Source organism: Gymnodraco acuticeps, unplaced genomic scaffold (assembly GCF_902827175.1).
Source record: "Gymnodraco acuticeps unplaced genomic scaffold, fGymAcu1.1, whole genome shotgun sequence".
Lineage (NCBI taxonomy): Eukaryota > Metazoa > Chordata > Actinopteri > Perciformes > Bathydraconidae > Gymnodraco > Gymnodraco acuticeps.
Genome location: NW_022990021.1, coordinates 411,804 through 483,071, shown reverse-complemented (window position 1 = coordinate 483,071; position 71,268 = coordinate 411,804). Strand labels below are relative to the sequence as shown.

At 40.2% G+C, this 71,268-nt stretch overlaps 4 protein-coding genes across 8 annotated transcripts; 2 read left to right on the top strand and 2 right to left on the bottom strand.

The window, feature by feature from the left end:
* Positions 1–24,107: 24,107 nt before the first annotated feature.
* adcyap1a (adenylate cyclase activating polypeptide 1a) lies at positions 24,108–29,095 on the bottom strand. Of its 4 annotated transcripts, XM_034214191.1 has the most exons (7): positions 28,830–29,095; positions 28,530–28,634; positions 27,883–28,017; positions 27,261–27,365; positions 26,440–26,574; positions 25,795–25,915; positions 24,108–24,588 (listed from the first exon to the last, which is right to left on the bottom strand). In XM_034214191.1, the coding sequence occupies exons 2-7, from the start codon at positions 28,625–28,627 to the stop codon at positions 24,580–24,582; spliced, it is 603 nt and encodes a 200-aa protein (XP_034070082.1). In that variant the 5' UTR covers positions 28,628–28,634; positions 28,830–29,095; the 3' UTR covers positions 24,108–24,579. The 4 variants fall into 4 exon arrangements, with proteins under 4 accessions (XP_034070082.1, XP_034070084.1, XP_034070083.1 ...); XM_034214193.1 differs by lacking the exon at positions 27,261–27,365; XM_034214192.1 differs by lacking the exon at positions 27,261–27,365 and having other exon boundaries at positions 24,108–25,915.
* Positions 29,096–33,441: 4,346 nt separating this feature from the next.
* Positions 33,442–52,930, top strand: LOC117544800 (tyrosine-protein kinase yes-like). Of its 2 annotated transcripts, none has more exons than XM_034214229.1 (12): positions 33,442–33,967; positions 41,236–41,531; positions 43,267–43,366; positions 44,092–44,190; positions 44,384–44,487; positions 45,636–45,785; positions 46,108–46,263; positions 47,526–47,705; positions 48,444–48,520; positions 48,777–48,930; positions 50,431–50,562; positions 51,554–52,930. In XM_034214229.1, exons 2-12 carry the CDS (start codon positions 41,249–41,251, stop codon positions 51,760–51,762), a joined length of 1,644 nt encoding a protein of 547 aa, XP_034070120.1. In that variant the 5' UTR covers positions 33,442–33,967; positions 41,236–41,248; the 3' UTR covers positions 51,763–52,930. The 2 variants fall into 2 exon arrangements, with proteins under 2 accessions (XP_034070120.1, XP_034070121.1); XM_034214230.1 differs by lacking the exon at positions 33,442–33,967 and adding an exon at positions 34,843–34,939.
* A 106-nt stretch (positions 52,931–53,036) lies between these two features.
* Positions 53,037–66,117, top strand: enosf1 (enolase superfamily member 1). Its single transcript, XM_034214227.1, has 15 exons — positions 53,037–53,186; positions 53,270–53,372; positions 61,225–61,340; positions 63,094–63,180; positions 63,265–63,291; positions 63,369–63,441; positions 63,522–63,560; positions 63,747–63,829; positions 63,911–64,033; positions 64,110–64,244; positions 64,620–64,661; positions 64,735–64,864; positions 65,143–65,242; positions 65,342–65,423; positions 65,799–66,117. The coding sequence occupies exons 1-15, from the start codon at positions 53,106–53,108 to the stop codon at positions 65,889–65,891; spliced, it is 1,314 nt and encodes a 437-aa protein (XP_034070118.1). The 5' UTR covers positions 53,037–53,105; the 3' UTR covers positions 65,892–66,117.
* tyms (thymidylate synthetase) lies at positions 66,034–70,905 on the bottom strand. The gene is made up of 7 exons (XM_034214228.1): positions 70,603–70,905; positions 67,530–67,603; positions 67,288–67,462; positions 66,951–67,052; positions 66,673–66,848; positions 66,513–66,584; positions 66,034–66,351 (listed from the first exon to the last, which is right to left on the bottom strand). The coding sequence occupies exons 1-7, from the start codon at positions 70,826–70,828 to the stop codon at positions 66,214–66,216; spliced, it is 963 nt and encodes a 320-aa protein (XP_034070119.1). The 5' UTR covers positions 70,829–70,905; the 3' UTR covers positions 66,034–66,213.
* Between the last annotated feature and the right edge of the window lie 363 nt (positions 70,906–71,268).

The following is a 71,268-nucleotide window of genomic DNA, read 5'->3' as shown; positions in this document are numbered from 1 at the left end:
GCACTTGTTGCCGCTTGAGAAAAGTGCCTAATCTGTACCCTGAACTCACCTCAGCTGACGAAGGGTGGAGCAGGTAATTTGTTGTGACAGCTGATGCCGAGGGAGGGGTGACAGTGACTTTGACGTGGGAAAATATCGCGCCACCACTGAGATTAAACAGCAGCTGAATCAATGGGGAGTTTGCCCCATGAATAATGCACAATGGGCGTTCTCGAGGAGGAAGCACAAACAAGTATAAAATATTCAGGTGCAGGTCACATTATTGGCTTTAGATCACAAGTTTGAACAGGGAGTAAGAGAAGAGATTGGTACAAGGACATTAAGTTAGTTATACATGATGTGGCTGAACGTGACGTGCATGGTTACTCATCACTATAAGGCCTTTCTTATATTTTTCAAATAAAGGAAAAGTTTGAAGTATTTTTAGCTTTTTTGAGAGAAGATAGTTTTGCTTTGTCAATTGTGACCAACTCACCAACCCTGAGTTTAATTAGCATAGCCTTTTCAGGATGATAGGTGAGAAATAAACAGGGACACAGAACACCGTGAACAGTGTACAATAACCACCTCGATGACAGCCTGTTCAGAGACAACCCTTTTGTTTTCCTGCAATTAAGCTGCCGCGTGAAAGGTGAGGAGAGTAAAACAACATGGTTCATGGTACAATGGGAACACTTCCACAAATGCAGTGGTGGGAGTCATATTTGTTCTAAAAACAAAGAGTGGGTCTCGTTTTACTGCTGAATGTAGGCATACTAACTCCTTCGAAGTATTTCCCGAGGCTAGGGAGTTCAGGATACATGCTTCAAAGATCTGTGAAGATATATAAGACCTTGTGTGTATTTGGCCTTTGTCAAGAGTAATAGCTGTTAAGACCTTCAATTATAATTTTGACCCCCTTCTGACTTCAAATATATCCATACAATTGGGACAAAATTATGTAGAAAATGTGTTTTGGACATCCTTTATATCATCTCCTTGATATGTGGCCTTATCATAAAATACACCAGGGTAACTTCACGGATATACACCAGGGACTTTAGGAGGAATGGTGGGAAAAAAATGTTATAAAATGTAATGACTTTATATTTAGATTTCCTGCCACTTTTTATTTCATGACCTCACTGTTAATGCATGAAGTGTTGTCATCGCCACTTTTAACTTTCAGCCAATCTCAACCCTTCTGAAGTAAACTGCAAGCAGATTTCATTAAACAATGTCAAAGTAATGGAAAGGAAAGTTATGAAAATGAATGAGGCATAACATTTCATAAAGTAATGATTGGCTGAGTTGCAGTGCTTTGTGTTTTTATTTTCTGTTATGTTACTAGATGGTAAACTTTAAATTAGTTCCTAACAGGCACCTCACCTCAAGATGAAAATCCAACTCAAGTGATCCAAAAATAGTGTGGTCATATTCTAACAGCCTGTGATAAAGTGTTAACTTTGACAACCATAGATTAAAAACAAAAACATATGTGAGAGAAATTATGCTGGTGATGAGCGGAGGATGGTGTCAAAGGGGATGATATTGACCAAAGGGTCTCAATAACGTTTTTATCTCTTCAGTCAATTAAAAGAGTAGGAGTCCTTTAACCTTCTTGCTCCTCGTGTTATAAATTCTCTTTGTGTTAGATCTGTGAGGATTTTCTTAATGTCTTTACTCAGAAATGTTTTCATTTCAGTGGGAAGTGGTTTCTATGGAAACACGTCAATACTCCCAGGTGATGCTGAGGGAGGCTTGTGTGTTTCTTGGAGACATTCATCTCAGTAGCATACATAACAGGTTCATTGTGACAGCACTAACATGCAGCCTGTTCATTAGCACCTAATTCCAATTGAACAGCTCTAAAATGAAATTAAAAATCTAATTTTAAAACTAACAAATTATTTTTGAGGGCAGAATTATCAATGAACCATAAACCATACATTTTGTGTGTTTTCAAACCACACATGTTGCATAAAGTGGCGCAATTAATTAATGAAGTTTGTTGACTGTTTTAGAATCTCTAGTTGTTCTAATCAAGATACGTGCTAAGGCATGAACAACATACTTACAATCTCCAAAGATAACATTATCTTCACGTGTAACCTCTTATTTTATCGAATGTGAAAGTGTAGAGCTCACATCATGGATTTTCTTTAGAAGAAATAAAGAGAACACATATTGTCTTTCCAGGAAATCATCTTCTAACTCCCCTGGGAATTCTTCTTTTCAGATTTATTTTTACATTGTGATTTCCTGATATCTCTCACAGACTGCACTGTGTTCATGCTGCATCAAAGCCTTTGACCTCATGCACTGCTTGTCACTAAAATACAGTGATGTCAGCTGTGGCACAGGAAGCATCAAAGGCCCCTCGCTGAAACAGTACTTTACTGTATGGACCATCACCTGTCTACGTCTGAGTTTGTGTCCTCCTGTCCATCACAATGCACCTGGAGGTCTGTTCCTGTGTGATGTCCTTCAGTCAACCATTCAAATCTGTTGGGAGCCTTGTTTCCAAATACCACACTACATACACATCGACTTTTTCATTCACAACTTCCAACAAAAGGCTGACCTTGTGTTTCTATTGATTTGAGATAAATAATGTTTGTCCAGCTTTGTATGATTTCCATTCAGCTGTGCTCAGTACATTATATCTGTTGGTATTCAAACCCCTCTTTTCACAATCAATGTATTATTATGAGCACGAAGAATATTAGTAGCCATAGAAACAGAAGTTTTGAATTTTCGAAACTAATCTGAGGTGTGATATCGACAGCAAATCTTGTATTTATACTTAATATCTTATTATAAATACTGTCCCTTTGGAAATAACAGGGTTTATTAACCTGGTGTTGTTGTTGATCAGATTCCAGCATGATCAAATTAAGTGTGGTAATTCACTGCAGCTCTGCAGGCCTTGATCAGAGAGCTCAGGTGTAGCTTTTTAATCATCATTAAACACACCTGAGCTCCATCTCTGATCTGATCTGAACTTAATTTAAAGACTCTAGATGCCACCAATTTTTCTCTGTAATCACTCCCTCCTGCTCACATCAATTACCTCTTAAATTCTATTTTCTCCTACATGGTGTTGTGTGTAGTCGACTCAAGTTAAGTGGAGTATCAAATGTATTTGTTTTCCACTTTTTCCTTTAGTTTATCCACATTTGTTGTGCTCATTTATTTCTATGTTGTGCTTACATTTTGGACAGAAGAAAAACAAATCATCTGCATTAAGAGAGAAAAGAGTAAAAATATATCTGCATGAAGATAGACTCAAAGGTGGAGCGCTAACTAGCTAACATAGCAGCAGTATGGTTTTTATACTGCATAAATATTCAATATTTAATTGCTTTCTCATTGTGACTATTAGACAGACTCAACATGATGTCAGTTCACCAAAACAGAGATGATTTAAGCACATATAACAGCTAGAGGGGGGTGGCACTGGGAATCAATAACTGGTTAGCATTTGCCGCGGCTATCTCACAAGCTAGCTTCACTAGAACTAGCTCTCTTGATTTCAGTGTGTCTCACATACAGTACATGACACTTTTTTTCCCTTTCAGTTGGTCATATGGTAGAACAAACACACAACAAGTCACATTAAGATTATATATATATATATATATGGTAAGCCAGACAAAACTTGCTTTACACAAGTTACGTGTGAAGTCGTCAAGCCATCCAATTACGGATAAAGACACAAATACTTCAACTCCTACACACACCTTTTCACTTTATTTCACATCAGGGTTTTTCAATAGTTTGTTGCTCCGATACATCCATTCAGCGGAGGTGAATAACAGTGAAAGTGCTGTCCTATAAGGCACAACATTCTTCAATGCTCAAATCAATAGAGAGCGGCCGGCCTTGACTGAATGGATGAACGTGTGTGGGTTTAGCGGGATGATGCAGTGATTACATCGGTAAATGCATGTTAATTGACTGTCTTCGTTTCTTTTTAGACTGGATGGAAATCATTGCAAACTTCGCTAATTGGTTGCTTGTCATGTGTTCTTTGAAAGGTGTTGAAACTAATGGAGGAAGAGGTTAGCCAGTGTGAAAGATGGCAAGGATATCAAAAACGTTATTATAGTATATTGTGAATTTCTTAAAGATTGAAAGCGTGTGTTGTCTTATAGTCTGATGTGTGGTTGATTACCATACATCTTCACATAGCTGGCTTAAAATGGAAGGAATGTAACTAATTGGTGTTCATCCATAAGTAACAACAGCTCCAGAGCCGGACTGGTCTCCTATTCTCCCATGAGGCCATTGTGCTACGCTTAATGCAAGCATAAGCTGGTTGAATTAGCAAGCTGCTAATGAGCTTGAAAATGTGGTTCAATGAAACAAAATGCTTGACCAAGGAAATAATATGTCACAAGTGGAATGTTTTTGATATATTTTAATGTGATTGCAAACGATAAAAAGAAAGATGCGTTTATTGTAATACAAATATTCCAATATGCACATCATGACCTTTTTTTTGTCGTTCATGACTGTTTGACCAAACTGAATTTTATAATTAAATGGTTTCAAATTTTACAGCAGTATGATGCATGGCAAACTTGTGGATGAGCATTTTTTTTCTCAAGGCTTTAGAGAACAAAGAAAATACGTAATACGTTCATAGTGACCACCCCTGGCCAACTTGTGGCCCCACGCAAAGTTATGCGATGAGGCCCTCGGTGTCGCGAGCGTCGACGGGGGGAGCACGCGCCGGGGCCCCCTCCGCGAGTTGAGGCCCCACGCAGTCTGCGTGATCTGCGCGTAGGGAGGGGAGGGGCGGGCCTGGTGACGTTTGAACTTTTGTCTCTGAGAGGAAAGCCTGACATCTATTCCTCTTCACGAAGTGAGACTGAATGCATCCTCCGGCCATTTAAAAAAACGAATGGAATCGGTTGTACCTCAAGAAAAAGTGTTTCGTCATTGGGATGGCAGAACAATGGTGGGGTTTTATCCTGAGATAACTGCCTTTTTTCAATTAAAATGCTACTAAAATTGTAGACTCCAAAAGCTGCTGAAAAATGCAATGTAAATCACACTTTATTCAACCACAACAGAAGAACAATAAACCTCTTTCCACTATTTCTGTCATGATCTTTGTTGTTTCCTGTTTTATTTTGAAAGTTGTTCTCCCCCTGTGTGATGTCTGTTTTTACGTATACTGTCTCTGTATTTTCACTCCTGTTGATTACCTGATTATGTTCACCTGGTGTCTTTGCGCTTTGTCTTCCCTCCCCAGCTGTGTCTTGTCCTTGTGATTAGTCTTGCATGTATTTCATGTCTTCTTCTTTTTTGGTCAAATCATTGTTTATTGCCCTATGGAGAGTTTTTCTTCTGTTTTTAATTGCCCTACCCTGTTCTTGTCTGCTGGGTTGAGTACTACTAAAAGCATTTTTATGCCAAGATATCCTGAACTAAGGTCCACCCTGCTTTTCTCTTAACGTGACAGTTTCAAATCAAATCAAGTTTTATTTATATAGCACATTTTAAAAAGATTTTTGGTCGAGCCAAAGTGCTGTACATGCAATAAAAACACTTTACTACAATAGCAAACAGAAGACAACAAATTACAACAGCAAAAATAAAAATCACACACAGGGAAATGTCAGGAGTCGGGCTCCGCTCTGACTAGAAGGCCAGAGAGAAGAAGTGAATTTTAAGTGTAGATTTAAAAAACCCTAGGGTCTGGGCCGACCTCACATGGAGGGGCAGAGAGTTCCAGAGCATAGGGCCAGCTGCTGCGAAGGCTCGGTGCCCTCGGGTTTTGAGCCTGGCCTTAGGCACTATCAGCAGCAGCTGGTCAGCCGACCTCAAAGCTCTGGCTGGGGTGAAGCGCTGGATGAGTTCGCTAAATAAGCCAGAGCCAGCCCATTTAGGGCTTTGAAAACAAATAAAAGGAGTTTAAAATCAATTTGGAACCGAATTGGAAGCCAGTGTAGTGAGGCGGTCACGCTTGTTATGGCCAATGAGAAGACGTGCAGCTGCGCTCTGCACTAGCAGCAGGCGTCTAATTGAGGCCTGGTCCATACCCACATACAGAGCTTTGCAGTAGTCCAACCTCGAGGTAACAAAGGCATTAATAACCCTTTCTAGGTCTTTAAAAGATAAAAAACGACTTGGTCTTGGCCAATAGTCGTATTTTTAAAAAAAAGCAGGTCTTGACTACGGTGCTGACCTGCTTATCAAATTTAAAAGCGCTATTGAAGGTCACTCCAAGGTTCATGACAGAGGGGAGGATGTTTTTATTGAGGGAGCCCAGCATTTCAACCGGGGAGGCTGGAGGTTGGGGTCCAAAAAAGATTACCTCGGTCTTGCTCTCGTTGAGGTTGAGGAAATGTTTGCTCAGCCAGGATTTTATCTCTGTTAAGCAGTCCATCAACGGCTGTAATGAGTTGACATTTGAATTGAGAGGCAGATCGATCTGTACATCATTGGCGTAACAATGGAAGGGGATGTTGTGTTTTGTGAGAATTGAACCTAGGGGCAGTATGTACAGTAGAAAAAGGATGGGGCCCAGAATCGAGCCTTGGGGAACCCCACAGGTAAGAGGGGCTTTAGCAGAGGAAGTGTCAATCACCAACTCTGGTTAGGGAAGAAATAAACCATATATTCACTTCATGCCTTAGCAACACATCCTCACTCCCAGGTCGGCCTATGTTGACGTTATGTCAAGTCCCCTGTGTCGGCTTTTTCCAACGCAAGGGGGGGGGCCTTAGCGTCCATTTTCAACGCAAGGGGGGGGCCCTTAGCGTCCATTTTCAGCTTTCCGGGATGTCCATATGCTTCTATAGACGCTCATGGAAGCACGGCATTCGTTTGTGTCGGCTGCCCTTAAAGGCAATGTGAGCGTCCATTCTCATTGGATAACGGAGAATTGTACACCCGGAAGTAAGTATTCCCCTTACTGTCGATTGATTTTACAGTGATATCTGCACTACTCATCGACTAAAAAACACCAGATTATCCTTGTTAATTACACAACATTGATTGGTTTAAATTGTGTGCAATGCTTTTGTATTTTTCCCCTTCGATTCGGAGAAACAAATATGTTTTCGGAGTAAAGGATGGCAGAAGACACTACACTACCCAGAATCCCCAGCTATCGTTTGGACTACACCATGTGCTCTGTTTGACGTCACGTGATCTTCAAATTTCTCCCTGAAGAAAAAAAAAACATGGCCGAACTTCGTTTTATTCTCGATGGAAAATGCCTATTTTAAAGTTAGTTTGGCCATTAAAATGCGTTTTGATGTCATTTGATGCGAGAAATATGAGTTGTTATTTCAGATTATGTGTGCAGTGGATGTACATGATCTTTAGTTTGCTAGTTATTACGAAGATTACTTCAGGAAATTGCATCCATTACGTTTTCATTGTTACCAAGGTGGTTGCTAGGGACGCTGCTATCGATATTATTTCTGTTATGTTGTGTAACTGTTTAATGGTGTTATCTTTATTGCTACCCCCTTCCCCGTCAATGTATAGTGTTGGTCCACAGCGCAAACATATTAGTTTAACAAAATCCGCATCTAAAGATAGCCTACGTTATTTTCCCCTGTGCAATTCCAGTCTCACATCTCAGAGCACATCGTCATTAACAAATACCGGAAACAGACCGAAAATATAAAAAAAATAATAATAATACTTTATTCCGAGTGTGCTTGCTTTTCTCTTTGAAAGTCATCACATACCGTCATTGTAATACACGGTTCAGCTGCATTAAATATTACATATCTGCCGTAGTTCTGTATTTATAGAGCCCTGATGAGAAGACTTCTAGACAAACATGAGGAACTGAAAACGTGACGTGGATCATAAATATATCAGCCATTAAACAACATCTTACATTTCTTTTCACACAATACGTCTCCTTGCAGTATCAACACTAATTCGGCTGACTTTTATATTTGATCCAATTGGTAGATAGGCTGTATTTACACCATAAAGGTGCACAGCTGATATAAAGGGACACCTAGTGGTTAAAGCATGTTATTGAATTTCATTATTTTTATTATTAGATATTAATAGGATCCCTATGAAGTATATTCATTACTCGTTATTCTCCACTAATAGTTAATTAAAGACTGTATATAATGACTATTTTGCACATCCCTTTCAAGATTTCAAGATTTTCTAAGGTTTATTGACATATCATATAGGTCTACACAACTATGGTGTAGTTATGCATTGAATGAAAAACTTGGGTCGCAGGTTCCTCAATAGTGCATTACAAGACATCTATCAATATTTGTGCATACCTCCAGCAATGTTAACTATGTTGAAGCACTTATTTTAACTGATATTATACATAATGTATTATACTCTTATAAGATGTATGTAGATATTTCATCTACCTTGTCAGGTATTGAACAATCAATAAATAAAGAACACAGAATTGTTGAATATAAAACACAGAATTTGTGTGATTATACTAAATGATTTACAAATAAACACCACTGCATATTTAACTGTTACACATGCTGATGTAACGCAAATGTTCCAACTTGGGATCAATAAAGTATATATTATCTTAAGCTGATCGATGGCTACTGCCATATTTGCAAAATGTGCCTCTGAACCTTGACAAGTGCAGGTTTCAGGCTTATCAATTAATGTAATGTAATGTAATGTTATCAATTAACAACAGGGGTCACAAACATAAGACCAGCTGTTAAATAAAGCTCTTCTGACCTTAGCTGGCATGTGTGTATATATATTAATGCTGCCCATTATGGGCACAAGCAATTTTCACCCATGTATTAATTATATGCTTTAAATGTGAGTGTTTCCTATCCCCTAAACCTCCAGGGATGTACACAGTTTAATACTGGCAACTTCTTATTATGGGAAATACGAAAATGTCTTTTAAAACTACAACTCTAGAGACGTGCCATAGATAGAGAACATGTTGCGAAACAGAATAGCCAGCATGTGTAGTTCTGGGGACGGGGTGGGGGAGGGGGGGACGCGGTGGACCCGTTCAAATCCAGTTTTGGACAGTCTGCCGTGGTTCCATCCCATTTCAAGTGCTGTTCGAGGCTCGGCGTAACCCTGGGAGCACACTCTCCAATCACAGAGCTTGAGGACTATCACGGGGTTTGTCAAACAGAGCACATGGTGTAGTCCAAACGATAGCTGGGGATTCTGGGTAGTGTAGTGTCTTCTGCCATCCTTTACTCCGAAAAAATATTTGTTTCTCCGAATCGAAGGGGAAAAATACAAAAGCATTGCACACAATTTAAACCAATCAATGTTGTGTAATTAACAAGGATAATCTGGTGTTTTTTAGTCGATGAGTAGTGCAGATATCACTGTAAAATCAATTGACAGTAAGGGGAATACTTACTTCCGGGTGAACAATTCTCCGTTATCCAATGAGAATGGACGCTCACATTGCCTTTAAGGGCAGTCGACACAAACGAATGTGCTTCCATGAGCGTCCATAGAAGCATATGGACATCCCGGAAAGCTGAAAATGGACGCTAAGGGCCCCCCCTTGCGTTGAAAATGGACGCTAAGGGCACCCCCTTGCGTTGGAAAAAGCCGACACAGGGGACTTGACATAACGTCAACATAGGCCGACCTGGGAGTGAGGATGTGTTGGCCTTAGATGTAAAAATGTCTTTGCTCTACTCTTTGTTTCTTTCTGCTGTGTATTTCTCTATCCACTGTACACTTAGCAGCAGCTCCCACTAGTATTCCGGTGGCCAGCAATTAACTTACTAAAATAAAATGATAAAAGTCTGCCGATGCACCAATAGCCAATGTATTCCTTTACTCCTCTATTTAACCCTATGTGTTCAGGTCGTGCTTTCTCTGTGTTTCACAACAAGTTTCTGAGGACATGAAGAGGAGTGGGGCATCACATTCATGGTTACGTGTCTTGAGTGTGAGAAGCAACAAATTTGCAGGAGAGAATATATTGGTCATATTACAATTATAAAGGCAGCTTATTTTAGCATATCATGTATTTATATTCCGAGTGTTTAGCTGCTCAGCAGTCACTAGAGGGTTGAGGTTATTGACCAGGAGAGGCTTTGCATTGTTAAATCTAAGTTGAATGTGGAGAAAATCTGCAATTCTTACACTCTTTGACTTGACATGTACAGCAGCATCATTACACACAGATTGTTTCCTGATCTTTGGCTCTGTATGGCTTTTCGCAGTTTCCAAGCCTTTAATGATCTCAGGCACAGTGAGCTGATTGAGGATGACAGGCTCGGTGGTAGAAGATGGTGACAATGAGGGAAACTACAGTCCACACACACACACACACACACACACACACACACACACACACACACACACACACACACACACACACACGATTCAGTGAGACCCTTGTCGCCCAGCAGGGGACTGTTGATCTGTGATGCTCTGCCTCCAGAAATGCCAGCAGGTCAAACCCAACAGCTCTCAAATGTACATTATGAAAGAATGTTCATGCTGGTTTACAGAGATTATAAAACATCCTACAGTAGCACAAATTGTACATTCGAAAGGTGAATGACTAATACCTGCTGCAAAAAGAATAAGATGGAAAATTAGAATTTCTAAAGTAAAATGAATAAAACACCTCTCATCATTCTTGCAGATAACACAGTTGGATACATTTTGTTAAAGGTCCTTGGTGTAATAAAAAAAAATGATTTTTCACAATATGTATTTATAAGTTAAAGGGACCCTGTTATGCACATTTGCAGGTTCATATTTGTATATATTTTGTTCACATATTTTCAAGAATACAGTGAGGTTAACCTGGGTTTTCACATACGAGAAATCTGTATTTCTGTGTTTGTCCTTGTTTTTTAAATTGGTTTGAGGTGAGTGGGGCTCAGTTGGCTGTAACTGCACTTATTTGAATGTATGGAAATATGTTCTCCCCTCACGCTGCTCACTGCTCTTTTATGCAAACCTGCAAGTCAAAGCACATGGGGAAATGTGTCCATTCACCTCGACCGACAATGTGCTAAATGGCAGAGACCAATTAGCCTCCCGTGGTTGTCACTGCCGGGGCTTCCACCAACAGAGCCTTAATTCCAATCAAGCTCCCCCTCCCCCACCTGACACCTGGTGCAGCCTCCAGGCCAGACCTCAGCAGCACCATTGTACTCTATGTATAATGTGTGAATAATGTTATTCCTAGTATTGTGTTGACTTACATTAAAAGGACATTGAAAGCAACACACATCAAAAACGATTAGATTGATTTCACTTACATTTTGTTCAGATATTCATAGTCTCCAGAGGATGTACCCTCATGACTTTGGTTATCTCCATACTTTACCTCTAGCACAAGCAATGTTGTGGTTTTGAGGTAAATATCATCTATTATTGGATGGAAATAAATGTTCCCCTTCAATGTGAATTGTAACAGATGATGCCCTCACTTGTACTCGCCACTATCAGATTCTAATTGAAAGTTTCAACACTTTGTTTGATGATCAGAAATGTCAAGAGATAATGATATTCTCATACATCTCCGCTGTTATTTGTCTTGAGTCCTAACTAGCTCATGTTAGCATGCTAACACACTAAAAAAGGGGGTGAACATTATACATTGTTTAGTGCGTTAGCATGCTAACATTTGCTAGTTCAGCATTATATTGTCATTTATTTTGCATGCTGACATTCGTGTAAAATCACCGCTCTGCATACAGTGTTACAGACCTGCTAGCATGACTCTAGTCTAGACTCTATTTTATTTCTCTCTAACATCCCAAAACTTTTACGTAGGAAACAATTTTGCTGCAGTCTGATTGAACCAGAAACACATCATCAGCTGTTAATCGTCTAGATATTAACCTGATTATGGTATGAAGTGGGCCGGACATACTTAATAATACTGCCTGACCAAAGTGATGAAAGCTCACTTCTAAAGCACACATACGAGAAGTCAGAAATAGAGATTATGATCATTTCTATTTGGCATGTTAAAGTTGTCTTGTAGGTCATCGATTCAACAGAGGGATGAAATGCAGAATCCTGCCTACATTATCTCCAGAGCAGCAAGAATGGACTGTGGAATCTGATTGGAGGAATGAGTGTAATTGACGGTCCTATCCATGCCTTGATTGACGGAATAAATCAGACATTGAGCATGTGTCTGCCCCTTTTACTTGAATGAAGGTAATGAATGGACATGAGTAAATTACCCAGCCCCTCTCATTGTCATGGCCCCTCTCAAACACTCACCCTCTTCCCTCCTTCATCTTCATCAGGGAAATTCACCATAGCACATCCGGCTCTGCAAGCACCTGATCCATACAGCAGGCATCGCCAGGGGCAACCGTTAATACATCAAGCGTGTGAACAGATATGTTGCTCGCAAAAATGTCACAGAGATTAACAGACATGGGAAGATGTACAGCTCCGCCTCTCTGGATTTGCATTTGTAATGCACAAGCATTGTTTATTTAATCATGCCACTCAACATATAACACGTTATTTATTTAATTATCATTTTCTAATCAAAAGTAGGAAATGTTTAAACTGTTATGTTGTTCAACATTATTAAGGCGATAGTTTTGCCCAATTAGCTGATATTGTAATTAAACTCTTGAAAATCAGAGAGAGACTTCTATTAACATCATTTCAGTTTATTACCCCCGAGAACACACTGGAGCCTAATTCAAAGTTGCAAATACACAATTAGCAAATCTGTTATTTGCAAATAATTTGAGCCCTTCGGATTCACACATTTTAAGCAGGTTTTGGAACATAACAAATTAGAAGAAAAAAATGAGGAAATTATTGTCTCAAGTGTGTGCTTCATGCCCCATGGCTAACATTTAAAAAAAAGCACTGAGAAGCCTGCCAAATCTGTCAATCACAGGTGTCAAACACAAAAATGAGCTGCCATGCAAACAGTGTGTGGTGCTAACATTTAACCTCTGATTTGAAACAGTTTTGGTGTCTCAAAGTTGCAAGGATGCTTGCACTTCATTTGTATTGCATGGGGATTAATATAGCAGGACGTAAACATAACTCACTTATCACGGACTTAAAATTCTAAATATAATTTAGACTTTTCCAAATATCACATCTAGCTGCTGCCCCAAATCAAGTTTTCTGCTTCTGAGATGCAGCAATGTCATACCAGAGGTGAAGCTCGTTGTGACAAACCTGCCAAATGATATCACATAGAGAAGGGCGCGCGTTATAAGGACGGGACACTTTTTATGGCTAACTCAGTTATGACATTTTTATTCAACTTCTACCCCTCAGCTAAAAATTTGTGAGGCATGTAAAACCAGGAAATCTCTAGCAGACAGTGAAGGACTCTGATCAGAGACAAAGACATTTATAAACCATGAGGGCCCGTTCCCTCTGTGGCCCGCAGCCAGGTGAGGTGCAGAATCCTGACACGCTTTAAAACACTTGTGCTGTGATTTATACAGATTTACCTCAATAAGTGATCACTTCTAATGGCACGGACAAACGAGGCTGTCCTACCATCCTTAAGTGTCTCATGTATTGGTCAAATAACACATGTTGGTCCTTTTGGGATCATTTTGTTGGAATAAAAAAGTTATATAAAGTTATGCTAAATAAAATGAGTGATTTCCCTGATGCCAACATTTCTAATATGTTAAATATCTGTCCAAAAAAACATGAATAAGGCTTTAGGAGAAGAAAAAAAGTGTGATTATAACCTTTCTTTCACATATAAACTGGATGGATGGATGGATGGATGGATGGACAGATAGATTCACATTTTCAAATGAATGGAACGTCTCTCATCTGCTCATCAGTATACAGTGAGGTTACTCAAGTGGGCTCTGTGGGAAGAAAAAGCACCACAGTACTGGATTATTAAAAAGTCTGTGCGCTAGTATTATCCACAGTGCTGTAACCTTGTCTTATGAAGAAATTATGAGCAATAAAAAAGATTATAGAATCAATCGGTGTCATTGTTTATCACCAACGTTTCATAAATATAAACTCGCCAGAAGTGAACTTTTAAATCAAGTTTTATTGGGAGATAATATCCAGGCAGAATTAGAGAGAAGCATAAATCCTTTCATAAATTACTCATATCATTTCATATATTTCTGCAAGCAGCAAAATAACAGCATTTCTGTAACAGAAAGAAAAAAGGATATTTAGTTCCAAACAAGACATTGCAGAGCCTGTGGATTGTGGATAATCGTCCTCTCAGCTGCAGGCGCTCCGTTCTCATGTTACCCATAACAGTAGTGAGTCAGACAGGAGCAATTATTCACCATAAAGCCTTGTAGCGCTGGCTGATACTAAATTACAGAGAGAGCCCAATTACTTCTTGTAATGGTGAGACAAATCTCATTTGACACTATAACCCCCTTTGCATTGAATGGACCAATAATGAGCAAGTCCTACAAAACAGAGAGGAGAGAAAAGAGGAAAACACTCATCCTTGTGATGCAACCTCTCAATTAGCATGAAGAAAGGCTCCTGACTGAATAAGCTTACTGAGACTTTCATTGCAGTCTTTTCCATCATTTCTTTTTGAGCCTTTGTAATGCGGTGTCATTTACTCTAAGGGTCATACTGACAGCTGGTGGGGGGGGGGGGGTTCCTCCTGCAGGTAGACGTTTGCTTGACCGTATACCCTTGATGAAACTCAGGGTGAGGTGAGCGCGCCATGCCCTCACTGTCACCAGAAGGGCATCACTGTGAACAAATGAAAATGTCTCCCCAAGAACCATAACGAGCACTCTTAATAAGTCATCCACTTCTCGGATCATGGACAACCGTACGTTTCGAGAGGAGCTTTGAGGAAGTACACCACATGATGACAAATACGCAGAATGTGTAGCAGATGATTGACAGTGCAAGTCTTTTTCCGGCTCCATATGTGAAACACTTTTCAATATGAAAAGAGATAACTTATACAGGGTTCCTTTTATTAGAAAATTGTCATATTTCTTTTTCTAAAAGGCTGCAGCCCCCTTCCCCTCTCTCTACATTCTAGCAATACCCAATGTGAATAATATTTGAATAACTGAATGCAATCATCAGGAGTTTAAGGGCTTTTAGGGGTTTTCCCTTTTCCCTGGAGTGTGTTTTATAGGTTTATGTTCATATAAATGGTCTGGAAAGGCCATGAAAATGAACCTGAATGTGAGCATACTCTGTCCTCTTTAAATGATTAAGGGGCTGAGGGACATCCACACTTTGGCTCCACCCTCTACCAATCAGAAGTAAGTGTGGAGAGAAACACACCTGCCAATGATCTCCACAACAAGGGAGAAAAAACCCAACTTTGAGAGCAGGAAGTTCCCCGTCTGTTTTTGAAGAAGTTTGCTCAAACTGGTACACCAGTTAGCGATCCAGCTAAGGAAGGCTTTGTTTTGTTCCAATCCTTTTGACTGATAACATGAGTCTTTGTTTGCACTACCGTTCCCTGTCCAATCCTGTCACGGCTGACAATCAAAAGTTATGTTGGTGTACATAAACGTACAAGGTGTATTAATCAGTGGATGATCCGTGTCACAAACTGAACATAAAATAAGCAACAGATGCCATTAGCTGGTCTCATGAACTGACACGTTAATAAACTGAGGTAAAGCTGATGCGTTAAATTAGATGTAATGGTCAGGAGCCATTGTGATTTGCCACAGTGTGACCAGCAGATGTTACCAGTGTCGTCATTCAAACTGGGTAGTAGGATACATATTCTTCATTTTGGCAAATTCAGTCAACTTTTAGTTATAAGAGCATTTTATTTAGTGGGAAAAGAAGCTCCTCCAGAGACAAATCAATATTAGAATAGAATTTTAATACATTGTTGTTCACTCTATCCTGTTTCTAGACTACAGGGAAGGCTTCTTAATTAAAGTAACAGCCTTGAACCTGACCTAGTGACAACAAGAGACTGTTAGATTACCACATTTTCTTCCCATGATATTTTATTTCACGTTTTCACATAGATAGTGATCCTATGTCTTGGAAACGGCTCTTTGGTGAGTTTCTCTAAGTCACTGTGGCACTTGATGATGCAATTGAACAAATATATGACATCATTAGAAGGGTTCAAATGGAGCAGGAAGAACAGAAAGTGCATAGGATGACACCCAGGGGTGTTGGCCCTCCACAAGATGTTCTCAAACACTCAAGAAAAAGGATTTACTAAAGGATTCAGGGCTGTCAGCGGATATGGGATGCTCAGTCTTTTTTAATAAGCTCAGAGCTTAGTGCAGCTCCCTGTCAGACAGTAATGGTGCTGATAGTGACATAAAGGCTTGTGTGTTGCTCTGTGGTGATTTTTCAGCGCATGCAGGGGACAAATAAAGGAACATCATGCATTTTTTAACACTGTATAGCTTCAAGGAAAGAATGTATTTTATGAACGGAATACAACTTTTCCCATCCTTACATCTTTAAAGTCTGCAACTGCTGAGTTGCTTGTGCGTCTGTGTTTCTATCCCATTTGTAATGTCTTATTTTGCCATTATTTATCAGTGGGAAATGATGATGTCAATGCTTTCCAGTGTTCAGGTTATTCAGTCTTTCACTCCCTGCTGCTTCATCAACACTTTTACCCGTCAGCACTACCTCAGGAGGAATCTGAGGAGACAAGAGACTTTATTTCAGGAGCAGTCACTGTCTGCTAAGATGAACTGTGAACAGCTAAAGATAGAGGCTCTATTTTTGTAACTGGAGATATTAAAGATACATATGAAACAGGCAGAGGAGGAGATGAATGATGGAAAACTCATTCAGAAGTGTGGCTGACTACAAAGCTGCTTTATGAAGCATTCAAAGGTTATCCACCAGTGTAATTATGCACGCTTTAATGACAAAAGCTAGTTACTCGCTGATTAGCGGTCAAGGTGCAACTTAGCCCAATATCTAATAAACTAACAGGCAGCTATTTTTGATCATTAACCCAATGACTTGTTAAATAAATCCAGGGCATGTTGGTATTTCAGGGGCACATTTGCATACTATATTCAGAATCATCACTGCACAGCGGTGTAAAATCAAAAGAGGTCTGAATGACTCATTTGCTTAACAGGATTAGACTTGCTTAAGCAGTCTAATCATGTATGACAGGAAATTAATTTCTTCCACAAAGCAGAATGTAATGGTCATACAGCTCATTTAGAAATATGTTTGATCTTGAGTCATATGTAATTACCTTTCTTATTTATCAAATGTTTGTCTGTGGGCTATTACTTAGCCACTTATAAGGGTTAAAAGAATCCATGAAATCATGTTATGTCACCACTCACTTTGGTCATTGTGAAGACTGATTGAGGAAGTCTCCAATGAAGAGGAATAACAGGAGCCTTTCTTTAAATGTCAGCCGCAGGCAACCGCTGTACTGCTGTGAAACATGAGGAATGAATGGACCCTTTAGAATCAGTGTACGGTATCGTCTTAAGAGAATGACAGAATTCAAGTTTTGAGAAAAGAAAGAAGCCAAGCAAGCAGATGATTTTAAAGACTAGTTTGTTTAAATTGTGGAGCATTCAGCAATTTAACAGTCAGATATTTTCCTCAGGAGTAGGTGGAGACCAAAAACAGAGCTAAAATTGGACTCGAAACTGTCAAAACTGACATCAGGTTGATAATAAGATATTTACAAGGTGTCAGCGTTGAGTTACAGCTTGATGCGATGCGCCCAAGTGGCCAAAAAACGTATTAATTCAGGTTTAAATTTAAAAAAAAGCTAAATTAATGGTTTTGCTTCGAAGGATGACTAACTTTGATCTAAGATCATTCAAAAACAATTAGTTTTAATTTATCGTTGTCTTACACATTTTTAGGACATTTATGATGCTAGAACAGTTGAGATTGGAAAAATCACTGCTGATAGATTTTGTCTAGAAGCTAAAGCTTTTCCACAAAGTAACACACCTTTCTTTCCCTTGCATCCTTTTCTTAATAAATACTTTGGCATAAATAAATGAAATAAATATTAGTTTTTCAGTATGCTGCAAAAAAAACAAAAGAAAAAGTCTCGAGAAGTGAGATGCTCTTTTTTTAAGAGATGACTGAATGCACTATTCTGGTAGGTAGCATTTGATTTATCTCTGCTTGTGTTGTGCCTTTCGAAACAACAGAAGACTGGTGTATCCACGTCAGCAAAAGTGAGATGAATTAGCTCTATCTTTAGCAGGATTTAGAGAGCAAGCAGCTCAACTGATTTATCACCACCGTCTCATTGGTGTCAGATGAATGATGAACGTCTCCATATGAAAACTCCCAAAACAAGCAAAGCCTTGTTCTCCAGATCTATGACCTCCTAAAAGAGTGGGCACCCTGTAATGTGCAGAGAAGTGTGCGATTTAATTTTGTACATATCTGCCATATCTCCCAAAGTGTCTGTGACCTTCTTCATGCTGTATGCTTGCATAGTTACAGCCAGTGTCCTTTCTCAGTGATGACTTGATGAGGTAATACGGTGTGCTAATGGGGGATCGATAGTGTGATGTCAGTAGATGCATATTAATGGCGCTGTGCCCTGTGTGTCGGTGTGTGTGTGCTCAGTTTAGCCTTGGAGACCTTGTATCTCTAATGATGAGAGAAAGATGACATCAGGGGTCAGCTGACAGCCCAATAATGAGTACAGCGCTCAGTCCAAATCCAGGTACATGCTCCCTTACCTCTGGCCTCTGAACCCAGACTACCATGACGTCTGAGCCGGGAGAATTCTAATTGGGCTCTCAAGTACGTGTCCACAGAGAGAAGGAAGGTGGACACGATACATAAGAAATGGCATTGGTGTGTGCTGCGGGTAGATTTTTTTATTTGTTAAGGCAGCTTCTTATAAATATATTGATAATGAAAAAACGTTGTGCCTTAAGCTAGCAAAGGTGGCGGAAAAGCAGACATTCTTATCACTTAACAATGTGTGAAATGTTGTCAGCTCTCTCTACTCCCTGAAGACTCACCGAGCAGAGATACAAAACGGGCACACACACACACACACACACACAAACATGAGACTACTGCAAACAAATCGCCAGCTGCTTGGCCTTTATCAAATGTCACATATCCACAAGTCATGTGGTCTATTACCGATATAACCCATTTACAATATGTAAAACTGCTAAGAGATGTTATTTAAATATGCACCGTGTCTGTAAATAAATTAAAGTTAAGATGGTATTGGTAAGAGCTGCAATGATTAGTCCCCTAACTGATTAGTCAATAGACAGAAAAATATGGCTAATGTAATCATATATGCATAAATTATAAGTGGAGAAATAGGGGGATATACTGACTTTTATTTTATGTTAAACTGTATATCTTTGTGTTTTTGGGCTCAAACCTTCAAAGTTTGTGTTCGGGCGGCAGACACCCTATCCGTTTTTAAGAGTGCGCTTAAGACCTTCCTTTTTGATAAAGCTTATAGTTAGGGCTGATTAGATTCAGCCCCTAGTTTTGCTGATATAGGCTTAGTTTGTTGGGGGACATCTTACTTCTTCCTTCTCTCTGTCTATACCTGTGTACTCTCATGTTCCGATTAACCCAGCTTCCCCAAATGTCTTTCTTTTTGGTGTCTATATACGCCGGGATCCGGAGTCATGGATGATCCTGCGGTCCTGTGTCCTGCATCGCGAGCCCTGGATCTTGAGTCGTGGCTGTGGTCCTGGATCATAGGTCCTGGATGGATATCCTCGTGGATTCATCTTCCTATTATACACACATGCATTTCCAAACATTTGGACTACCTATGTTGCAAATGTATTATCTTTTCAATTTACACACGGCATCTATTGCACGTCTGTCCGTCCTGGGAGAGGGATCCCTCCTCTGTTGCTCTCCCTGAGGTTTCTCCCATTTTTCACTTTAAACTGTGGGTTTTCTCCGGAAGTTTTTCCTTGTACGATGTGAGGGTCTAAGGACAGAGGGTGTCGTATTGTCATACTGATATTTTGTACAAACTGTGAAGACCACTGAGACAAATGTAACATTTGTGATATTGGGCTATATAAATAAACATTGATTGATTGATTGATTGATTTAATTGAATGTAATGCATGTGTTTTGCTAAATTCCTTAGTTTTTGAATGGCATGAATACCATAGACTGTATATATAAAGATGAATACAGAAAAAAATTAAAGAAAGGCTAATACAATAGGTTTAGTTTAATATTACCACTAATAAGATAACATGTTTCTCAAAAATTCTAAGTAAGTTTCATGATTTCAGTATTGTGTGTTTAAAGTTTCCTGTTTTATTTTGAAATTCCGTTCTCCTTGTGTTTTGCCTCATGTGCTTGCTTGATTGTCTTATTGGTTTCACCTGCTGCCCCTGTGTCTCAGCTCCCTAGTCTTCAGCTTTTTATAAATTAAAGCTTGCCTTTTGTTGTACTCCAATACCTGCCTCCCCTGTTTTGTCTTGCATTTGGGTCCTGCCTTCTTTTCCTCACTGTAAGTTGGTTTATTGCTATTCATTCGGTGGAAGAGGGAGTAATGGTGTACTTTCTAAAGTGTAATAGTCATACTTTATTGAGTTGCTAAGAATCAATTGTTGAGACATGTTTAGCAATCATGCAAATTATGATTAATTTAGCGAATATTGTTTCACAGACTCACCTTAACATGAGTAGGATTGTTCTAATTGTTCTCTTATGAGTATGAATTATACAATCCCAATACAAAAATATATTTCTTGAAACCTCAAACCCAATACCTCAGATTCTGTTTACACACATGAAAACAAAAAGACCATCGACGGGTTGAGGATGAAGGACCGAAAGTCAGATTCTGTCCACTCTCATGAAAAATGATCCTTAGCTAGAGATCTGACATTAAAACAATGACACACTTCACCACAGCAAAAGCTTTTCATAATGGCTGAACTTTTGCACCGTGCTGCAGTCAGTCAAGCTGGGCCCAGGAGGCGGCACTGATGAAAGAGTTTCATGTGGATTCCCCCTCCAGAAAGCTGTCACTCACACGGCCCCCAGAGGAGCAGGGGGATCCTGGGTTGAAGCTCCGGGTTTGTATTGTGGAGTTGAGTACGAGTCGATCGTGTAAGAAAGGCAGTCTGAGTATTTCAGGCTGTTCGGCAACATCAAAGTAAGATTTGACTGAAATAGAAACAGTGTGAAAAATGACACCATACACTTTATATCATCTTCCTAGTATAATTTATTATTTTATCTTTGCTTATCTAGGCTAAACTAAGATAGTTCATGGTAAACTTAAAGCTGCTAAACATCAGAATGTTAGCAATGCTACTGTAAGCACGTTAGCATGCTGATGTTAGCATTTAGCTTAAAGCACATGTGGCTATGTACAGCCACACAGAGCTTCTAGCATGGCTGCAGACTAATATTGTTGTAGCTTTTTCTTGTAAACACTGGATACTTTGACTTCTTTGGCCCTCAAAATCTTGCTATAGGGCGTTTGTTGACAATTGTAACCGGATGGAACCATACAGCGATTTTAGTGGCGCAACTACAACAGCTGTGGCTGGCCATTTTTAAAACGTTTGGTTGTCCCTTGATACTGAACCAGAACCGCAACTATTAAGAGTGAATTTTTAGCATTTCATTTTCAAATGTTTGTCTGTTATGACTACATCTTTGGGTTACTTATAATGCACTGCAGTTTGCCAAACTTCATTTCGTAATCTCATTTGTCAAAGTCTTCCTTTACATTTTTTTTATCCAGTTTCAATGTCTTGCTCATATGTACAATGAATGTTTCTTCCATAATCGTAGAATACTTTTTGCCTTTAGCACTTCTTAGTCAGTCACACATTTCTTGGCTCTCGCTGTGCTGTGTGAGTAATTTTGTGAAAACATTGCCTCAAGTGTTTGTGTCTGTGTTCTTTCGTTATGTCTGTGCACTTTCATGAATCACTACCTATTACTCAACCTCTGTTTTCCTGAGCATAAATATCAGCCTAGCCAGTAAAAGACAACATAGCTCAGACTGAAGCAATTTGAGTGAAATATATCCAGGGTGATCTTTGGGTGCCCGGGAAGGCCACGCCGCCCCGTCCGCTCCTAACGCATCCTCCTGGGACCGGTTGCCAGGCAACACTGGCTGATTGTGTTATCCGGGTTAAGAAAGGGTCTGGCACGGGCCGGAGGAATCAGATCACTCCCATTGATCATGTTCTCCCTACACTCCTCTGAGAGCTGAGACCAGGGCCACAAAATCAAAGCCCTGTCTGTCATCACGTCTGAGAGGGGGCTATTACGCACGCAGGGGAGCGGGGGGGAGACACGGCAGACTTTGTGATGGCTGAGTCTGACATCCCATATATAGACGACCGCACAACGCAGTGTGATGCTGCAACTGCTCACACTCAAAGTGAGGATGTAATTGAAGCCCTTTAAAGATATTTCAGGGCATGTCCTGAGAGCAGGGAGGTGCAGACACGCCTGCAATCCTCTGTGGTGACTTATTATCAGATAATATCAGATAGGAGGGGTATATTTGAGGTAATTGGATGTAATTTGGATTGACACAAGTGCAAATGCCACCTGCTGCACCCACGGTGGGACTCCCCTTGGGTCTCAACAGGAGGGAGACCCACATCATGTTTCATTATTAAATAACAGCGATTATAGCATTTTCCCCTTAATGTGCGTATTTACCATTCTGCTCCTGCCTAAGGTTGAAAATCAATATAAGCTTTAATGTTTGTTCTGAGGCTGATGCTCTCTATGAGCAGATAACCTAAGTTTATGTCAGACCTGGTCTCTCTGAGCTCATGTTTGCCACTTTTTTAAAAATTAATTTGCATCTCATTAGGTGTTCTCCTGCACCTCAGGGATTGTAAAGGGAAATCCTTTGAAGGCTAAAGCCACAATGTGCAAGAAGCCTCTTCTTGCTTTAGGAAGGCACTCAGACTTCATTAGACCTGCCCTCCGGTGTACTGAGGTGCAAACATAGAAGACAAAGGGTGCAGTTCTTATGTCACTGTCTTCTACTGTTGCTGTATTTTATGTATGAACATCATGTAGGACTGCATCTAGCAATTATTTCTTAATATCGCTTAAATGTTGAGATATTTTTCAATGTATTTACCAATTATGTCAATAAAGGGTCAACAAAATGTAAAAATCTTAATCCCGGAAATGTGAACCCAAATTCAAAGATATTAAACTTTACTAAAAACTATATTCATTCAAGAAAAATTGAGGATGTTTTGCTTCTTAATTGATTATTTATGATCTTTTATCATAACACCTTTTTCTCTATCTAGTCATCTATAAATTGACTAATTGGTCCATCCACTGCTCCACAGCCTGCACAGCTCCTCTTAAAACCTTCAAATGAAATCTGATATAACTCTTGTATAACCATGAGTGAATTAAACTTCATTAGATGTATTTTGTGATGGGTTGTGATGTGGAGAGATGTCTTTTCCCATAGTAGCTGCAACCCTAGATCATTTTATGTACTGCACATAAAAAGGTATATATGGCATTACATGGGGATCCATTCCCCTAATGTCTCTGCATGTTTGAGCTCGTGAACATTGTTGTTTTTGGCATCAAAGTGAATGTACCAGTGTTGAGAGCGGCCAACTGTTCCACCAGTACTGCAGGCCTTTGGTGGCGACTGCTGAAGTCCCGGAGAGGTGTAAAGTGCAGCGAGGCAGAGTGTGGAGCGAGCCGGGTGATCCTTCCCACGTCTCCTTACTCATGCTGTCCCGACGCAGCCAACTGGTCGCACCGTTCCTCCGCCAAAAGCCACTGAGTCACCGTGAGATTCGGGCAGAAATGTTGGATCTTTTGGTCTTCTTTTCACCACTTTTTCCATTGTTGCTTATTTATTTGGCAACATCTTGTAGTTATTGATCATCCACATAGCCACAACATTCAACACCCACACTGAAGAGGACCAAAAAGTGATTGACACTTTTTTATTTTGGGTATTTCAGCATGAATTAAGTGTGTGTGAGCATGTATGTGCTTTGTCTAATGGTATGTGGTCTTTTTGATTTTTTTCCCCGTCTGTGACTTCCACAAGCTGGTTTTGTTCATCTTTCCTTTCTTATGAACTTCCTGTCAGACCTGTTGAGGCAGGGTCTATGTTCATAATTGTAATATAATACGTTTGGGTTTTATTACTCATTTTCAACCTCCCAAATGTGTCCAACCTTACAGACTGATGGTGATATTGGCTTCAAAAATTAGACAGATTTTTTGTTGTTTACAAAAATTTATTCATACAAATCTTACAACACTTTATTTTTTTAGACATTTATTGACCCTTGCAGATCGCCATTTGAAGTAGTAATCTAATATTCACTTTCTACACAATAAATATATATATATATCTTTGAAGATTATTTCATTTTTGTAAGGCTATTGGCGCTTTCATTATCATACATATAACGTTTCATGGAGAGCGGGAAACTGATTCTTCCCTTTATGTTCACAAAAATCTACGTCTAGTGCAAAAGAAAGCAGTGCAAGCGAGGACGCTTGTTGTCTAAAGCTGGAGGCTTCTAAAGATTCTATCAAACGTCTGTGCAACACAAAAACAACAACAAAAGAGTGAAATGCAAGCTGATGATGTGCAGCATTGTAGGGCCACTAAATAGCCATCTGTGATTCAATGGCGATTTTAAAGTCGATGCAAGGCACCACAGCCGCAAACTGCTTCCTGCGTCACAAAGCCTAGAGGAGAATGCAAAATTAAAGAAAGATTGATACAGTAAACACAGATCTAATAACTTTACCCTGCCCTTCCTCACAAATATGGTAAGAAGTATAAAGACGGGGGGGATGTGTGAGTCTTATCCTGCAGATTTTACAAACTGTTCTCCCTCAACTTTTCAAAATAAGCATGTTCTTGATCGTTGCTTTCTTTATTTCCTCGATGTCTTTCTCCTTTTCTTTGAATCGAATTGTGTCGATCACGGCAGCCTTTGTGGCGTTCTACAGAAAAAGACCACTTCAAATTGTATATTACAATTTCAAACAAAATCAGTTGGTTTAGTAACAGAATGACATTTGACTGAGTGATTCTTGCCAGCAGTAAGTACATTCAGATAATTCTTCAAGTTCGACATACAGTGTACAAATGTGAGAACAGAACACAAAACGACATCGAGAAATGACAGGTATGTATGTTTGCAGTAGTCAGAAAGCAAGCAAAACCATCTAGTTGGAGTCGGCTGCACAGATGCAGTGGCTAGTGCAATTACTTTAATCATGCAATCTACTGTTTCTTTTTTTTCTTTTTCTTTTTTACATTGGTTCACATGACAGAAAAGGAAGCACAATAGACCCAGAAAGTTCAAACTGCCTTGTATGTCTCTCAAGAGCAAATCGATGAATGAGTGACCATGTAACAAGTATCATTTCTTCTTTTTTGTAATGCTTTTTTTTAAATGTGCCTGATTTAGTGATACTTATTATATGGACAGAGAGAGAATCTTCAGCAGAAACCAGTTGATAGAAACACAGGATTGGCAATGTACATGAGTCAAAGGTGTGATCTCACTCTGTAAATAGTGCGGAAGAAAGAAAAACCTCAAAAGTACTCTGGTCCTCATCTCAGATTTGAAATTATCCCATTTTGAATTGAGAAAAGGGAAATCTTAAAAGTGTAAAGTGCCAGCAGGGCTCACATCTGGTTTAACCCAGGTCTACTAAAAGAATCATCATCTTTGTTCCATACATCTGTAACTTTTGATCAATCAGTCTAAGCAAAGTCCCTCCACATTGTGGGATGGTTAAGGGTTACACAGCTGTGAGACTCTAGAGAGACAGGAGCACAAATGAGGCGGAAGAATGTTTGAGGGGTTAAAGGTGAAAAAGGAAGAGACATGAGAAGCCCCTGCAAGGATTACGGCCTCGGGGAAAGAGCCTGAAACTCACCGGAAATTCGGGAGAGAACTGTTTCAGCCAGTCTCCCAAAAAAGCCTCAAACTCATCCCCGTCCGGGAGGGCATCAAAGTCTATGTCTTGTAGGATTGGGTGAAAACCTATGTCTTCAAGGCTGTTGTGAATAAAGACAACTAAACTCTTAATGTCACTTTACATAAAGCAGCATTCAATACATTGATTGTCTTTTAAACTATTTATTTTCCTCACAATCATATATCTCTTCACTAAACGTTTAAAAGACAGGGGCTGTTCGGAGCACATGGTCACGGGAACAATTGTCTCCCCTCAAAATTAGGTCTAAAAAAACTAAATCAATGAATACATAAATAGAGGCTATTCTTTTTTTTGTTTTAGAATGAACAAAAAATTGGTCCACAAAGTAGTAATGTGTGTCCTTAGTGCTGTAAGTACATAATAGAAAACAATATATTATCAAAATATTCATTTTAATGGCTTACTTCATACATAAATACATGTTTAAGAACACAAAAGCGATCCACTGATTGTTCAGATCTCAAAATGACTTCATGTGGGGCTGCACACTTAAGTTTTTTCTTTGTTTTTTTCAGGAGGGGAGAGTGAGGATGCTACAAATAAACCGACCGACGTCCTTTGTTTCTAACTCTCTGTCTATACCTTTTCCCCAGGACTGCTGCCAGGTATTTCTTGACTGCCATTTGCTTCCGGTAGCGGCTGTAGCTGTCTGTGAAGATCCCGTCTGAGTGTCGCTTGGACAGAGGCTCTGAGCTGTCGTCCAGCGTTTTCCCCCCGCTGTGTGAGAGACAAGAGGTTTCACTATCATCACGTTGATCATACTCCCACGACCCCTACACTGCATGTGGAGCCGAGGTGAAGAGCGTGTGTCACCATTTTAGAGGGCAAATAATGAAATAATCTGATTTTGTCAGCTTGTGGAGATGTGCAAAAAAACAATCTGTGTCCTTCTTTTACAGGAATAATCAGATTTTGGAGGACACAAAGGGATGTATCATGTATGTGCTTGCATTTTGAATATTTGCATCCAACAAAGCATCAGAAATATCCTCACTTTGTTTAACTGTCCCAGCACAATATATATTCGACCTGCAATAAGATGTGATAGGCCTGCTCATAAGGCTTGAGTGATTGCCCCCCCCACCCTCCTCCCTCTTCCATCGGGAACCACTGGGACTATAAATGATTCATATGGAAATAAATGTAAACCTGTGCGGGTTCATTCTTGTGCCTTTACAACACAGCAGAAAACGACACTTTCTAAATCAGCCTGTTTGAGCTCTTATTGCATTACTAAGTCTGATTCAGAGGATTATTTAGCTGCATGCTGGAAAATAATGGGACCACAGACATATACAGTACGTGTAACAGCGTGGATTTAAAGGGGCAATCCAAAGAAAACCAAAAAAACGCACACAAGACAGGAAACAGTATAAAAAAAGAGGTGACAAAAATGTTCTTACCCTACACGTTTTGCCATCAGAGAATGCAGATATTTCCTGGCTGATAACTGACCCAGCGCTTTCCTGTAGGCTTTATTAAACATGCCGTCTGCATGCCTTTCCGTTCTGGATGATAGATAGCCACACAGTAAAATCACCACACACCCAGCGAGAGAGGCAACAATTTCAAGTAGCTGTACTGTAAGAACATCTAATCTTAACACTATTATTATAATAATTGAATAGTGGGCCTTGAGCTCATCAGTATGGTTTATATTATTTTACTTTTTAAGGTTATCTCTTCATCCGGATTAAGTTGCATTGACATTTGGAGGAACCTGCAATTTGGGTAAAATATTTCATTTAAAAAAAATAATTCTGCAAAAAAAAAGAAAATAAATCTGGTCGATTTTAGTCCAATTAGGAATTTTAGTTAAAACCCTAATTTGGCAAAGGGATAAACAAATAATAATCATTGTGTTACTGACAACATTTCGACGATACGTTACATTGAGTCACATAGAACACAACACAAGTGGACAGAAATAGGACTACGGTAATGAGACGTTTAACATGGATGTCTTCAACATTGGGATGAAACAAAGAAAAATACTTTTTGTGTAAAATGGGGATAAATAGTCACCTTTTCTCTGGTGGGAAATACAAAGTGAAGACGTCGTCCGCCGCAGACGGAGGGCTCCTCACCTCCATCTGCTCTCTGTCGTAATCCAGGGACGGTAAAGAGTTCCCATCCTCATCATACACCTCACTGTCAAGTCTGCAAAAACGAGAAATGTTATTAAATTCTACTTCAGTAATAAACATTCATAGTTAAACGTGTTTTTCCCAGACTTTTTTTTACGTCATATGTTCTTTAATTATCCTCCAGACATGTCACACTTTCCATTAACATCTATTTTTATATTCAAAAAGGCATTTCCTCTTAAAATCAGGAGCTTTTTTCTTCTCCAAAAAATCGTTTTCTATTCATTATCTCATCCCATAAATTGGTCGATTAATGCTTCAGGACAAATTGAGACACTGCTTCACTTCCTCAGCAGCCTAAATCACATCAACGAGGCTCCCTGGTGAATGTTTCCACGCATTATGGATCGGCTGTCAGATGATGTTATCCAGTAATCCAAAAGGCTATTATAGCCACATCCATAACTAACAGCTCTTTAGCCAGCGCCCTGCTGCTCAGGGCAACAATTACCTCATTTCAAAGCCAAGAAATTGTAATAAACATCTGGAAAGTGCCACTTGAAAGACAAATAGAGGTGTACGTACCTAACGCTTGGAAAGCTAAGCCCCACAGGTGAGCAGTGGACGCTGTAATGCATTATGATTCCATAGATGAGTAAGGCTAAAGTCGCTTTACTAGACATTGTCCTGCTGCAAAAGAAAAAACATAAAGTGAATAAACAAGTGTAAAATCATCTACTCATGGGAACAATTATTGAATGCATTAAGGTTAGTGCTACTTTAAAACCATAGTTTTAAAAGCAAAAATCCAGCCGCACCTGACTTTTTCCACACACACTCGCTGCTTTTACGCTGCGTAAAAGCCCACAAAATGGCTCCTCTTACCAGTTGCGATCCGCTGAACCTCAAGTTGGAGAGTGAGATAAGATCTCTCTCTCTCTTTCTCCCCCTTCCTCTCCTCTTCCTCTATTCCCCCAGTGAAGCGCCTCTCCGGTCTTGTGCTTGTTCCGAGTGTGCAGCCCGCAGCTCAGTTCTCGGGAATTTCTACGTGTACTCGGTCATGGAGAGCGCCAAACATTTGTCTGCGGAGAACTTTCCTGCGTCCTATGAACTTAACTCCCCCTTGGTTTTTTATTCATGAATCGGAAAGCCATGCCTTTTTCACTTGTCACGTAGGTGGGGTTGGGTGGGGTGGAGATGGAGAGGGGAGGTGTGCGGATGCGTCATCGCCCATCCCCCCCCAACCCCCGTCCCATTGGAGTGCATCCTTCTCCGGCGTCAATGAAAGACCCCGAGCCAAGTCATACAAAATAAATGGATCCTGGATTCAAACATTATCATTAATTAAAAAGGGAATTCATGTCAACATTTTTGACGTCACGCCAGTAGGGGGGGGGGGGGGGGAGCTGTTCAGTGCTGAAATATGACTGACAGCTTCAAAAAGTTTCTATCCAAGGCATCAAAGAGTTGACTTCAATTACAGATACATTTTGGGTAATTTTTCACATGTTTCACCTCTACTTCTGTTAAAGTCAGTTTCACAAACAATGACTAAAGTATTGTTCAGAGGTTATCAGTTAATACATTCATAATACAGTTTTAATATTCAAAATCACAACATTTTGTCATGCTTTTTTTGTATTGGACTTTATAGAAAAAGCTGTTTATATTATATTTGTAACTTTTGCATTGTGGAGCTGTCCAGTGCTGAAATATGACACTTGCTGCTTTGAGATCTCGGTCTGTTTATAATTGTTCTTGGTATTTGTAAAGGTCAGAGGTCAGAATCAGCATGATAACCAGATACTTGAATCTGAGTCATCTTGTTCCAGGAACTTTTATTAATGAGCTTCTGATTCATTCTGGGGATGTCTTATCTCAGGCTCTATTCCTTATTTATCCCCAGGGATCAAATAAATATCACAGTCATGCGAAGACCATGTACTTCCAAAACATGTTTGTATTAGCTTTATGATATAATAATGCAAAGTTGTTCTGACAAATTCAAAAGGACCAAATTTGGAAATGCAGGATTTTTATTGGACGGTGACGAAAAGCTGACGAATTAGCCTATTTATATATTTACTATTATTGTTGACGGATATCCCCTCTGTCAGACTCAGTTATGCAACTTTTCACGCAGGTAAATGATGAATAAAACAAACAATTCAAAAATCCATGCAGTTGAAGAAAATAACTTTTAATTCAAGATAACGTACCAACACAACAATGTAAATGATTGTTAATAATTTGACGTAGGGTTACATCGTTTTTAGTCCAGTGTTTCCCAATAGGTGTCAAGTCTCTCCAAAAGGACAAATCTGAGGGGTCATGAGATGATATGGAAGTTAGGGGGGAAACCAAAAGGCGGCCACATTTCTTTGCAACTGCTTACCTGGAAAACATAAATAATTGTACATATTTTGAGCCGTTATGGTGCCACCATGGGTTCATACATGAGAGACCCTGGTTCGATTCCCAGCTGGCCCCTACTCTATTTCCACAAATGTACTGTCTCTCTCTCACATTCTCAAATATCCATCCATCCATCCATCTTCTCCCGCTTCTCAAATATCGACATACGAAACCCCAAAAAATCATCTGTATCATATTGAGAAATTGAAAGGGGATATGTTGATGAGACCAACAAGTCACATACATCTGAAACATGACAAGGGGCCCCAGCAAACGTGTATGGAAAAATAAAAACTGTAATCTGAAAGTAAAATAAGAATATTACCTTTTGAAATGTAGTGGAGTAGAAGTACTTTAAAAATGTTACAGTTTGGTTGCTTTACATTATATACGATTGCCCTTTTCATACTGCAGGCTCTCGTGACTCTCTGTATTAGTCACTGTTCATTACAGCTTGGCACACACAGGTATCAGGATCATGTGTGGAATCTTTAGTGGGTGATTCAGACCGGTCGATCTTCGTCTGGCTCTGACGTCATGTGACGGTTTGCCTAGCATAGAGAAACACGTTGAATCCTTAATATGAAGAGGGGAAGGAATGTGAGGAAAAAGCGTCCTGCAACGGAACATCTTCTTTTCTCTGAGAAAGCACTGCACCCAAGTGGTAAGCAGAGAAAAGTGCAACGGAGTGTTTGGAGGTGTTTACTGTAATGTCCAGACCTCGAATACAGTCTTATACACGATATAAGATCTATTTCCATTTAACATTACTGAGTCAATTCAAAAAGGAAAGGTAAATAGAGCAAAATCACTTTATCACAGCTTTAATTATCTATGTGTTAAGAATATTGGGAACGTAATGGTTAGGCTATGGGGCGATGGTTTTCAAAAGGTTAAAACAGTATAAATAACATTTCGATGTTCCCCTATAAAGGCAAAAACTGCACATTACCGTTAAAAAAAGGCCGGCATGAATGTCACGTTTTTGTTTTCTGGACTTTAAATGAGTTTGGCATTACATTCATTTATAGTATAAACACATAATCAGAATATGGTCAGGGTTGTCTTTGTATAATCCGAGTAAAATAGGTATTTCTCAACCAGTTTTTATCATTTTAATCTCCTTTATCAATATTTAAGCATTAAGGATGTCACTTACTCATCATCTAATTGCATTGCAAGTGCAAACATATTGATCCAGTCCTAACCTGATGCCTGACTCACCACACCACGAGTGCCTTCCTGTAACAACCATAGCAAAATATATCGTAATAAACTTTCCACCATGACAGTGTTACAGTAATCTCCTGGTGAATATTACTGTCATTGTGTACTCGCCCAAACTGTGTTATTTAATGAAACTGAAAAACATTCCAGTAGCTGTAACATAAAGTCCATATAAGGTCAAAAGAGCTCCTTACAGTAACTCATCAATGCTACTGTTTGTACAGAGGGGCCTGAAAACAGCAGCTGTGTGTGTGTGTGTGTGTGTGTGTGTGTGTGTGTGTGTGTGTGTGTGTGTGTGTGTGTGTGTGTGTGTGTGTGTGTGTGTGTGTGTGTGTGTGTGTGTGTGTGTGTGTGTGTGTGTGTGTGTGTGTGTGTGTGTGTGTGTGTGTGTGTGTGATTTATATCACCAAATAAGAACATATGACTCATTCTAATGTTGGCGCAATAGCTTGTTATAGCGCCTGGCGGTGTTGACATGTTGTGTTGAAAGAGTTTTATTGAGGTTACTGTCTCATGATTCAAGTATTTTATCACTCAGCCTTAACAACAATACATGTGTGTGTCCGGAAGTGCTGCAGTAAAAGCGATGCAAGAAGATGCAATTGACAGTAATACAACAAAATGAACGAGTTTCATTGATGTTTGATGATTTATTTCTTTAACATATCACAGTAAACATTCAATAAAATGGTTTTTTATGATTCATGTTGCTTCTTAATTGAACTATAACTAAGCGATATCAACATAATAACGTGTTTTTGTGGCGCTGTTTCGATGATCGTAAGGAGGGAGGTTAAGGACAAATCAACATAAAAGTAATATAATGTTTTTAAAAACTAAAGGTAAGCACATAGACTAGTGAAGCTGTATAAAGCATTGGTACACACTATCTATGGCCATGATTGTAATATTCCTAAAGGGTTATTTTATTATAGCATCTTATTTTTGCATTAGTGTAAGTTTTGCATGAAAACGAGGAACTGCTGGTCTTAATTTAGGCTGCAATCATCCAGTCTGTCAGTCCATCACTGAATTGTGATTTAGACCAATTTAGGGAGAGTGCTGGAAACATCGCTGCAGACCCATCACAGCCTGAACATAACCTGTTCCAGCTTTCACCTGTGGAAGGCGCAACAGAACACTTTACACCAAAACCACAAGACACAAAGGATTCAAATGCTTTATAGTCATATGCACAGAAGCTAGTGTAGATATGGCAACAAAAATTATGCAAAATCCACTTTTTCATGTCTTTTATACATACATTACAAGAGATTTGGAAAGTTTCAGGATAAAATATTCTCTCTCTTTTTGGCCTGATCCATCTTATCTATATAACAACCTGTCTGAAAATGAGCTGATCAGATTTTGGCCACTCGTTGTCTTTTTTTTGGCTGTATGTTTATATCTATTTACTGTAAATTGTTTTATGTGTAAGTCAAATAAGATTAATTTAAAACAAGATGACAATTCCTTGTGTGTTCACATGTTTGGACAATAGTGCATTTTACATTTGTTCTATTGGAAAATAAAATAAAAGTACAAACAAACAGGATATTGTATTCATCAAATATTGTCTCAAGTTCATATTTCAGAAATACTACCATAATAAATAAAGAATACAATTAAAGTTGAGCAATAAAATAAAAAAGAATAAGAAAAAATACATTAAATATAAACATAAAACAGGCTGACTAAAATTCATCAAAAAAAGTAAGTAATAAAACAAATGTTTAGTTCCTCATGGTCAATAAATCTGATCTGCAGATGTGTGGCTGCAGTAACACCAGTCCACCAGCAGAGGTCACCATCGATCCGTGCATGAGACAGAGAATGGAACAGATTGAGGCGCTGCGAGTCCTCCCTTTTTCCAGCCTTCCTGATCCTCCACTCTGCAGCTCCTCTGCCCTCTCGTCCCTCACATTATCCCGTCTTTAATGGTTCTTTATTCGGCCTCTTCTCCTCCGTGTGATCGCCTCCTCTCCCTGCTGATCTGGGAGCAGCTGTACCGGACCGATCTCCCAGCTGTGTGCCTCTCCAGTCCCGCAGGCAGGGTCGGCCATGTTGTTGTGTGGGGGTTGATGCAAGTTTAGTAGTAAGGAAGTAGAGGCTACAAAGAGCTGGGACACTTCAGGATCTCACTTTTTTTTTTGTAAATGCTGCAGCTGGATTAATCCTCTGCGATGACAATGACAGAGGATCCTCACAGATTTCACTTCAGCGTTAAGTCTGACCTCTCTGCTGGAGGCATGAAGTGAGGATGAGGAAGGGTCGGTCCCGTTTGGAATAACTCGGATTTTTTTTTTTTTTTCCCGGATCTGATCGGGAGGAGAAGGGGAAAACAGGAGAAAAGACAAGAAGAAGAACGTGGATTTGTGAAGGTAAAAACCCTTAGTAAAGTGTAAGCAGGATAAGGTAAGGATGGGCCAGCTGCTCGCCTGTCTGACCTGTCATCAACAAAGGAATGAATGTGTCTTATGATAATCACACACACATATAGCCTACCTGGCTGTATGGTGTATTATAGACTGTATTCCTCCCTGCAAACCTAGAGTCATTTATTATTAATCAGATCAGAGGTTAGAAAAATACCAGTGAAGATGCAGCATGTGCTTAAAGTCCCTCAGGAATATTCATGCGACCATATCGGATAGCAGACTTTAAAGTAGGACAAGGTCAGAATAGCACAGATATTTCACACTATAATAAATAATTCAACAGACCTATCACATTTAATATGCTAATAAAATAAAGGGTTAACCTCCCCAAAATAAATCTGTATTTTCTTATACATAAATGTAAAGATGAGATAATTGGGAAATGATTTCCTTACAGCAGCATGTTAAAACAAAGGCATTGCACATAATTGGGAAAATAGTTGTAGAAATCATGAAATATAAATTTTAAAAAATAACTGAAAAGTGAAATATATGGATAATAGATATATATATAAAGATACAAATCTGTAGACTATTCTCTCACTTGGCATCTGTTTCCCACTTATTGTATTCATTTAAAGTCAAATTAGCTCCAGAAAAAATGCCATCTCATTTCAAATATCTAACCCATAGATTATTGTTTAATGATTAGCAGGTTAAGGAGGAAGAAGAAGTTCACTCCAATTTATGGATGATGCTGTCAGTCAAACTTCCTGATATGGCTTTATGATGTTCCTATCTTCTTCTACTTCCACTTCCACTCTGAGGGCAGGGACTTTTGGGAATGGTGACACTCAAATGCTTGAGATGACTGGAGAACATGTCAGGATACAGCTTATTCTGAACAGCTCTGCACAACTGTGACTGAATCACTGCAATCCATATAAGGACTGGTGCACTTGGGAGTGAAGGAAGGTAAAGGGGAAGACTCTGATTTCTAAGATTTGTGATATGAATATGTGCTGGGGAACCATTGGAAATTGAATAGACTGATTTGGTTGACCTATAGGACCTCTGTATGAGTACTTGCTCAGGCAGATTGAAATTCCTGTTTATATACTTAATGTTTTTCTTTTTTACTGAAGGTTTGTTTATGGGAAAACTCACCTCAGGATGTCTTGCTGATAGCAAACCTCTCTCTCTTGATACACAATCTTAAAAATGAACTCAAGATATCCACAAATACCAAGTATTAATCTGATAGAAGGACTCTTTTATTCACACATTTAAAATCATGTTGAGCGTGTTGATATTATTGTCATTTAATGTAACATGAGGTAGCTAAACATTGACCTTTTTAAAATGACATTGACCAAAAAAAACAACTATTTACGTAATTGCAGATCCCTGAAACCCTTAATAAGGTCAGTATTAAGCTATTTTGAATCCGGTGAATGGGATCTGTTTGCCATTTAATCTGTATGCAGCAGCTGATTTCTCTCCCTAAATGATTATGGTCTAGCTTTAGAGAAGTTACTGACTAATTGTTTGAGAAAAGTGGAGTCAGAAATGTGCAAGAGCTTGCCTTGTTCTTGTAAAACATGATGTTCTTAAGAGAATCTTGTCAATATTTAATAGTGAGGGTTGGTTGTATTTTTCCAGAGACAACAGCCTCTTCCAGTTTATTACATGTTGACAATTCAAACACCCAGCCCTGTTACGTGCTGTCAAATAGATGGTTGTAGACACACTGAGACTCTCAAAATAGCTCAGGTGCCAGGTAGTCCCTCCCATAAGACCTGTTTATTCTAGAAAATGTGTGATCTCTGTTCTGTGGCAGCACAATTACTCACATGAGCTCAACACAAAGCTTTTCTATGACCACTGAGTAATGAGTACTGGTTGTCAAATTAGTGACATATTTTTACCCAGGACTGATGTATTGGTGCTAAAGACATCTGTCAATAGTCAAGCACTCTTAAGTCCTTCCATTCATTTCCATTGTTTTTCATATTTAGTTTTTCTTTCCCGAGTCATTTTACTTGTGTGCAAAAGAACACTACGCCCAGTTTGAATAATTTTATGGTGTTTGTTTAAAAACTCTGAGGCTTCACGTCGGACCATCACATGACTCTTCTGCAGCCACAGTTTTAACCCTTTGGCATCAGAGGAATGTGATAAATGGTGGCAGGCAGCATATGTTGCAGATCTGAAGGCCAGTAAAGCTCCAGAGACCCTCCCCACGAACAGCTGTCCGAGGGGATGCTGGGCAGGGTTTCACTGCTGCTGGCTGATGGATGAAGGAACTCCACCTTCATGTCCACTACTTGACTTTCATCTGGCCAAATGTCAACTTCATCAGAGTCTAGATAACTTAAACCCCAGGGGAGGCTGTTTAGGCCAACTGAGATGCAAATAAGCTATTCTAAAGTCAGGGTTTAGTACATGTATAGTGCCTGAAAGAAAGATTACAAATGCACCTTTTCAGTCTGATTACGTTCCGATTTGATAACACAAAGCTCTCTGTTGTTGAAATTCAATCTGTAGGCGTCTCTTAGTTTATGACTGCTCGTATATACTGTAGATGACCCTGCGCAGCTTACTCAGCGAGACTTCATCTCTGCAGCCTTCTTTAAAATTCTGAACCACGACCTGCAAGCTACCAAACTTCCTCATCGTTCCAGCTATCAGCGAGTGAGTCTCTGTCTTATCAGCTTTTTGTGAAGCCTGGGTGGAATTCTCACACTTGGATCGGAGAGGGGGAGGAAACCGCAAGCAGGGTTTGTGATAAGAGGACTGCAGGTTTAAGCGTATCACTGTAACAGGGAAGTATGTAAAGTTAGGCTTGTGTGTGTTCTAGGTGGATACAAGCAGAGACAAGAGATGTTACAGGTCAACAGAGCTTCTGAAGTTCATGGAGGGGAACATATGGACACATTTAGTTGTTTTAATGTTCTTGCAAGACATGTGTTTTGGATGAATTGGCTGCATTGGAAGGTTTTTAATACATAGAAGGGTCCAAAGATGCAACAATAAGTCGCTCAAGGCTATTTATTTGTCAGAAATGATATTTATACTGAATATATTTAGGCTTAAGTTTGGACTGTTGTTTGCTTGACACAGCAGATATCAGTTCTACAGTAGCTGACAATCTCAGTTATTAAACAAAGATATCTGTAGCCTGTGGCCCAAAAAACTGTTTCTCTACCAAGGTCGACACTATGCTTTCTTTTTTTTCTTTTCTCTAAAGAAAATACTTCTGTGGCGTTGAATACACATCTTTGTTATCAAGATTTCAAAGTTGTCGGCTGAGATATATTTGCCTTTAGCGGATCATTTGGAACAGTCCGTTTCAAATCAGTGCTTCGATTGAACCTCTTGTCAGATTCTGTCACATTTCCAACCAGATAGAGGAAGTAGCCTCTGTATACAGCATATTCTATTATGACATGTAAACATCCTCATTTAAACTCTTCACCTTCCTCTCTTATCGTTTCTGCGTGGCTCTAACTGGTGCAACTGAAAGTCTTCTCTTCTCAGCTCATGCGATGTGCTGTTGTAGGTCATGTTATCATCCTGGGGGCAGTGGGATGTTGTCAGCATTAAGAATACGTTACTATATTTAGCAGCAAGGCAGATTTCCCTCTGGTTTGTTAGTAAATAGCTCTGCTGTTCAAGAATGAGCTTTTCAGTGTATAAACTTGGATATAAAAGTCAGTGATGTTTGACATTCAGACTTGTTTTGGACTTCCCTTATTTAAAAGACTGAGTGTGATACATTGCTGACACCTTTCAATGGCGCTTCTAGCTTTATTGACCTTACATGCTATCCAAGTTACAATATGTTTGTTGCATTCTTTTTCACGTCATCCACTGTGTATTCTAACTTTGGTGTGACAAACTCGAGGGTGTCATTATGTGATTTATCAAAGGCCTAAATGACCATGTGCAGGTTAGAGTCTGGGGTGGGCTCTGTTTCAGCTCCAGGCCCTGGTGGTTTGGTTGTTTTCTGTTATTATCCTCTTAGGGTAAATCCTCCATCCTCATAATCCTCCTAGTTCAAGCTGGTAGAGCTGGCACTGTCTGCCTGGTTTCCCCCTCCCTCCCTCATCCAACCAACCTGCTGTTCCCCTCCTCAGTTTCTCTCCTGGACTCAATCTAAACCATTTTATTTATGCCCACACAGCCACTAATGGGAATGTTATATCACTCTGTTGCTTTGCAGTGCTGTGCTTATCACCCTGGATTCTGAGGGAATGGTCTGGCTCGGATATTGTGTTTTTATGTGCACTCCTCCAGTAGATATCATTTTATCTTTGTAGTGTAGTGCAGTTCATATATCACAAGAAGACGGAACATGTGTGTTAGTACACACCCTGTCTGCTGACAGATAAGCTAGCAGCGCTCTACCTCTGTTGGGATTTTCTATCATTTTTAATGCTGCTTAAAACTAAAAACATAAAGCAGAAAATGCTCTGTGAAAGGATTCCATAGATACAGTTTATCTTAGTTTCTGAGACCATTGTTTTATCTTGCAGAACAGGTCCAGATTAGGTCTTCTGTTAGCAGCTAACACTTTTGCTAACATGATTTGTTGCTTTATAATTCCTTCCTTATTTACACTGTACCGAAGCCAAATAACTCAGTGTTCTGTTTTTGATGACAAAAAGAGTACAGCTCATTGTGGCTGTATTTAGGCACTGTGGTGATTTGAGCTAAATACTAGCATCACTATGCTAACAGGATGCCGAAGCTAACATTTGCTAATAAGCCTTTACCCAAATTCTCCAGGTAGCCTATTTGGTCATAAACCAGAGTGTTTGTCAAATTCAAATCGTGACCTGGTAATGGCACAAGTGTAAGGGTATTAACATAGTGATTCGCATTTATAATGTGTAGGAATCTTTCATATTTGTAGAACATATAGCTGTTAAGATATTTCAGTTAGGTGGTGTGCAGTAGCCTACTAACCAACAGACAGACATTGCCACAGCAAAAACAACCCAACCCTGCAAATTATTTGTATTTTTACACAGTATAAGACTATAAGTGTTGATTTTTATTTTATTTTCATCAGTATTTAGCCATCTTCATATACTAAGCCATGGGCGTCAGGATTTGGGGACCTGGAGGGTGGCTAGTTCCCGAACAGATCAAAATATAGGAAGTGTGGACTGGTGCTTGGAGAGGTGCTTGTATAGCAGTACATGTGTATGATTCCTTCAAATCCTCTGTTACCGTCACATCTACTGTATAATCCTAAATTACAATGTATGTATGATTTCCAAGGGTTGTATTGCCTTTAATGCTCCTTACTTTCAGCTCAGTATTCGATTTTTAATTGTGGTCGGTTCATGTCTCAATTTTGGCCGGGACATCATTCCATCTTTATATTGCAAATATTTCTGGGACTCTGTCCAGTGTTTCAAAGCGTGTTTAGTTCACTGCTAACCCAACGAGCCAGACTCTCGTCCGTCTGATGATGAAACACAAGCCCACAGTAGTTGAATGAGCTACTGAGTGAAGCTCTCTGCTTTCCATGACACTGGTTTTGTCAGGAGGTTAACGGAAATGTTGGCTTGAAAATGCAACGTCTGTTTTCCATGCCAACATTCTCAACTTATTGGCTCTAGATCTAACATCTGAGTTTAGATTTATTAGCCTTTTTGAAGACGCATAAAATGGCGTGTGCTCAGCACGAGCCGAAACCTAATATTTCAACGGTTTTGTACTTTTTTTATTTGAGCAAAGATAATCTTAGAAGTCTTTTGTGGTTTGTCCCCATTTCGTTGATTTCTTTGGCAGTTCATCTGGAGAACTCAATGAACTCTCGAATGCGCCCCTCCTTCTTTTCCGATGGGAATAAAATCCCTCCCAGCACCAAACATCAAGGCCACTGTTCCAAAATCAGTGAAAGGTGCATCAGTTGATCCTATTCCATTTCACAGACCCATGATTGTTAGCCTGTTATCTTGTCACTCCTGCCTACAACTGTGCCACAAGGCTGTTCAGTACCTTGCTCCTCGCGCAGCTGTTGTTCTTGGAGAATGAAAATGTTCTGATCTCCCTGGGCTTAGACTTCTTTACGAGCGTGTCTGATTGCATCCACATTTTCCGAGCCTTCACCTCACAAAAGAATGCCTCAGTGGGACTTCGGACAAATTACGTTAGAAGGAGGAATGACAATCATGCAGATGGAGGCACACGGATGTTTAAATCGTGTAGCATGGTCAGCATCAATGGGCCCCTGGGTTCATAGTTCATAGGTGTAAAAGGCATCCCATTGTTCGACACGGGAGCAAGACACCCAGACTGTTTCTGTATTTCTTTGCTGGTGAACCACAAACCTCAGACACAAAATCAACGCAGAGATGTTGCTTGTAGTGTTATTTTTTTTAGATCTTTTTATATCTCTTTGATATATTTCGAGTCATTGTGGTTGGTTTGCATCTGCATGGATTCATTTTGCGTTTCCTTTTAGTTGTGTTGATCTCTTTCTAGTCATTTTACATCTCTTTGTGGTAACTTTTCTTTTTTTTCAGTCAAGTCAAGGACATTCTTTTCACCTTTGTAGTCATTGTGTGTTCTCATGCAGTCATTTTGCTTATCTTTATGGTTATTTTGCATGTCATTGGATAGACTTTACAACCAACAAATATGAAAGTCAAACTGTTCTGGCCTTGAACCCTTGGGCCCCTTGTTTTGTTCGCAGTAAGCTTTTTTAGCAATTCCTTGTGGGCCCCTGAAAGGAACAATTTCAATCACAACAAGGCATCAATGTAAAATACAGCTTTAATATTACAGAGAATGTTCTCTATTGCAAGACACAAAGGCTTTACGTTTGTTTTAATCTGTCACTTGTATGTAAATAACAAGTGATCTCTTTATGTAACAACAATGCCATGTAATAGATCAAAACAATATAGAATGATAATCGCCTTTTCATCCCTCTGCTTTGCGGTTGTCATACCCTAAACATGCGTGCTCTACACGTTTGAGTGGTGCGTGGTTGAAAGCGGATTTGTCTTTAACCCATATGTCCCAGTTACCACATGGCTTACGGTCCTAGCACGTCACAACAACAAAATGATTAACAGAAAAATATCAGGTCGTTTGATTTTTGTTTCATAACGCATGCAAGCACCTTATGTTGCAATATTTCATCCCTCACCTCCCTAGGCCCGTCATTTAATATGTATCAACAGTGAGATAATGTGATGTTCTTCAATCTGCTGGAATTAAATAGAGGAATTTGTGTTGTGTCTGTCCAGGCAGGGCGAGACGATGGGCTGCATTAAGAGCAAAGAGGACAAAGGTCCTACCATGAAGTATCGGCCAGATAATTCCGCAGCGTCAGACCCCAACTCCACCATCACCACACCTCACGTGGGTCACTACGGACCGGACCCCACCCAGCTGCAGCAGAACCAAGCCCCCTCCTCAGGCTCTGGGACTGGGAACTTCAACCACACCCTCATGCCGTTTGGAGGCTCGTCTGCCATGTCTCCCTTTGGAGGGGCGTCCTTCACCGGCCCTGTGTCCAACTCGTTCTCTGGCGCCGTCTCAAGTGAGTAGGGTCATACAATGCTGATAATGGACTTAATGGAGAGCTGAATGACACACTTATGCATACATGATTTTGTAGCCCCTTTGCTTTCTTGCTGACCGTATTTCCTGTAAAGCTTACCATCGGGTTTTGAATCTATTTTTCTTATCTTCTCATAAGCTTTGCATTCCTCAATCAGCTTTCTGCTGTAGTATTTCCATAATACCATATGGTAGTCAATCTGTAATGCCATGTTTTTTATATATATTATTATGAATCATATTTTAGAGACTTGAGTTGCTACAGATGTGTAATCCATCTTGTTTTTCATCATTTTCATAAATGCTTCGGCTTTAGAGCTGGATGACATTTCTGCTTTCTGTCATGCAGAGAGGTTTTCAAAGTGTGAGGATGTTTTCCACAGGGATTTTCCAAACTATTTCAATGGTGGTTTAGTGAATGGAAGTAAAGGAAAATAACATTAGTTAAAAGTGTGATTTGGTTAAAAAGATAGTTCAGAGGTACAGTAGTTTTGGTGAATGTTATATTTGTACCTACTTTTCCAGAGATAGAATTAAGTAAATGCTTTAGGACATAATCTTTTTAAAGTATTTGGTGTAGTCTATTGTTATGTCCAACAGCAGTATGGCTATCTTTGATTATTGAGTGCCTTGTGATTAAATACCTTTGCTCTGTCCAGTCTTTGCCTGAGGGCTCCACATTTGAAATCCCCTGATCTAACACAATGATTCTGTCCAAAACCTTGGGTTATGATCAACCAGCTGCAAAACAAATTGTGTCTTGATTTGAAAGCTTATTGTCAGACTCTTCTGGCTAATCTGCATTTACAAAAGAAAACACAGACATAATGTTAACTGAGATAATAAAACACTAATGTGTACTAATGAAGTAATCATTTTGATTACAGTAAATGGGTTAAAACATACAAACATACTTAACCCTGAGCTTAAAGTGGTCAGTATGCTGATCCGACATGTCGGTGTCACGGCTAATGCCCCAGCCATTGTTGTTTTAACTAGCTTTTCCTTGTTAGATTTGACACGGAACCTGTTATCACCCCTGATCACCCTAAATGTGTCTGAGCAGCTTACAGCGATGCAAAGTGCAAAGAGATGTTTCGGCGGGATTTGGGTTGTAATCCTCCGCCACGCTGGATTATCTGCTCTCAGAGAGGGGCGAAGGTGGCACATGCCGTGGTGTTAGCTTTCTGCAGAGATAATGGGATTATTGTTGACAGCATTGTTGTCCGCGGTGGGGATATGAATGTCATCTGTGTGGGGGTGTGGCTGTACAGTATAGGTTTTACAGGTTCACTATGGGAGGGAGAGATGAAATTACGCATACCATAATTTACAGAACTATGACTTCTGACTATTACACATTTAATACTGCTAATGGAATCTAGATTATGACTGTTAGACAGATGTTTCTATTAAAAACCTGTTTAATATACTGACTCTCCTGTGGCTTGTGACTTGAGTTTAGTCACAGTCATATTTCCATGCAGGGAAAATACAATATTATTATAAACCGAGGGAAATCAATACAGTATGAGCTCTCAGACCTTGGCGAGACGAATTTAGCTTCCTTGCTTGCCCTTTAAACAGTCACCCACACAAACAAACACTTCTGTTTCCTACCTGCAGTTCCTCTCAAGCTTCATACTAACTCTGTCCTCTGCTATTATGTGTGTTTATAGTCAATACATGTCGGTCTGTTTTGTGTTTTATTTCAGGTGGTGTTACATTCTTTGTGGCCTTGTATGACTATGAAGCTAGGACATCTGATGATCTTTCATTTAAAAAAGGAGACCGATTCCAGATCATCAACAATACGTAAGCTTCTGTGCAGTTTCTAGGGTCTGATTGTCAGCAGAATTAAAAGAAAACTCCATTTTATGAACCTTGTTGGAAAGGATGAAGCACATGCGGGGAAGAACCCATTACATTGTGAAGCAGATGAGGTTGATACAACATTTATTTTCCTCTTTGATTTACGTTGTAAGATAGCGAAGGCCTCTGCGAAGGATTGCAGGTGCCCTTCTACTTGAAATATGTTTCCTTGAAAGTACCGCAGCTGTTATATTGTGATGAAAAGTCTATTTTTCCAGCAGTAATCCCCAAACTGCACCTGTTCCGTATTCATGAATGCGTTTGATTGCAACTTGTTTCCTGTTGCTGGCTTTCTGCACAGCGCTGTGGATCTTTTATTTGATCCATGCTGCGGCAGAAACATCGCCTGAGGTTAGAGCATTGTAATGTAAAGTAGATTAGAGTCATTCAATCCTCATTGTGACGATGCTTTCAGTCCTACCTCATACTTCAAAGACAGCTCCAAATTTGATTCGGCAGAATTAAATGAATGCAGAACAAATTACATAAAAAGCTTTGTACCTTTTTTAATTGTTACCATAAGCAACCCTGCTGCCTAAAGTGAGGATAATTTTCAGACCAAATTATTAATTATTATCCCTTATTAACCACTTTTCATCAAGAGTATCAATCATAGCAGGATGTAAAGTAATTTGTCTCATCTCTCCTGTGTCCTTTTCCTCCTGCAGAGAGGGAGACTGGTGGGAGGCTCGCTCCATCAATACCGGGAGAAATGGCTACATCCCCAGCAATTATGTGGCCCCTGCTGACTCCATCCAGGCTGAAGAGTAAGGCCTTGTTATAACCTCATTACCCCATCTACAGGGACTGCACATGGAGGCTAATAACACTAGCATGATCCCATCTCACGTGGCTTACAATAAGCACACAGATATATGTGATTTTCAGCCTTCAGATCCTCAGTCACCACTTAAACCGTGGGTTTGGCTGTTATTTAAAGTATTTTCTTTCGCTTGACAGGTGGTACTTTGGTAAAATGGGACGCAAAGATGCTGAGAGGTTGCTGCTGAATACAGGAAACCAACGAGGAACTTTCCTGGCACGAGAAAGTGAAACTACTAAAGGTTAAGATAGCTTCTTTATTAAGTATTGTGGAAATTGCTTGGAGAAATGGAGCTTGTGTGAAGTAGGAGTACTTTAAGCTGGAATGGACACAAAACACTCCTGTTATAATCATCGCTACAGTCCGGCAGTGGCTCAGTCAGTAGGGGCTTGGACTGCGAGCCGTAGGGTCGCCGGTTCAAGTCCCCGAACAGACCTAAATATGGAGTGTGGACTGCTACTTGGAAAGGTCCCCAGTTCACCTCCTTGGCCCTGCCGTGGTGCCCTTGAGCAAGACACCGGACAACCCCCGTGCCCCCCACTCCCATTGCTCCCCGGGCGCTGTACAATAGCTGCCCACTGCTCCTAGTACTAGACTCCTGGTACTAGGTTGGGTTAAAAGCAGAGGCCAAATGTCACATGTGTGACCATTAAAGAGGGGTTTCATCCCATTCTTCTTCATCTAACTGCATCAGAAAATGTCTTTTGATTAAAAAGGCAAAAAAGTTAGTATGAAGCATCCAGTCATACTGTGTTACTACAGATTGTGGTAAATATGAACATGATGATACATTTACCCCTTTCCTAAATGCAAAAACAAAGCTCTTCTGACCGACTTCCTCTAAGCAACGTCAGCTGATATCACGTTTTGCAAAGCAAACTTTGTTTTGTGTAGCACTTTTCATGAAAACAAAGACAGAATGTATGGGAGTTAAAAGGAACAAAGAAGACACACAAACAAGGGTCTAAAGCAATGCAAGCTGCTTTGTGAAGGTTTTGAATGCTGAATTTGCTTAAAGCTAATGTTAGCATGCTAAACGAAAAATGCTAATATGATGCTAGTACTGATATTTGTGCTAGATAGACAAGAGTAAATAACCAACAAGCAGCATTAAGTGTACAGAAAACCTGTTCTGTTAGCTTCCAATACATTTTATTTACAAGAGTACAAATTCAATCTAAATGTATTATTCTCAGACATTGCACTTATGGTGCAATGTCTGAGAATGAGTGTTCTGAGGTCTACCTTAAGTGTGTTTCTTTATTCAGCACCTGTAAAGTTAATATATGGATCTGGAGAAGGCTTAATTAAAAAATGCTATATTTTATAGTAACCACACTTGACACTTTTGTTTTGAATGTTGAAGGACATTTCCCTCGTCTCCTCTAGGTGCTTATTCTCTCTCCATACGAGACTGGGATGAAACCAAAGGGGACAATGTGAAACACTACAAGATCCGCAAGCTTGACAGCGGAGGATACTACATCACTACCCGGGCACAGTTTGACACACTACAGAAGCTTGTCAAGCACTACACAGGTATGTAGCTTGCACTGGTGTAACAATAACTATTGTTGGAGCAGTTAGGATTTTAAACCTTGCATGAGGAGAGTTGAGGTTAAATCTCTATTTACCCTATTCATTTCTCGTCTGACTCTGGAGAGGGTATCAGTGTTGTAAAAATCCCCTCATTTATATTTCATCAAAGTAAGTGTAAGAACATGTATTCATCCACATAAAATGGAATGAATCGATGCATGAAACAGATTGCCTTTAAAACGCTGTACCCTGATGGTTCATGTGGGTGTGTGTATCTGTTTGTGTCGCTGCTGGGTGTAATGTAGCGTTGTAATCTTCACAGAGCACGCTGACGGGCTTTGCCACAGGCTGACCGCGGTCTGCCCGACAGTCAAGCCTCAGACCCAGGGGCTGGCTAAAGATGCCTGGGAGATCCCCCGGGAGTCCCTGAGACTGGAGCTCAAGCTGGGCCAGGGCTGCTTCGGAGAGGTCTGGATGGGTAAGAGCAACGCAGACGAGACACGCAGGAACACGTTCAGAGAATGCTTTATTGCCTCATGCAGTTTTTTAACTACCTACATGTTGAAATTCCAAGGCAGCCCAGATACATAAGAATCTAAATTAGTGAGTAAACCAAGATATTAAATAAAGAGGCAAGCACTCGTTAATAAAATAAGAATCAAATACGTACACATCCAAGGTAGAAACATGTAATTATTAAAGTAAGTGCATTGGTGGAAAGATTACTCAGTTAAGTAAAATTAGCAATACCAAGTTGTAAAATTACTCTGTTACAAGTAAGAAGTACTGTATTGAAATTCTTACCTAAGTAAAAGTACAAAAGTAATCAAAATATATTTAAGTAACGGAAGTAAGAGTAGTTATTGTGTGTAATAGCCCATTTCAGAATTATATATAAATTGAATTTCTTCATTATGATATTATTTGACGATGTCTATCACATCTGCTGGATATCTTAACCTAAAATGAAGTCAATCTTTTGTATTAGTTAATGAATATGGTTAATTTGCTAATAATCTGAATCTATAAAATGACGAGTAACTAAAACATTTGATATAAATGAAGTTAAAAAGTACCATATTGCGAAGTATAAGTGGGAATTAGCATACAATTAATATACTCAGGTAGATGTACCTGAAATGTGTCCTAAAGTACTTAAGTAGATGTACTTTAGCACATTCAACCACTGAGTAACTGACACAAATAAAAGTAATTGAGTAGCAGCCAGGTAAAAGTAATAAATAGTAACGGTATTTATTGCATGTGGTTGTTACAGTATAAAGCCATTTAAAAACAAGTAGCAGCTGGTAATCGACCTTGTTAAATGTTATAACAACATTATATATTTATATTATAACAACAACAACAATGGTATAATGTAGGAAATGCAAAGATTATGTGCATAAATCACACACACAATGATGCCTGTATTTATTGAGTCTATTTTTGTCCATTCCTGGGAATAATTCACTTCCTGCAGTTGCTTCCTCTGTTTGTTGAATTCTCTTTATCTCCAGAGATCATCTCACTCAGCTCCAGCCAATCTTATTTGTACCTTCCTTTTTTTGTTGTAACTCAGCTCATCCCAGGCATCCCATTTCGTCGGGGAGTGCATGCATGACAGCACATGTCTGAGCAATTACAAGACCTAATTAATGATACATCTCGCTCCCAGCCCATTAACAACACTGATTACCCCTGCGACCTGTGGGCGTTCTCTCCCCTATCTTTGTCTTCCAGGCACGTGGAACGGCACCACAAAGGTGGCCATAAAGACGCTGAAGCCGGGCACAATGTCTCCTGAGGCCTTCCTCCAAGAGGCTCAGATCATGAAGAAGCTCCGGCACGACAAACTGGTGCCTCTGTATGCCGTGGTGTCCGAGGAACCCATCTACATCGTCACAGAGTACATGGCCAAAGGTACATCTAATATAAACCTGATTTTATAAACTGCTGACTGGTATTTATGATTAGCAATTCAATTGAATTTCTCAGAACTCTCAACCCTGGGGAATAACAAGACTCAGCTGTTTCCTGTTACATGACACTGATTCGATCTATTTTTACAGAAAAGCAAAGCATCATTTTAGCCTAGAGACTTTTCAGGCAACTGATCACACAGCCTTGGTTTAACACAAGTCAGATTTAAACATGGAGATTTCCTTCAAGGAAAAATGTAGATTTTATGGATGTCTTAATTAATGTGCTGCACAGATTGAAAGTCCTTGAAGGTCCCTTGTGGTTCCCTGAGGCCTGCAACTAGGATGTTTAATTGAAAGCTGCAGTAGTTCAGTGGGATTATTTTATTGCTTCCGCTGCAATGCTTGTTTTTTTTAGATTAATGTGTGTGTAAATGTTCACTCTTTGACATGCCTTTCTGTCTGCATGCATGTCTAAATGCCTACAGTTTGTTGATATACTCTTTGGTTTGATCTGAGCTGTAGTATTTTTCACAGTTTCCTTAATGCATGCTTACTTAGATATTCACTTTAAATCCTAACCAGGTCTAGTAAGGATCTAGGAATTCATTTAGATACGAATATTCCCCACAGCAGCACAATGTTATGCAACTGGTATTGCGGGCCTTTTATTGCTCCTACAGTATATATCATGGCTGTACTGCATTTACGACTTCTCACTGTCGCTGTTTTTTTATAGGAAGCTTTCTCGACTACCTCAAAGAGGGCGACGGTAAATTCCTGAAGCTCCCCTTGTTGGTGGACATGGCTGCACAGGTGAGAGATATATCATTTTCGTTTCTCGTTTGCGAAATTTGTGTCAGTGAATGTTAAGTTTAGCGTACTATTTTAAGCCTCTGAAGAGCAGCAGCCTCGGGTAAACATGTCTTCCTCAGTTTGCTTTTGTTCTTTCATTAATAGATCCCGACTCTTTATGCCTGACGGAGCAGGGCTTGATGTTTTGGGAGCTAAAAAAAACAATTCACCAATAACAGCCATCATGACACACTTTCAATTTTGTATTTATTTAAAGATCGCTGATGGAATGGCTTTCATTGAGAGGATGAACTACATCCACAGGGACCTGCGCGCCGCTAACATTCTGGTGGCCGACAACCTGGTGTGCAAGATCGCTGACTTTGGTCTGGCCAGGTTGATAGAGGACAATGAGTACACAGCCAGGCAAGGTGGGTAAACAAACACATAGAGAGACAAAGATGAACCCCTGTTGTCTCCTATCATGATGAATTAGGATAAACCAGATGCTCCTGCTGCGTCTGATTAGTTGCGCTTTTCACACACTGGGAGAATTCATCTCGCTGCTATTTCTGCTTTTTAAAAGGTTTTTCAGTTCTCATTATCAAGTACATTTGGATTGCACTATGTAATGGCTATAGAATAATGAAAACATCAGGGTCCCTTATCCCTAATAATCCCTATGAGCCTTGCTTTCATTATGCAATTGGGTATGATCTCTTGAGAAAATGAAGGCTCGATTTATCGCACAAAGGAAGTTCTCAACCGCTACACAACCAAAACCAAAGAGGATAGCACTTTTGTTTTATCAATGCCAGTTATTCACAGTTTATACCCACAGTAAATGAGTGGAACAATCAAAGTAAATAAAAAGTATTAATGGACAATAAAGGATCATATAAAGCAGATGAGCTGTCATAAAACATAATATACCTATTGAGTCTACAGCCATGCAAGCATCTCAGGGGAAGTAGCAAAATAGTCGACAGCGATTCAATGCTAAAAATGATGTTTACTTGCTGATGTTCAGCATGTAACTGAATGTTCAACAGGGGGGGATTAATGTCATGTTGTTTGTACTACAGCTTTGAAAAAGTACCATTTTAAATATTTAGCAGTTGCAACTTCCAATCCCAGTTTTACTTTGATTCATCCTCACATGTTGGTGAATTTACATAAGGACTGTATCTTCAGTAGAACACTGTTTACTGCAAGACTTGTGGTAGCATTTGCAAAATACGTTTTCTGGAAATAAGAGACTCAACCATTTATTGCATTTATCCAATTTTCCTTCCACACCTTTGTAAATATATCAAATTGTTACTCGTGAGGAAGGGATATATAATATGTTATGAATCTACTGCTGCGCATACATGTTCCATTACTCGTCTTTTGCCTTTAAATAATGGCAAATATACATTTCCAAGAACTTGGGGCAAACAAAAGCCAAATCTAAGGACTTTTTCTATTAATTTTCCCAAATATTGAATGCCCATTTAAGGGATAAAACACATTAACACACCTTAAATATATCTTTTATAGTCTTACCTATCCCTTGAACATTCTAATTTGAGATTCTGATAGGTATTTACAAGCTAAATAGAGGACTGAATATAATATGGTCTTTATGATCTAATTTGCTTTTATAAGAGATAATATTTGACTTGTTCCATCAGGAAAAGCACAGGTGTAAATACTTAAATGAATTACTGCTGAATTCCATTTAGCTGCTCTCATTTCAAGCCCTCGTTAGTGTTATTAGTAACACCTGTGCCTCACTGCTTTTCCTTCTATGACAAGTCTCTCTGCTGTGAGAAAGGCCTATTGTTGGTCACTATGGCCATTGTTAATAACTGAAAATAGAGCCAGACATGGAGGCATACGCCCTCTAGTGGAATCACCTCACCCCTCTCCTCTCCATCACGTCACAGGAGCCAAATTCCCCATTAAATGGACGGCCCCAGAGGCTGCGCTGTACGGCCGCTTCACCATCAAGTCAGACGTGTGGTCCTTTGGGATCCTTCTCACCGAGCTCGTCACCAAAGGCAGAGTGCCCTACCCAGGTAAGTGACAGTGACACGCTCATACACACACAGGACGAGAAAACATCCGCAGGGCAGCGTCAGAGGGCGGGGATATCAGCCTTCAGTCTGTCGGTTAATGTCTGAGGCTGGAGTGACGCCGTCTGACATTGTCTGCACTGGTTGTTTATGCCTCTGCAGGGGGAACACACACACAGATTAGATGAGACCATCTGGTGGAGGACGATCAGGAGATTGAACACCGCTCTTGTTTATAACCATCTGCCAGATTGACACTGCCCTGGGGAGCAGTGCCTGCAGTCTGCTGCACCACCTTTGCACGGCTCCACTTTCTATTAGATGTAGCACTGACATGAATTGATTAGTGTACTTACGGTACTATACTTTAAATATTGATCGATTTAGATAGAAATAATCTCTAAATTCTCATTTGAATAAACGTCTATTCAGTGACTGATGAAGGTATGTAATATTGGTATTTTTACAAACTGGGTACCTTTGGTATTCCCACAAATGCTTTCTGAGAAGTGAGATCCAAAAACACTTCTGCAAATACTACTTAGTGCCAAAGATCTTGCCAAAAACAACAAAACTGTGTTGGTGTTTGTAACTCTGTGTACAATTTTGACATTTTGGGAAACACTCAGATGTCTTGCAGTAATGTTATATGAGGACATCAATACACCAATGTATGTATGCACATTCAAAACAACAACAATGAGCTTTAGGGATGCAGGTGGGTTTTGTTACTGTCAGTCACAGTCAGGCTAGCTGTTTCAGTCTCTATGATAATTTAAGCCAACAGTCTCCTGGTGTCCTCTAACTTAGAATTCAATGAACAAATCTGATCACCATTTCTCAAGAAGAAAAATGCTAAATAGCTGCTGTTTTTAAATCACTCTTTCACTGTCCATTTTTCACATTTTGTAACATTCCTTCTACTAAGAAATGATTAACCCCTCTCCGAAAAGAGAGCTCTGACAGTCCTTTCTACCTCCCGTCTCTCTCTCAGGCATGGTGAACCGCGAAGTGCTGGAGCAGGTGGAGCGCGGCTACCGCATGCCCTGTCCCCAGGGCTGCCCCGAGTCCCTGCACGAGATGATGAAGCACTGCTGGAAGAAGGACCCTGACGAGAGGCCCACCTTCGAGTACCTGCAGTCCTTCCTGGAGGACTATTTCACCTCCACAGAGCCTCAGTACCAACCTGGAGAGAACCTATAGCCTGCCTTCACTCTGAAACACCTCGAAGCACACTTGCTTGAAAGACGTGAGCTCTTAAATATTGAACTTCACAAAGTCAACTGGAATCCAGGATAACCAGTTGCATTAACCACTACTTGTTCTTCATTTTTTTTTTCTCTTTTGCTTTCAGCGTCCGCCATCATTTCATATATATTTTTTTTCATTCATGGTACTATTATGTTTTTTTTGGCCTCTATGTGGTTTAATGTGGAGCTTTCACACTCCACTCACCCCCAAATTGTATTATTTTGTAGTAAATTGGTAAATTATGCATTGGAACGATTAATTATTAACAGAGATAATATATTAAACTAATAGAGAGCAGCTCTCAGGGGACTGATGGTCATTATCACAGTCCATTTACAGTGATTAAATCCCATACAGCTTAACTTTAATTACATCAGCTTCAGTGCAATTTTTTAGTGTTTATCTGTGACATGATATTTTATGAATTTTGAACATTTTGCTTTTTATATTATTTTCCTTAGTATTTTCTTTTTATCACATGAATTATCACATTTTATTCATATCACATGGACATGGTTGTATTGCTTCATTGGGAGACTTTCCCGACTGTCCATCTCGTGCCGAAATCTCTGCTAAGACTTTTTATAACATTGCCATAATTCTTTGTGTTCATCGCTGCCCTGGTTGTATAATCTGACTGCAATCACGACAGACACACACTTACATAAAAACAGTGTGTGTAATGTGTCAGTGAGTTAAACAGTGATGAACCTTGTGGACTTGCGGCTTCTTGCCAAGCCACAATGACATTTCATGAAAAAGCCACCATATAAACTGGTTGGACATTTTTTTATCTTCTACAATGTGACTGAATGAAGCACTTGGGACTCTTTCCTGCTCATGTATCTAAGGTGGCTCTGCAGAAACTTTGTATAGCAATGTCGACAGTTTTTTACAGTCCTTTTATCTTTGCATTTGGTTCCTGTATTGACTCTTTAGGGCAGTATTATAAGGGGGTTTAACACTAATTGATGACTGAGCTTGTAAAGAAGAGCTTTGTATATTATACAATCCTCATTTTGTAAGATTATTAAGAAAATGGACATGATTGCAAATTATATTTGGGAGGGAGGTTGTGGGTGGAGAGGTATTTGTACAATAAAGACGTGATTTTACAAAGTCCAGTGTTCTTTTTTTTATTAGTACATGTTTGTTATGTCTCTTTAAGTGTCAGGTGGGTATGTCTATGGTTTAAACCAATTGCAGGCTGAGGTGGGTGTGATCAACTTCTACAGGTCACAGATCACTTTGAAATAAACACTGAATCACAAGACTAATGTAAACCCAGTGGGAAAATGTTGCACACAATTATCAGTTTGACGGTCAGGGATGTGAGATTTCCGACGTCTTTGGAGCAACACGGCTCCGATGCAATGGTAAGGAGGAAGTGTGTGCAGCTGTAGTGCAGTGTGCTATATTTCTGTTACATTGGCATGGACTGTAACTTTCCGCTGTGCAGCACACAGACCCGGATTACGCCGCCGCTTATGTGGTCATCGACACGGACTGCGGGTTGAAGGGCTTCGGCCTCACTTTCACTCTGGGGAAAGGCACGGAGATTGGTAAGATGTACCAGAAACAGAATGTAGCTTGTTTAAATCATGAGAGGCTTCTCAATACTCAAATTTCCCCTCCTCGACTCCCCTCCTCGGTTCCCCTCCTCGAGACGTAGACCCGCCCACAGGAGATGCGAGCGGTCATTTTAAAGAGACGTCCGTTCATTATTACGTGGCAACAGCTGCATCAGCTGTCGAGTGTTTTGTCATAGCGCTGTATCTCTGTTAGATCAGCTGAACATTGTTCCCCCACATATTTACTTTGAATTCATTGAGAGTGCGGTATAATGAGACAATAACAGACTACAGATGCGGACACACACACACACACAAATATATTTATATAAATATATACAATTTAAAGTATGAGAGCACTCTCATAATAACGTAACACAATCAGAGGCTGGATATATCCCCCCCCTCTCTCTGGTCGCTGAAATGGGGAATTGAAATTACGGTCCAAAAGTTGTATTTACAAGTAGCCTTTTAAAAGTAAGCAGAGGCCACCAAACCAACTGAGACCCGTCTTGTCCGCCGCATTTACGCACTGTACAACACACAGGGTTGGGAGGGTTACTTTGTAAATGTAATCAGTTACTGATTACTGATTACATGGCTCTGAAAGTAATCCGAATACAGTTACAGTTACGTGTCTTAAAAAAGTAACGTAATCAGATTACTTTTAGATTACTTTTGGATTACTTTCTTTTTCCATCACAGATGGGTATGTTTTGGTGTACAGGAGACACAAAAAGCAAAAGGAATGTGTTTTTACTGTTTTAATGGCTTATCAAGAGCACAACTGAAACACAACATCTGAAACGATGTAACAACATAATTAACTTTTTGGGGATGCAGCTTGGGATGTGAGGAGTGAGGGACACGGCTTAGAACGAGCGTGTCGCCTTCTGTCCTGCCAGTGTTGGCAGGACATGAATTAAAATGTCAAACTCGGACTTCATTTTAAGGACATTACGGCCAGGGGTGTAGAGCTATATTTGTTTAAGCACCGGATTGGCAAAACAGGAGAGTGTGTGCACCAGTCTGCCTTGATCTATGAATTCATGTCCGTGACTCTCACCGTATCTGCTACCCGCAGCTGTTTTATAGAAGGAACACCTCCTTCACTTCATGAAATCTCTGCAGCACCAGGAGGCAGCGGGAGGGTTAACTCAGCCTCTGAGAAGACGAGCACGCAGTGCCTTTCACGCACCGCCTTCACTGTGTTTACCTTCAGAAATAATCATTAGTAAGGCTAAAGAAAGAGCGCCCGCAGGCTGATGTGTTTTAACCACACACACGCGATTTAAACGCAGACTTGTGTTCCTCCATGTTTCGCTGTTATTGTTTCACTGAGCGGACCCACGATTTTTTTTAATACGCTTTTTTGGTCCATCTGCGGCGGTAATAGGTTTTGTGGGCTGTGATGATTCGGCTGTACCTTTTAGTAATGAATATTAAATGTTGTGAGGAAATCTTTCCACCAATAATTCCAATAAGTAATCCAAAATGTATTCACTTCAGGTTTACGAAAGTAACTGTAATCAGATTACTCGTTTTTCAAATGTAACGCGAGCTGAATACAGTTACTTGATTTTTGTATTCTGATTACGTAACGCCGTTACATGTATTCCGTTACAACCCAACCCTGACAACACACACCTACACACTGTACCACACACACCTAAAGCATAAGCCGTTGTGTATTTTATTATGTGAAGCAATGGTCTTAGAAAAATATCGACTCTTTGTTTGTAGATATCTACTAAACTAAAGCAAATAAAGAGAGTAGGCCTGTTATACTGAGTGATATATATTATACACACTGCTCTGCTTTCTGCATGGACCTTACAGCTGTTCTCTCTGGAAACATCGCGACGCGATGAAAGCAGTTTCAAAAATAATATCCAGGGGATGCATGCATAGCTGTCATTGGCTGAGATAAGTCCGGCCGTGCGTCACGCCTCCACCGTTCCCGGAAATGCATCCGTGGAGGAACCATCAGTGTATCCTCGGTTAGAGCTCCTCCAGAGAGCCTCCTCGACGCTCGATCCTCGGTGTGCATTTAGAGAAATGAGAGGTCCTTCAAAATGGCGCGCTGAAATTCATTTCCGGGTCACTACCGGAGGACCGAGGACCGAGGAGTCGAGGAGGGGACATTTGAGTATTGAGAAGCCTCTATTAGGCCATAAAGTGAACCCTGTTATCGTTTCATCCCGCTCCACAGAAGTGGAACTACACAATCTTTAGTTCATAAAAAAGAACGAGTCATGCTTATCCACCAAAAAAAAGTTCGTCGCTAAAATTCCTGTCAATTCTTCTAGGCACGTAATTATTGGCTGAACTAGTCCCTTCAAAGCGTAATAATATCTTGGTCAAAAGTAGTGCCACGGTCCGTCACGTGATCGTGCTACACCAATTGGGTAGCTGCATATACCGGTATCAACAAACAGATTTGGAAAAAATGGCGACCGCCATGGTTTCATCGAGTAGCGGGGACGAGGAAAACGCACCAGAAAGTCTCAAAAAGTCAAAATTATCAACACACAAACATTGTTACATGCATATTACGTCTGTGAAGCACGAAAAGGTTGATTATTTTACCAATACAAGATGGAATACGTACAGGACAAGCTTACAACGGTGGCATTGATTTTGAAGTTACAAATACAATATTATCATATTACAATAATAATTATATATATATCTATAATATTAATCTATATATATCTATAATAATAATCTATATATATCTATAATAATAATAATAATGTAATTCATCAAATTATTATATGATGAATGAGTAAATAAATGAATCAATGGTCATTGGTATAAGTACTGCATTTTATTGATCTAAATTACTTAACGTAACAAGTTAACCTTCTTCTTGGACGCAGCTATGTATGAAATCAAGTCATGTTTATTGTAAGAGTGCATTTAACGTGTACAGGGTAACAATAACAACAGACAGACAAAAAGTCCTCAGTCTAATGGAATAATCCACGAGCTCAGCCAATGAACCTAGCGATGCGAACATGGTCGTCCAGGAATATTGTTGTAGCTGGAGTTGGCTGATAAACGCTGCTAGCCAATGTTGATTCGATGGTCAACTCTGTTCCCAGATAGTAAAACTTCTCACAAATACCGCGTATATAACGCAAATACCTCGGACTTAGTGATGTATTAAGACATATGACAAAACATGACATAAAACAAGCATACAGCACTGTTTAGAATCCATTTGGTCTGGTTTAGCGTAACCATGTAGGCGGCCATCTTTCACTTCTGTTGACAATATGCAGCTACCCAATTGGTGTAGCACGATCACGTGACGAACCGTGGCACTACTTTTGACCAAGATATTATTACGCTTTGAAGGGACTAGTTCAGCCAATAATTACGTGCCTAGAAGAATTGACAGGAATTTTAGCGACGAACTTTTCTTTGGTGGATAAGCATGACTCGTTCTTTTTTATGAACTAAAGATTATGTAGTTCCACTTCTGTGGAGCGGGATTAATTTTCTAAAGGACTTTTCGAGGTTCACCTTGCGGCCTATATGGATATATAATAATAAGAACTGGATACAGCGTGGGAGGCGGGGCCTCATTCATTCCTATGAGAGTTGCTCATTAGCGCATGATGATAAAATGGCCCAACTTTTGCACACGTCACGTGAAACGTCACAGATTACCCGGCATGCCTGAGAAGTACCCGTATGTGCGCTCATAGCGCATGCGCAACTTTAACCAAATATGCTCGTTCATATCAAGCACGTCAATTTGCGTACACGTAACAGCACCGCACGTTCATGACAGCATGGTCATGGATTGTTATTATAATGGGTTTGATATTAACGAGGGCGGCAGCTAGCGGCTAGCTAGTAATTATGCTAATGTAAACATCAATCGTTATGTACTTATATTACGCTGTAACAGGATCTAGTGATATCCACGCAACAGAGCTTCATTTAGCATGAAATAATTATTGCACTGTATATATATATATATATATATATATATATATATATATATATATATATATATATATATTGTATTCTAGAACCCCGAAGGCAGGAGAGACTGAAAAGAGTCAAGGGAAGCTTATAAAAGTTAACAGCATTTAATTACACAAAAGATGCGGTGGTGTACAAAATGAAATGTGCAAGTGGAGGCGCTCTCCTCATCCGACCGGTCAGTCCAGGTTAGCAGGTAGAAGAGGTCAATTATTGGCTTGCTCTTCCTGTTGTCATCGGAGGTCTTCTCCTATTGGCCGGCGTCGTCGGGGGGTCCAATGCAATTCCTGCCTTTTTCTGTTGTTAAATTATATCATTCTGGTGTCTGTGGTTATTTAAACATTCCCTAATAAACGTTATTCAGCGGTAATAAACGAGTGCTAAACCCAGTGTGCTCAGTGTACAACATCACATGTAATTTCACCTTTAATTCACGGTTTGAAAATGCAGCATTTCGCCACATGCTAATGCTAACCGGAAGTGAATAATTTTCAGAATAAAAGTATTAAGTTAATAGTGAACTTCCGGTTTTTCAGAATAAAACTGATTTAAATTAAATAGTGTATTTAATTCAAATTACGCCATACCAACATTGATTTTAATTTCTAACAATATACACAGTGTAATAAGCTTCTTAGTGCAATAATAAGCTACAGGGACGTTAATCTAACGTCGGTAATATTAACTTTATTTAATACAACATTTACGGTACAAGATTTAATCATACAGCCCATGCATGTAGTATAATATTTTACAAATGATGAATTACAGCAAACATGTGCAATATATCCATTATTACAGCTCCGTTGGATGGCATGGCAGTAAGGCGATATGGGTCCGTTCTTATTGTGCATCCATGGGTAAAGATAAACGCATGTAGTGCTGAACACGTAGAACGTGCCGGGCGGCGCGGTCCCGTGGGTTAGATGTGCGTTCATAATGCAGAGGGAAATAACTCTCAGAATAACGTTATTAGCACATTTTTACAACTTGAGGAACGAATGTTTTTAATAAGGGCTATACGAACGTTCATACTGGGTTGTTTATTTAGTTTTAAAAAAATTATCCAACGATTTACAGACCACTCTTTCCCCATGTAAGTCAATGGGAAAAAGTGTTTCCGGGCCTGGCAACCAAACGGAAGTGTAGTACCGCTGTTTGGCCACCACGAATATTTTCATCTGAGTCCGGCGCACTTCCTGGGGGCTTGGTTTAAAGGTCCCATGTCATTGTTGAGGTCTACTAGAATAGATTTATATTGTGCAATTTTCCAAACTCACATTGGTTTCTCATACATCATCTCTGTAAACTACGTGTACTGAATTTCACTCTCTGCCTTTAACGGCTCGTTGTAGCTCCAATAGCTCCAGCCCCCACCCTCCCTGTGAGCACAGTGTACTCTGATTGGTCGGGACGTTGTGAATCGCGCTGAGCTCCGTGGAGGTGTTGTTTCCTTGTTTAGCGATACACATCGAAACACAGCCAAACTCATCCTGAGCACACACAAAGTCACAGCCGAAGTACAAACAATAAGTGTGGCTTGATATTGAGTAAGAAAAAGGTTGATAAACGCTGTGAGAATGGGTCTGCAGAGAGAATTTCGCCGCGATCACAACTATCTGTTATCAGCCTGCAGCAGGGAGTCAGCCTGCAGCACTGAGTGTGTGTGTGTGTGAGGAAGTCCGTTAAGCCCCCGCTGATTGGTCAATTTGGACCAATCAGCGGGGGGCTTAACGTAACGGCTCCGCGGACGTAACGTAACGGCTCCACGGATTGGTCCATTTGGTTCCGGGTAACGCATGACATCATGCGGTACCCGGAAGAATCAATGGACAGTGACGTATCTCCAACGAGGCGTTTTGGGAAGGTATTTTCTGTGTTAGAGTTTTACTCGCTACAGGGTGTACTTTGAGGGTTTTGACTCTGCAGACCGTTTACATGCATAAAAACCTTCATAACACACAAGGGGACGGGTAATAACCGGAAAAGCATGACATGGGACCTTTAAATACCAAAACACGATTTGTAGCCCACTATCACTGGTTTCCAACATAGGGGTCCCGACCTCCACTAGGGTTCGCCAAAGTTTAAAATGGGGTCGTGAGTCATTCAAACCGAGTAAAACTTTTAAATATATCAATTATTAACAGTTGGTTATATCTCAACCTTTCATACAATTCTATGAACAAAAAGGAATTCAATTATTATTTTTAAAGTTTGTTGTTGTTATTAAATTAAAGGACATGGTAAATGGCCTCGTCCTGCATTAGCAAAGTAAGCAGTTTAAACACATACAAAAAATAATAAAGGAATTGCCAAGCTTAAAGAAACTAGTTTATGTTTGATTCAATGGATTGAAATGCATTACTCACAGGAAATAAAAAGCAAAAAATTCATCGAAATCACTCTTTTTCATCATACTCATTTTTTTATTAATTTAACAGTTTATAAGTTAAACTAATTATAAAGTGCCTGTTGTGTAAAGTTGCAATACAACGTGCTATGAAAATGCAACAATACAATAACATAGCACAGTTGTTAAATGCTGTTCAGTTATTGTTGAACACAATATGAGTAGGCTATATACTGTAACAGTATATATTTTTAGTTAATGCTAAAATGCTAGGCTACTATTTTATTAATAAAAAGTTATTGGCCTACATCAGTGGTTCTCAAAGTGGGGGGCGCGCCCCCCCTGGGGGGCGCAGAGGCATGCCAGGGGGGCGCGCGAGAGACCAGGAGGCAAAATGGCTATTAAAAAAAAAAAAATCATAAATTGAAAAATTATTGATTCGAAAATAATATGATGCAGTACAGTACTATTACGTCTAGGGTCTGGGTCTCTGTGTTTCATTAAAGCTTGGCACTGTGTGTGTGTGCGCGAGAGAGAGAGCGGAGATCGTTGTTGTTAGCTTCTGGTGCTAGGGAGCTACGCTAACGGGTATAAGGAGTTTTTTCAACAACAAAGTGGAGGAGAGTCCTCTCCTGTCAGACAGAGAGATTCAGTGAGCTAAAGGACTCTCTCAGTGTTATCTCAGTGGGTATCAAACGTTTTGGTCACCATTAATGTAAACAATTATAAGTTTACTGCTTAAGTTTAAAAGGGTAATTTGTAAAATATCCATAAAGAAATAATAAATCTGTTTACAGTTCTGTTTCATATGGGTGTTGAGAGATATATCTATAGATCTCTTCATTTTGCTCTCAAAGTGCACCAGATTGATGCTTTTAACTTCAATATTTAAAAATAAATCTTCCCGGGGGAGCTTGCCCCCGGACCCCCCTATGTGAGGTCCACACACCACCTATAAAAATAGCACTTTACCCCTGCTTACACCTATATGCCTCAAGCCTTCATTGTAACTGTCACACTGTGTATTTGCGTGGGGAGTGTTGCAGTAGAACATTCCACTGTAGCGCCTGGTACATTAATGGGAAACCCTAAATGTTTGAGCACCATCTATGAAACGTCAAGCTACCCCACAGCACCCCAAAATAAATATCTGGGCCCGACTTTTTTTTTTCTCCAAAGGGGGAGCCTGACAGAAAAAGTTTGAGAACCACTGGCCTACATACACATTATTTAGAATAAATCTTTCTCGTAGCTCTTCCAGCTACATAAAACAAACAATAGTTAAGACCATAGTGATACATAAAGTTTTCTGTCTTGATGTGCAAAGTTGAACCAAACACCGCCACGTTATGGTAATGTTTATTAAACAATACAACCAATTTTAGTCAGTTCAAAGATGAGTACAGTGTAAAAATTGTACATTTGAAGTTTGCCTTTCTTTTGTTCTTCTCCTGTTTAGAGTCTGAATTCTGTTTTATTATATCCCCGCAGTGGTGTGTGCTGTGGAGGCTCTAGCTGGACTGGTTGTTGGGAAATCCTTGCAGGGGATTGTGAGCGACTTCCGTGGATTCTACCGCCTCCTGACCAGTGATAGCCAGATGAGATGGGTGAGAACAGGGACTCAAGCACTGAAAAATAAAATATAAATAAATGTGTGAACTGTTTTTACATATGATATTGAAAAGACTTGCATGTACTTGAATCTAGTTTCTAAATGTCCCCAAGTCCTGATCAAGACTGATGGGCCAAGGCAAATACATGTGCCAATTCCAGGCTTTTCAAAAAGTAATATAAAGAAGAGGCTCTTGAAATAAAAATAAAATTCATTCATAATGAGTGCAAAGGGTATCAAATTAAAAACATCTACTTTCTGAAGGTCCCAATAGCCGCTTTCACATCAAGTTATTTGCCGTACTTAGTGCCGGCACTTAGTTAGTAGGCCTACCCCAGGGCACTAAGTACCAATCGCGTTCACACCGGAGTACTTTTCCCTGAGGGAAGATTACGCAAATGAGCCGCTGACGTCACTTCGTCTTCTTCTGCTTTGGGTTTACTGGCAGGCCGCAAACAACTTCACGGCGTATACTGCCACCCGAAGTCCCCGGAGTTGGGGACTGGCTTCACTAGAAGCTGCTGGGACTCCCAGCAGCTTCTACTGAAGCCTTCCAAGTAAATCGCCAGAACGCCGACACCTCCTCATCACTCCACGGCTCCCATGTTTTCTTTTGTGTTGCCATAAATTAGTCTCTCTGCGTTTGTGCGCTGAGCTAATGCTAATAAAGGATAATAAAATGGCGGCTTCACAAAACTTTTTTGGAGTTTTACGGGCGTGGTTTGCATTCCGCCCAGCCAATCAGACATAGGAACCTTTTTCTCCCACGAAAGTACCTGCTCTCTAGCAGGGACGGAAAAGGGGGTAAAAAAGGTTTTGATGAACTCATTTTAGTTCCGGCTCTTTTTGGTGTGAACGCGACATTTCGGAACTATATCGGAAAAGTATAGTACTGCGGTGTGAACGCGGCTATTGTATTTGCTGGCATTAGCATTATTAGCATTAGCCCCGTGCACCAACCGAGAGAGAGAATAGGCTTGTTTGACATGAGCTGCGGCTAGGGTTAGCAGCTTCTACTGAAGCCAGTCCCCAACTCCGGGGCCTTCCGGCCGGGGACTTTAGGTGGCAGTATACGCCATGAAGTTGTTTGCGGCCTGCCAGTAAACCCGAAGAAAAAGTGACGTCAGCGGCTTCATTTGCCTAATCCTCCCCCAGGGACTTATTCCGGTGTGAACGCGATCTGTTTTAGTTCATGAGAACTAAAGAGTTCTCATGAAACTTTGTGGGAAAAGTACTGCGGTGTGAATGCGCCTAATGGCGGCTTCAAAAGCTTAAGGGGCGTGGATTGCAATTCGCCCAGCCAATAGAAATTGGTACTTTTTTGGTACCACCTCTCTAGCAGGCACTACAAATGGGGTAAAAGTTCCCGGCACTAAGTACTCTTTTTGGTGTGAACGCGACATAAGGGGTACTAACGGAACTAAACGGGAAAAGTATGTGGAAAAGTACTCCGGTGTGAACGCGCCTATTGTCCTGGTTAAGAGAAGTAGAATGGGCTCTTTTGATACAAAGAAAAGCAATTTATAACGTTTACAAAAGGTTATGTGAAATAATAACCTTTAGTGTGTGAAGGTCCCAAAGGCCTGGGTAATGATAGTATAGTTAGAAAAAACAACATAACTCTCTAACTACATCATTCATTCACAGGTTTTAATTTTAGATTTTAGTTTTTTCCCCAATATGCAAAAAATGTTACCCCAATTTGGATGCACAACCCATGTAATGTTAAAAATGGTTGTGTTATCTAGCTAGGCCCAGAGAAAGGAGTGATCCAGCTGGCCACAGCTGCAGTCCTGAATGCTGTGTGGGACCTGTGGGCGAGGGCAGAGGGCAAGGTCAGAACTTTTTTGATGAGTCATGATTAGAAAAACTCATTTTCCTTCACAAGCCTCCTGACTCATCGTGTATTTTTCCTGCAGCCACTGTGGAAGCTTCTTGTTGATATGGTGAGTCATGGGAAATTTGATTTACGTCCAGGATGTGACCACAAGGGAAATATCATGATTTCTATGTGTCAATTTAGAATCCCAAGCAGGTTATCTCATGCATTGACTTCAGATACATCACTGACGCTCTTACAGAGGAGGAGGCTCTAGGTGAGACTGATCCAGAAAATAAATCTATTTTCCTGAGTGCAGTGTAGTGAAGGAAACACTCTATCTGCTTCTCTTTCCAGACATACTCGTGAAAGCACAGGAGGACAAGCAGCACAGAGGTGAGCACACTATCAAGAGTCATTAATTACATGGCTGAATGGGATTTTGCAGAGCGAAATTGCCTCTTTAGAAACTACCAGGAGTACTTTAAGCATGCATAATAGGTCCCTGCACTTCATGGTCGCTCTATTAAAACACACTTCTCCTCAGGTGTTTATTAACTGTGTGCTTCTCTCGCCCCCCAGAGGAGGAAATGCTGAAAGAGGGTTATCCTGCTTACACCACTTCCTGTGCATGGCTCAACTACCCAGACCAGCAGCTCCAACAGGTCTCTGGGCCATAAAATACCAATAATATCTCAGGTTTAACAAATCATGAAAATAACAATGACAGTTGTGTGTTTTTCAAGCTCTGCACAGATGCTCTTAAAAGTGGTTGGACTAAATTCAAGGTGAAAGTAGGCGCTGATCTACAGGACGACATACGCCGGTGCCGCCTTATAAGGAAAATGATTGGGCCGGAAAACACTTTGGTAATGTTGGTTTCCCCTAACCAATTGTATTTACATTAGACACAAGTGTACTAGTTATGTGTGTTTTTGCATTCAGATGATTGATGCCAACCAGAGGTGGGATGTAGCCGAGGCCATCAGCTGGGTGTCCAGCCTGGCGGAGTTTAAACCTCTCTGGATCGAGGAGCCTACGTCTCCTGATGACATCCTGGGTCACGCTGCTATCTCCAAGGTGAGAGAGAACACACTCACACAGTCACCCATATGGAGAAAGAGACCAAATCCTTCTCTGTGGTTCTTTGTGTCCGATTGTGGTATTTAATGTTGTGTGTGTGTGTGTGTGTGTGCCTTCTGCATCTATTTGTGGCCATTCATTCTCTTTTTGGTCATGTTGTCACATAGTGGGATTTTTGTTCATGTTCGCATCCCCTTGTGGTTGTAATGTGTCCGTTTGTCTTTTTTTATTTCATTGTATTGGTCATGTTTCTTCTTTTTGTATTTGTTTTTTTGTCCCGTTGCCTGCCTGGACCCCTGGGTCTGTGCCCAGTTGGCCTGATCACTAATCTATTTAAGTAAAAGACTGATAAAAGATGTTCTGTCGCTTCAGGCTTTGGCTCCTCTCGGGATCGGAGTGGCTACAGGAGAGCAGGTCAGTGTTTGTTCCAGTGTACATACCACCGGCTGATGAATTGATGGTTAGTTGGTAACTGTTTCCTCTGCAGTGTCACAACAGGGTGATGTTTAAACAGTTCCTCCAGGCCTCGGCCCTGCAGTTTGTCCAGATAGACTGCTGTCGGCTGGGCAGTGTCAACGAGAACCTGGCAGTGCTGCTGATGGCCCACAAGTTCCAGGGTATAAACAAAGACATGAATTCCCAAATAATCATATATGTAGCCCTAAAAAAGACAATATGAAGGTTTAAAGTCTTAAATCTGCCAAAAAGAAGTAAAAGGTTATTAGATATGTAAAAAATATAACGTTTTTTACCATCTGATTGGAGGTCAATGTAAAACTATGAACTACATTTGTACTTATTAAAAGGATTTCTAATTTGTGTATTCAGCATATTCTTAGTGTGATATCTGTATGAAAAGCATGGCTACATTACACATACTATGTTTTTCCCATAGTGCCTGTGTGTCCTCATGCTGGAGGCATCGGTCTCTGTGAACTCGTCCAGCATCTGATTCTGTTCGACTACATCTGTGTGTCTGCAAGCCTCAGCAATCGGTAAGAGCAGGCTTTGCTTCTGTCACAATTAAGAGCTCTTGACTGTAAGTGATTATTAATTTATAACCAGCACTATTTTTCCTCCCCATCTCTTTCTAGAATGTGTGAATATGTGGACCACCTGCATGAACACTTCACCAGTCCTGTGGTGATTCACGACGCGTGCTACATGCCTCCCAAGGTAAGACGGACAGATGCCAACTATAATTTAACATCTGAAAATATTTCCAAAATAAATCTCTGAAGAAGTCTTTAAAAACACTAATGTTTATCCTATCATCGTCTAAGTCAGTGCTGGAATTTCTTAAATAAAAAGCATCAAAATATGACTACATTACATAAAGTGAAAGCAATATAATAATCATGAATACCTATTTATTCTCAATGCCTACATATCATTTTGCTTATGTATTACAATATATAATGCTGGCAAGATTTTGAATATCACCAAAGGATCAATAAAGTTTTATCTTAACTGATAATAATTTAAATGTGCTTAGTTACTTTCCAGCAGTGTTTCAGTGTTGTTTGAGTACACTGTGCTTATTGTTTTCAGGATGCAGGCTACTCTTGTGAGATGCTGGAATCATCAGTGCAGAGACACCAGTACCCTGAAGGAGATGTATGGAAACAGCTTAAAAACAAATAAGGACTTCATCTGAGACATTTAACAAAAAATGTGCTTAAGTCTAACAGTATAATAGACAAAAAAAATGCAAGAGTAGAAATGTAACAGAAACTTTAAGTGTGCTAGGCTTCTGTCAGACATAAGAATTATGTACAAATCCAGCTGACATTTAATTTACAATTTATAAAGGGAAAATGGCACAATTTACAAGAACTTGATACTTTACTAAATAAAATAATAAACATTTTATTTGAAAGAAATTAATTTTGCAACAAATGACACATAAAAAGCAATATGAATATAGATCTTCTAGGCGCGTTCCACACATAATAAACGGTTATTTTTACACAGCCATCTGCATCTTAATGGTGGGATGAGGGTTGTAGTCGCAGATCTCAAAGTCCTCTGCACGGAAATCATCGATGCTCTCAACTTTCCTCAGGATCTTCAGCTTGGGGAGGGGACGGATCTCCCTCTGAAGCTGCAAAAATAGACAGAAGTGTCATAATAATACATGGTATTTATATAGTGCTTTTCTTGGTGCTCAAAGATGGTTCACAAGTTAATAAATAAAGAATAGACTAAATAAACACCTAGACTAAGTGTAGGTTTGAATTAGAAAGCTGTCACCCAGTAACCCACCTGTACTTTTAGGGGTTCGATGTGGTTGATGTAGATGTGAGCGTCGCCCAGCGTGTGAACAAAGTCACCAGGCTGAAGATAAGGAGTAAAAAACAAACTGTCAGGTGAACGCAATACCAAACGCTAAAAGTGAGATTTGACAAAAGCACAGTGCTCTTACCTTGAGTCCAGTGATGTGTGCGATCATGTAGGTCAGAAGTGCGTAGCTGGCGATATTGAAAGGCACCCCGAGGCCCATATCACCCGAGCGCTGGTACAGCTGACAGGACAGCTCACCATCACACACGTAGAACTGACACAGGGCGTGGCAGGGGGGCAGAGCCATCTGGGTCAGGTCTACATGAGAAGGAGACATTCAAAATGATGCATCGCACTACAATCAGAGTCAAGGAGAACCTAAGAGCCGTTTAGGGATTTAAAATGTTGTTGATGCCACACCTTTTGGGTTCCATGCGCACATCATGATGCGTCTGTCCTCTGGATTGGTGTTGATGGTGTCAATGATATTCTGCAGCTGGTCAACACCCTGTCCTGTGTAATCTGTAAAAAACATTACATATTGGTTCTTTTGAGATCTGAGGCACAGTCATCTGTTATGAGTCTGCTCAAATTGATTTTTTTAAATAATATTTTACAAGTTGTGTCTTATTCACTCTTTTTCGAGGAATTTGAGATAAAAAAAAATACAGATGCATAAATCCTTCAAAATGAGAAAGTGGGATATACACTTAAACTATGTATCAAACAACAAAAAGTCAACTCTGGGCTGCTTTACCTGTGTGCATGTTTGTGTACTCGGCACCAAAGTGCCTCCACTGGAACCCGTACACAGGTCCCAGGTCGCCCTCCTCTCTCTCAGTGAACCCGAGCTTGTCCAGGAAGGCCCGGGAACCGTTGGCTTCCCAAATCTTCACCCCTTTCGCTGACAGCTCCTTGGCATTTGTTGATCCCTGTGATGACACAAAAAACTATAAAAACTGTTTATGTGGGTGGAAAGAAAAAGAGGTCAATCCTCACCTTAATGAACCACAGCAATTCTTCAAGGATCCCTTTCCAAAACACTCTCTTGGTCGTCAGCAGGGGAAACTGGTCTATGAATAAAAGCAGAGTTATTTGACATTAGACTAGTAGCCGTATAATACATAAAATGAAATAAAATCGGAAATGTACATTGTTACAGCAAAAAGTGAAGATAGAGACAAAAAAAAAGTTCAAAGTAGATTCTACTAATTTCACATGAGTGTAATTGCACAACAGTCTGGTTTGTTATATTATTGCACATAGGTGTAATTACAGTGAGTAATACCAGTGAGTCTACCAGGGCCATGCTGGTTGGAAAGCCTGATCGCTGCAGGGAGAGCGGACCTGTGAATATCTCTGTGAAACACCGCGGGGGAAGCAGCCTGTCACAGAAGGAGCTGAACAGTGCAGCGGACAGACAGTATGGCTGCCATTCTCCGGCAGCCATACTGTCTGCTCCCTGGATGTTCACTGGTGTGGCGGAGAGTGTCGGCGCCGTCTGAAATCCCATACCAGCTCCTTGGTCTTCCCTGTGTGGAGCTGGACGTTGTTCCTCTGGCACCAGAGGGTGAAGTCCTGGGTCAGTTCCCTGTACTCCCTGTTGTCCTCGTTGAAGATGAAGCCGACGATGGCCGAGTCGTCAGAGAACTTCTGCAGGTGGCACTGTAGAGGGTGAAGAGAAACGGTGCCAGCACCGCCCACTGGGGGGCCCCCGTACTGCAGATGATGGTGTCTTACTGACACTCCTTGGTCCTCACGTACTGCGGACGGTTGGTGAGGTAGTCCAGGATCCAGGCGATGAGATGGCGATCCGCCCCCAAGAGCTGCAGCTTGTCTCTCAGAAGCAGGGGCTGGATGGTGTTCCCCAGCCTTCTCCAGGTGAGAGAGGGACCTCTGCAGCAGGTAGATGACAGCGTCCTCCACCCCGATGTCAGGCTGGTAGGCGAACTGCAGCGGGTCCATCTATGTCCTCACACGGGGCCGAAGGTGTCCAAGGACCAGCCTTTCCAGGGTCTTCATCAGCTGTGATGTCAGCGCCGCCGACCGGTAGCTGTTGAGCGCGCAGGTATCACACATGACGTCTACCACAGTAGTGGTACCCCTTCCTTGCTTTAGGCTCAGGTTGAAGAGGAAGTCCACGACCCCACACACCTGATCTGCGCAGGATTTGAGGAGCCTCGAGCTGATGCCATCTGGACCTCGAATGCAGTACAGCAGGGGGGAATGGGGCCATGGAGGGGCGCCAGACTGGTCAAATCTGTTAAAGAAAATGTTCAGGTTGTTTGCCCACTGTTGGCCCCCCTGGACCTGAGAGTCTGGCTCTTTGTAGCCAGTGATGGTTTTTAGGCCTCTCCAGACTCAGCTGACATTCCTCTGCTGCAACTGTACCTCCATCCTCTTCCTGTAGCAATTATTATTACAAAAATCTGACCAAGCTATGGATAAGAAATGTTAACAGTTGAACATGTTCGTAATAAAGCAACCTGTCAGTTCTCCCTGGTGGAGAAACGATGTACTACTGATACCAGACATAACTTTGGCATTTCAGTACCACTCCACTAAAAATGCAGAAACGTTGTACTTCTTACTCCACTAGGTTCATTTTACAGCTTTAAGGACTTAAAGCTGCAGATTTAAAATGTTATAAGCAAAACTTCTTAAAAGCATGCACTGTTGATAAATTAAACTACTAATAGATCATTTATCTCGTAAAAAAATTATCTCAATCAAAGAATACTTGCTCAGAAGAACCTGTATACTTTTATTTTGCAGATAAATTTTGAATGCATGACTCATTTAGGAGTGGGAATACGTGTACGTGGCGGTGCATGTTGCAGTGTTCCTGAGTCGTGGATCCTTTGTAGTGGATCCTGAGTGCTTGATCACGATGCTTGTTGGTGCCTGTTGATGTGGTCCTGAGTCGTGGACCATTAGTAGTAGATCCTGAGGCTGCATCTCAGGTCGGTTAAATGGAATCCTTGCGTCTCATTCTCAAAACAAAAAAAACGCCATTCTTAAAATGTATAAACGAACAATAGTTAGATTAATATTGATTTGAGTGCAAAATACAAATAAAATAAGAAGAAAAGAAAAAGAGATATGTTATCTATCAAAACCCAGTTAGATTAACATTCATTGGACTGCACACTTTGTTTGGAAATGTAGCAAATGAACATTTTAATAGCACTTAATGACTGACTGGAAATGACAATAAATGAAAATGTAAAATGAAAAAAGCGATCATGAAAATGTTTCCAATAAATGAATAAAATTATTTTTGACCACTTTGTTGTTCAGATATATCACATATTTGTAACTAAATAATACATTAATTGAAACAAAACGGAGTATAAATTAACTGAGGACTGACTCCCGTGAGTTTCATGTATTTTCTTCACTCTGCTGGGAAACTGCTCTCATGTCAAGAAGCAACAGATCCTGGAGAATAGCATGCGCTGCATCGTCCAATCAGTGAGCGATACACAGTAAGGGGGCGGGGCGAGCGGCTGAGGATTTCACCGGAGGATGGTCTGGTAGTTCCTTGATTATCGCTCCTCCATTGTCGCTCCTCCGACAGAAATCAACTTTCGGTGATACCGAGGAACGAGGAAATGAAAATAACCGACTTGAGATGCAGCCTGAGTCGTGGGTGTGCCTGTGTTCTTCTGGCCTGTTGCTCACCTTTTCTTTCTCCACAGTATTGTTGACATCCACCTGGATTCATCATCTTCTTATTTATAGACAAATGCATGTTCGAGCATTTGGACTACCTATGTTGCAAGTGTTTTATGCACGCGACATATGACACGTCTGTCCGTCATGGGAGAGGGATCCCTCCTCTCACTCTCCCCGAAGTTTCTAACATGTTTCCCCATATTCTGTAAAAACGGTTAAGTCCACTGAGACAAATGTAAAATGGGAGTTATTGGGTTATATGAATACACTTCGATTAATTGATACTTCAAATGAAAGGAAAACCTCCTAAACAATTGTTTGTTAGAATAATAATAAGTACACATGCATAATAAACTAATACATACAGAACAATAAAGGGTATAATGTGACAGACCTCGCAAGCTGTATCTAGCCTGAGCCCCGAACACAGACACTACTCCAGTCCCGGTTCTGTCCCCCTTGGTTCGGCCGTTCTGCATGATGTATTCAATCTGATCCAAATACCCGCGTTCATCACAGAAAACACCAACGTTCTTCTTCTTGTCCTCCTCCACCGACGTCTGGGTCTGTTTCGCCGTCTCCCAGCCCTGCGATACGTGTATTTTTGAAGTAGCAGGCATGTTGAGGGAATAAGAGTATTTGACAGACGGAGCTGTTTAGTTTGAGTTGAAGCGGTAGTTTTTCCCGGGTAATTTAACTCAACTCAACTCTCGCGAGAGTAGTTGAGTAGTACGCCCCCTTTACAACAAAAACTCAGACCGGAACAGATTCACTTTTGCCTGCCAAAAGGGACTCAGAAAGACAAATACAATTATAGAAATAATGAAATAAATAAATTATACTTAAAAAACAAAACATAAGTAATTTCAGTAATTTAAAACAAGTAAAATGTGGAAAAACGGAAACATTGGAAAAAAATCAGATTTTCAACACGTTTTAGTTATATTAACTAAACATAAATTCATTAACTGTATAGTACCACATTTATTTATAATTACGGTAATTGTAATTTCTCAATGCTGTTGTATCCACATTTAAATTGCAGTACAGTTTTTAAAGA

Excerpts from the sequence above, each read along its gene's own strand:
- adcyap1a (XM_034214191.1), bottom strand. The coding sequence starts at position 28,627 with ATGTCTAGTAAAGCGACTTTAGCCTTACTCATCTATGGAATCATAATG. Across the intron at positions 28,018-28,529 it reads CTTAGCTTTCCAAGCGTTAG|ACTTGACAGTGAGGTGTATG; the intron begins GTACGTACACCT and ends TCGTTTTTGCAG. Across the intron at positions 26,575-27,260 it reads CTGATGGCAAAACGTGTAGG|CGGGGGGAAAACGCTGGACG; the intron begins GTAAGAACATTT and ends TCTCTCACACAG.
- LOC117544800 (XM_034214229.1), top strand. The coding sequence starts at position 41,249 with ATGGGCTGCATTAAGAGCAAAGAGGACAAAGGTCCTACCATGAAGTAT. Across the intron at positions 43,367-44,091 it reads TTCCAGATCATCAACAATAC|AGAGGGAGACTGGTGGGAGG; the intron begins GTAAGCTTCTGT and ends TTCCTCCTGCAG. Across the intron at positions 48,521-48,776 it reads TGGTGGACATGGCTGCACAG|ATCGCTGATGGAATGGCTTT; the intron begins GTGAGAGATATA and ends ATTTATTTAAAG.
- enosf1 (XM_034214227.1), top strand. The coding sequence starts at position 53,106 with ATGTTGCACACAATTATCAGTTTGACGGTCAGGGATGTGAGATTTCCG. Across the intron at positions 64,865-65,142 it reads GATGGCCCACAAGTTCCAGG|TGCCTGTGTGTCCTCATGCT; the intron begins GTATAAACAAAG and ends TTTTTCCCATAG. Across the intron at positions 65,243-65,341 it reads TCTGCAAGCCTCAGCAATCG|AATGTGTGAATATGTGGACC; the intron begins GTAAGAGCAGGC and ends ATCTCTTTCTAG.
- tyms (XM_034214228.1), bottom strand. The coding sequence starts at position 70,828 with ATGCCTGCTACTTCAAAAATACACGTATCGCAGGGCTGGGAGACGGCG. Across the intron at positions 67,463-67,529 it reads AATTGCTGTGGTTCATTAAG|GGATCAACAAATGCCAAGGA; the intron begins GTGAGGATTGAC and ends GTGTCATCACAG. Across the intron at positions 66,849-66,950 it reads GTGCGCATGGAACCCAAAAG|ACCTGACCCAGATGGCTCTG; the intron begins GTGTGGCATCAA and ends CTTCTCATGTAG.